The 72,089-nt window shown below is 43.8% G+C and overlaps 2 protein-coding genes across 3 annotated transcripts; both read left to right on the top strand.

The window, feature by feature from the left end:
• The first annotated feature begins 16,284 nt into the window (after positions 1–16,284).
• Positions 16,285–21,070, top strand: LOC136573300 (progonadoliberin-2). Its single transcript, XM_066574601.1, has 3 exons — positions 16,285–16,422; positions 20,047–20,130; positions 21,014–21,070. Exons 1-3 carry the CDS (start codon positions 16,285–16,287, stop codon positions 21,047–21,049), a joined length of 258 nt encoding a protein of 85 aa, XP_066430698.1. The 3' UTR covers positions 21,050–21,070.
• Positions 21,071–28,284: 7,214 nt separating this feature from the next.
• UBOX5 (U-box domain containing 5) lies at positions 28,285–50,537 on the top strand. 2 transcript variants are annotated; one of them, XM_066572925.1, is made up of 5 exons: positions 28,285–28,356; positions 36,692–36,784; positions 38,094–39,273; positions 43,446–43,607; positions 46,006–50,537. In XM_066572925.1, exons 2-5 carry the CDS (start codon positions 36,731–36,733, stop codon positions 46,212–46,214), a joined length of 1,605 nt encoding a protein of 534 aa, XP_066429022.1. In that variant the 5' UTR covers positions 28,285–28,356; positions 36,692–36,730; the 3' UTR covers positions 46,215–50,537. The 2 variants fall into 2 exon arrangements, with proteins under 2 accessions (XP_066429022.1, XP_066429021.1); XM_066572924.1 differs by lacking the exons at positions 36,692–36,784; positions 38,094–39,273; positions 43,446–43,607; positions 46,006–50,537 and adding an exon at positions 32,015–34,569 and having other exon boundaries at positions 28,287–28,356.
• Positions 50,538–72,089: the final 21,552 nt, after the last annotated feature.

The raw sequence follows: 72,089 nt of genomic DNA, 5'->3' as shown, positions 1-72,089 counted from the left end.
CATATTCTTGTACATAGGGGGCACTATTATAGTAGTTATATGCTAGCACATAGGAGGCAGTATTATAGTAGTTATATTCTTGTACATAGGGGTAGTATTATCTTGTACATAGCAGGCAGTATTTATTCATCATATTTTTGTACATAGGAGTAGTATTATAGTAGTTACATCCGTGTACATAGGAGGCAGTATTACAGTAGTTATATTCTTGTACATAGGGGGCAGTAATATAGCAATTTATTTCTTGTACATAGTGAGCAGTGTTATAGTAGTTATATTCTTGTATATAGTGGGCACTGGGCAGTATTATAGTAGTTAAATTCTTGTACATAGGGAGCAGTATTATACTAGTTACATTCTTGTACAAAGGAGCAGTATTATAGTAGTTATATTCTTGTACATAGAGGCAGTATTATAGTAGTTATATTCTTGTACATAGGTGGCAGTATTATAGTAGTTATATTCTTGTACATAGGGGGCAGTATTATAGTAGTTATATTCTTGTACATAGGGAGCAGTATTATAGTAGTGATATTCTTGTACATAGGAGTAGTATTATAGTAGTTATATTCTTGTACATAGGGGGCAGTATTATAGTAGTAATATTCTTGTACATAGGAGGCAGTATTATAGTAGTTATATTCTTGTACATAGGAGCAGTATTACAGTAGTTATATTCTTGCACATAGGAGCAGTATTATAGTAGTTATATTCTTGTACATTGGATGCAGTATTATAGTAGTTATATTCTTGTACATAGGGGGCAGTATTATAGTAGTTATATTCCTGTACATAGGGGGCAGTATTATAGTAATTTCTTGTACATAGTGAGCAGTATTATAGTAGTTATATTCTTGTATATAGTGGGCACTGGGTAGTATTATAGTAGTTGTATTCTTGTACATAGGAGGCGGTATTATAGTAGTTATATTCTTGTACATAGGGGGCAGTATTAGAGTAATTATATTCTTGTACATAGGTGACAGTATTATAGTAGTTCTATTATTGTACATAGTGAGCAGTATTATAGTAGTTATATTCTTGTATACGGGGGGCAGTATTATAGTAGTTATATTATTGTACATAGGAGGCAGTATTGTAGTGGTTATATTCTTGAACATAGGGGGCAGGATTATAGTAGTTAAATTCTTCTAGATAGAGGGCAGTATTATAGTAGTTATATTCTTGAACATAGGGGGCAGTATTATAGTAGTTATATTCTTGTACATAGGGGCAGTATTATAGTGGTTATATTCTTGTACATAGTGGGCATTATTATAGTAGTTATATTCTTGTATATATGGGGCAGTATTATAGTACTCATATTCTTGTACATAGTGGGCAGTATTATAGTTGTTATATTCTTGTACATAGGGGGCAGTATTATAGTTGTTATATTCTTGTACATAGGGGGCAGTATTATAGTAGTTATATTCTTGTACATAGGAACAGTATTATAGTAGTTATATTCTTGTACATAGGGGGCAGTATTATAGTAGTTATATTCTTGTACATAGGGGGCAGTATTATAGTAGTTATATTCTTGTACATAGGAGGCAGTATTATAGTAGTTATATTCTTGTACATAGGAGGCAGTATTATAGTAGTTATATTCTTGTACATAGGGGGCAGTATTATAGTAGTTATATTCTTGTACATAGGAGCAGTATTATAGTAGTTATATTCTTGTACATAGGAGCAGTATTATAGTAGTTATATTCTTGTACATAGGAGCAGTATTATAGTAGTTATATTTTTGTACATAGCGGGCAGTATTATAGTAGTTATATACTTGTACATAGGGGGCAGTATTATAGTAATTATATTCTTGTACATAGGGGGCAGTATTATAGTAGTTATATTCTTGTACATAGGGGGCAGTATTATAGTATTCATATTCTTGTACATAGGGGGCAGTATTATAGTAGTTATATTCTTCTACATAGGGGGCAGTATTATGGTATTCATATTCTTGTACATAGGGGGCAGTATTATAGTTGTTATATTCTTGTATATCGGGGGCATTATGGGTATTTTAGTTTTCTACATAGGGTGCAGCATTCTATTTGTTATATTTTTTTTAGACAGGAGGCAGTATTACAACATTTACAGTTCTTTTTAGGAGTTTTCTTATCCACTGACTGGAAGCATAGATCTTGAAAATGGTGGAGAATATAAACAAAGTACACTAGAAAATTGAAGAAATTTTGAGTACACAATCGATAAGCTTGTTTTAACCTCCTTTGATAATAGACTGTTAATGGATGCTTTCCCATTCAGTTTTGGGATTTGAACAGATTGATCTATTACAGTAATTAATTTGATATTTGTCTTGGATTTTCCCAAGTTCATACCCGAGCACAGCGCAGCATTTTTTTCTCGTAGTCTTCCGCTGCTATGAAAACCATTGCTCATTTGAGATTTACCAGAGGAGCGCAGCTCTGGAGCCCCCCACCAGCCAGAGACGTGATGGCATGTGTTATGATTTAGACCTCAACCTGTCAGTATTCAGACCCCACACGTCAGCAGAAGGCAGATCCAGGGAAATCATCCTCATCCAAGCGCAGGGAACGCAGGGAACATATAAATACCTAGGGCAAGTGCCCAATAATCAGTGAAGTCTAGTGAATCTAAGGAGACATCTGCAAGGTAGGTGCCTACTGCTACTCTTAATCGTACCTGTAGCCTATTGACTTGTCCTGCAACTTCTGTCAGCCTTTTGTGCTACATTAAGCTGCGCTTGTTAAAACTTCAATATAGAGAGAGATGTAGCTGAGCCGGATTTGTCACCAAGCTATTCCTGCAGTCTCGTGGAAAGCCCAGTGCTATACTATAATATGACAATAGCTTGTGCTACAGACAAACTCCGATCTGCTACATCCACCCAACATATACACACATGGCACTGCTGAATATGTAATTGGACTGCTTATTTTGTCCATTGTGATAACTCTTGGAATGAAAACAATTTAGCAACTTTTTCTCCTGTTCTCTGGAGCTACAATGACAGACTCAGCTCTGCTACACTATCAGAACCGACATTGTTACATCTTTGCACAAGTTGTCATTGGGTGGACTATGTCATTGAACCATTTTTTTTGTACATGAGGATTTTCGGTTTGTGTCCTTGAAGCTCTATGTAAAGATTAAATACAAACTCAGCTCTGCTACTTCTTTATATAGGCTGATATGCATGTGCTTTAGAACTATTTTCTTTGTGCAATGTTATAGAAACAGCAATGATAATCTAGTGTGATATGTGTAGGGGTAGAGCCAATGATACACTACTCTTTGCCAATGTACATTGACAAACTCAGCTCTACTACAATTTTTTTTCCTGAATGATTTCATTTGTGCATTGTGATCATGTTGGAAGTTAAGACAACTTACTGCAGAGGGATGTGACCAGTTCTATGGAAAGATTTCACAGAGCGAGATATCATCATGATAAGGAAGTGAAAACTCAGCTCTGCTACATTCACAAATTTAGCTCTGTTACAGCTTCTGGCATCTGTGTGGAAAATACAGGGCCTATGACTCCAGTCTTGTCTGTGGATATGCCGTAAATGATGCAAATGCCAATAAGTTAGGAATACCCCTTTAATACAAGGTACTGGTATTTCTGCAGTAGATAAAGGATAATAAGGATCATAAAAGTATGTGATATCAACATGAGCTGTACCCAGGGACAAACTCAGCAATACTACATCTTTGATAGACAAATGCATCTCTGTCCATAAAGCTAACTCACTAGATAGTATAATAATAATCGTTATTTGTATAGCGCCAACCTATTCCGCAGCGCTTTCAATAAATAGTACATCATGACATTATGACAAACTCAGCTCTGCTACATCGTGAGTTATACAGGTATACTAAGGCTAAATACATCAATTGTACATTGTGCAATAACAGTTGGTGATATTAGCATGAATTACGTTAAATGACAAAGCTTTAGGAGAGGAGAGGGGGCTTTGCAGAGTGTTGTGACCCCTTCCATTTGGGAGTTGGTGGGATTCAGCTCCCCAGCCCCTAAAGATTTACATGGGCTTTTTTTTTCTTCATAAAACTGGTTGTAAAATTTAATGAACATATCCATTGGAAGTAGAACACCGTGGATACCAATAGTTACCTGGAGCACTGGCTAATATGATACTGAAGGCAAAATCTTGTGACTACTCCGGTTTTCAAATCATCAACCCAAATAGCAGTAGTCACTGAAGCAACAAGTCTATCAGTTCCCATGTTACATCCTGTATTATACTGCAGAGCTGCGCTCGCTATTCTGCTAGTGGAGTCACTGTGTACATACATTACTTATCCTGTACTGACCCTGAGTTACATCCTATATTATACTGCAGAGCTGCGCTCGCTATTCTGCTAGTGGAGTCACTGTGTACATACATTACTTATCCTGTACTGCTCCTGGGTTACATCTTGTATTATACTCCAGAGCTGCACTCACTATTCTGCTGATGGAGTCACTGTGTACGTACATTACTTATCCTGTACTGATCCTGAGTTACATCCTGTATTATACTCCAGAGCTGCACTCACTATTCTGCTGGTGGAGTCACTGTGTACATACATTACTTATCCTGTACTGATCCTCAGTTACATCCTGTATTATACTGCAGAGCTGCACTCACTATTCTGCTGGTGGAGTCACTGTGTACATACATTACTTATCCTGTACTGATCCTGAGTTACATGCTGTATTATACTGCAGAGCTGCACTCACTATTCTGCTGGTGGAGTCACTGTGTATATACATTACTTATCCTGTACTGCTCCTGGGTTACATCTTGTATTATACTCCAGAGCTGCACTCACTATTCTGCTGATGGAGTCACTGTGTACGTACATTACTTATCCTGTACTGATCCTGAGTTACATCCTGTATTATACTCCAGAGCTGCACTCACTATTCTGCTGGTGGAGTCACTGTGTACATACATTACTTATCCTGTACTGATCCTCAGTTACATCCTGTATTATACTGCAGAGCTGCACTCACTATTCTGCTGGTGGAGTCACTGTGTACATACATTACTTATCCTGTACTGATCCTGAGTTACATGCTGTATTATACTGCAGAGCTGCACTCACTATTCTGCTGGTGGAGTCACTGTGTATATACATTACTTGTCCTGTACTGATCCTGAGTTATATCCTGTATTATACTCCAGAGCTGCACTCACTATTCTGCTGGTAGAGTCACTGTGTACATACATTACTTATCCTGTAGTGATCCTGAGTTATATCCTGTATTATACTCCAGAGCTGCACTCACTATTCTGCTGGTGGAGTCACTGTGTACATACATTACTTATCCTGTACTGATCCTGAGTTACACCCTGTATTATACTCCGAAGCTGCACTCACTATTCTGCTGGTGGAGTCACTGTGTACATACATTGCTTATCCTGTACTGATACTGAGTTACATCTTGTATTATACTGCAGAGCTGCACTCACTATTCTGCTGGTGGAGTCACTGTGGACATACATTACTTATCCTGCACTGATCCTGAGTTACGTCATGTATTATACTCCAGAGCTGCACTCACTATTCTGCTGGTGGAGTCACTGTGTCCATACATTACTTATCCTGTACTGATTCTGAGTTACATCCTGTATTATACTCCAGAGCTGCACTCACTATTCTGCTGGTGGAGTCACTGTGTCCATACATTACTTATCCTGTACTGATTCTGAGTTACATCCTGTATTATACTCCAGAGCTGCACTTACTATTCTGCTGGTGGGATCACTGTGTACATACAATACTTATGGCTACATACTACTTAGGACTTGAGTATAGTTCTGGTGCTCTGGAAGGCTGCCCAGAAGATCAAATTCAGGATCCCCATGTCCCAGCCAGAGACTCTCAAATTTTCTTGGTTGATCTTGGACCAGAAGGCCTCCAAGTAGTGATCCACTCCCAACATCACTCATAATGCTTTCTCTTGTGGGGAAACAAAGATAATTACATTATTCACATATGCTACCACCCTCAGAGATGACTTTGGAACCCCTAGTTCTATCCCAACTCCCACCAAAGACCCACAATCTACCTTCCTGAGGAAGAGATCAATCATGTACACATAATAGCTAAGGACTTAAAGGACAACCCTGACGAACATGAGAACCAACCTCACAAGGGTGACCAATTCAACCATTTACCAGTGGGAAGCGCTTTGCCCCTGTATATAGGGTCTTAAGCCAATTAAAAACTACCCTGACAGTCCACGTCTAAAATAGACAGGCCAGAGGTGCTCATGATTTAACCGATTAAAAGCTTTAGTCTGATCCAAAACCAGCAAAAATCCCTTGCAAAGACCTGACCTTCCCTGCCCTCGAAAGAAGCTGCAGTGCAAACTTCACCAGCCTGTTGAAAAGCACTTTTGCCAAAACCTTTCTGTCCATATTGAAGAGCACTATGGGATGCCAGTTCTCAATACAGAATGAATCTTTACCCTTTGACAAGATGATTAGGGCTTGTGCACAATATAAGAAAAACAGCAGCACTCACAAGTAGAGCAGTAGGGCATCAGTGATGTGAGGTATGGGTATTATGCAGAGCTCAAATAAGGTCCCGAATCCAGGGTCCAAAATCCACGTCACAGAGTAAATAGATTGAGCAGCACAGCCGAGTATTTCAGATAGCATACATCCTTGTCGATGCTCCTTTATTAACTCCAAATAAAATACATGTCCATCATTTCAACCCCAGCACGGGTCTTTGTCAAACTCTTCGACCTCTTTATTGGCTTTGGCAACGTGCCCAAGTATAGACACTTATTAAAAATTTCAGTCAACATGGGAACCAAAGTGTCCTTAAAGGCCTTATAAAACTCAGATGTTTAGCCATCCCGACCTGGTGACTTTTTGAGCTAAAGACCAATGACCGCCACTTTCCATTCCTCTTTTGTAATCCCACTCCAGTCAGAACGTTGAGAGGGGTCTACTCCTGGCTCAGGGACAGTGTAAGCCAGGAAAGCCAACATCTTTTTATGATTTAGTTGCTTCCTCTCCACAAGATGTGACTAAAAGGATCTGACGACCTCCATTCAGGGATCCTGTACTATCTGTCAGTCCTGTTATGATATTCCAATTCACTGACATTTTACAGTTTCTGTAAGGGTCGGGCAAGCGGTACTTCCCAAAGCTCCTCTCTAAAACCAAAGACATGTGCCTATCATACTGACATCTCTTAAGCTAGGTTTTACACTAGAGATTGTCTCATGACTACCCCCAGTCAAGACAAGATTTTTGAGTTTCTTCTTCAGGTTCTGATACCGAAGCTGCCCATTTCAGCTTCTGAGTTTAGAGAGCTGACAAAGAACCTCACCACCCGATATCTGAACATGTCCCACCACACTGACTTACTGCTATATAGGCCCAGTAGTGGTTCCTGGCTCTGAAGAAACTCCTCCTCAAAAGACCATCTTATTTCTCCTTCTTCCAGGATAGACAAATTCAGCTTAAAGAAACCTTTACCCATCTAAGGAGTCTCTATAACATTCAGAGAAACCATAATAAGACAGTGATCGGAGAACTCCACCTTCACCACCAATAATGGTGGGGAAACAGCTTCCTCCTTTATATAAAACCTATCTATCCTAGACCTAGAGTCACTACCTCTAAAATAGGTGAAGCCTGTGTGGTCTGGGGTGTGCCATATGTAGACATTGACCAGACAGCCTTACTAACTATACTATTTTAGAGCGAGGCTGTCATAAGTCAGCTGGCCTCTGGAACCTCCTCCATATCAGGGCCTCGAGACAGTATTGAAGTTTTCTCCAAAGACCACTCGACGACTTGTAAAACGAAAAGGCTTCATCCTCAAAGACATCCTTCTGGTCCCACTTACATTGGAGCCTGTAGATGTTAATGAGCCAAAGTTATTGTCCCTTTATGAGAACATCTAAGATCATGCATCTCCCCATTTCTAATTTGATCACTTGTCTGCATTCAACCTGCACAGTTTTATATAGGACTGCCACTTCGCTACACAGCTCATCCACAAGAGATCAATACGCACAGCCATCAAATCTGGAAGCCTGGTCTTTTGCAAAAATAAAATGTCAACTTTAATGTGGCCCAAAAAATCAAGCGTCTGACTTAATTCTAGCAACATTAATGATTGCTAGCATCAAAGGGATGAGTGACACCATCATGAGGATCGAATTAGATGGCCTTTTTTTTATTGGCCATCGTAGCTTTCCCTTCTGATGAAGGATTTGCCCTCTTAAGCAACACAGTTGAATACATAGTAACTATATTGGGGTTATTGTCTGCTGACGAGGGACAAACCTCACCCCTGAAGAATTTGCAAGCCTCAAAGAGAGAAGATCAGCACTTCCCTTAGACCCTTTCACCTCTTCAATAACCTCACCCTCCCCTTCTGAAGAAGGGGGGGGGGGGGATGAAATCAAGAGCCTGTTACCTATTGGAGAGATCAACCAGAGGGGAGCCGGTGATGCCTTTCTCAGGTACTTGGATCAGGGTGAATGGTACAAATGGTTCCCACTCCAGGGAAGGACAGCCTCACTACTTTTTTCCTTACACCATGATTCTGCTCTAGCCACTTTCCGTTATTCTCATCCAAGCTCATTCCTTTCTCTCAGTTCTCCTGACCTATCAGTGCGCCTAGGGGTCTCAGCTGCAAGATTAGTCTCTGTCAAAGGGCCAAAGGTCATTCCACCTCATCTGAGGTTCACCGTATTCCCTGGATTTATGATGTTTCTCAGCTCACCTTTGTTGTGCAGCTTACTTTTTGCTTTTCTTGACCAACCCCTCAGCTTCCCAACTTTCACTAGTCCCTTCTCCAGTATGAGCAGTTCTCTCACTACTGCTCCCAGCTGGGTTCCAGGCCATATTGTCAGAGGAGCAAGAACACCGACTACATGGATGACCTAGGTCACCACACAGGCTACACCTAATCTCCCCACGAATTGTAGGCAGATGTCCTATTCCCCGCACAATGTGCACTTCTGCATTTGGCAGTTGGTGCTGAAATGTGTAGGATTTTCGCACTTATAACAGAGTTTTGGCTCCCTCTGGTAGAAGATCAGGATTGCACCTTCCCTTAAATACTAAGAAAGGGATGTGGGTGACTGTATTGCCTGAAAGCTTTAACTTTACCATAAAGGTCCCTGACCAAATACCACATTCATCAGGATATTTTTCGGCAAAATGCATAATCTCCCCACATCTACTAAGCCATGTCATGATGTCTACATGAGAGAGCGATATCTTATGGGTCAAAATGGTCACTCTCGTAACATTATTCTGGTGGGATATTGCCTGTACAACAAAACCCCACCACTCAGGCTCCATCCGTGCCAGCTCATACGGAGACCAGAAGAGCTCAAGCCCCTCTGGACATACAAAACTGACATCAAACTCAGGAGTACCATGTGGATGGATTGAGGCAAAGATCTTGTAACCCTAGAAACCAATTTATAGCAGAAGTTCAACAACTGCTCTTCTAGAGGAACGAGTATCATTTCCTATCCACCGAAGAGCCTTCAGTAAACGTTGAGGTTAACTCCTGTCCCCGAAACCAGTAGACAAGGAACCCATACCTCCCCCAGCAGTGACACTAGCATAGCTCCTCAGGCCACACTCATTGGCTGGACCAACACTTATCAGAACTGGAGTGTTTTCTTCTAGAGTTGGGCGCTGCTGATCTCAACAACAGGCCTACTTGGGGAACAGGATTGGCAGAAATATGATCTATAGAACCATCAACAATAACATTAATATTACTGATTTTCATGGATAGCGGCTGCTGCCATTCTTGGGCACAGTTTCAGTTTCCCCTTCCGATGGGCCTGCTTGAGGGTACAGCAACAGGGTTAGCAGGTACAGGATGAGCAGTCACATCCACATGGATGATATTGCAGGGTTTCCAGACTACAGGCACTGCTTTTATCTACTTTTGTCACCAACAGGCCTGCTTGGGAAGACTGTAGCAGATATTTTGAGCTCTGCTCCCCATTTGTAACTGGGGGATGCTTTTCATGTAACACAATTGCTGCTGATCTCTAGGCCAAGACACCTCCCTCCTGGCTTACTAGAAGGTGGCCTGTGCCACAAGGACCAGCAGGCTGGCAACCCACCACTGCATTGCCTTTTCAGCCGATCCTGCCCCAACATTGTCCTTGTTATCATTACTAACAGAGACTGTGTTATCAAACTCAACCTATGCCTTTATATTCTCCCGCTCCTGTGCACCTTCAGAAGTAGTGCAGACTGGATTACAGGGTCTGTGCAGTGTACCGACTCCTCAGCTGGCTTAAAACGCTCTGGGAAGGGTACACAGATAAGTCTCACCTCCTCTGCAGACTTATTTCTTCTTTCTCTTGGACATCTTTGTACCATCCCCTAGTTCCCCTCCAAAGGAGAACCGATGGTGGTCTCTGGTGGGTGATTCTAGGCGTCTGATCGCCTCCATCAGTCTCCCTCCTGAGCTGATGGCACTTTCCTCACCAGCTGACCCTGTAGTACTAGAGGGTAAGACTACTTGTGTGGGTGGTATTCCACTGCACTCAGGAATATGCTGTAACAACACAGTTGTGTGACGGAGCCCTTACTCTCAGCTCTGAGAAGTAGTCTGTTAGTGACATACCACCATACTTTGGCCATATTGTTGCACCCGTAATAAGGAGGTGTGTCCCGGCCGAACCGCAGGTCTCCTGACCCGAACTTCAAACATTATAAGAATTTATGATACTTGGCGTTTGGGTCAGAAAAACGGTAGTTAGGCCGGGACACACATCCGTATTACAGATGCAAAAACGTCTCAAATGAGGTTGTGTGTCCCCGGCCTTAGGCCGTATCCGTACGGGCGAGTGCAAAACCCGTCCAAGAAAATCAGACTGATATCGCACTCAGAAACCTGTGATTTTTTTCTGAGATTGTCAAAAATCATATGTTGTTTCAATAGCTGAAATGGGAAAAAAATGTATCGCACTCGCCTGTGAATCCCATGGCATGCCATCGCATTCATATATATGATTTTTTCATACGCATTAAAGTCCCATGTACATCAATGCGATGTGATGCGTTTTTCTTGCGGAACGCATCGCACTTGCAGAACAATGGCAGGTTTACGATATCGGTCTGATTTCTCGGAGTGATGTCGCACTCGCCCATTCCATTACAGCCTATGGGCTCACTCATACTGGCGTATAAAGTTTCGTTCCGTGAAATTCACAGTGAAACTGCTCGTATTTACAGCATATTTGGTCCTTAGTGTCATTTTTTTTCGTGTGTTTTTCTTAAGTGCGCCAAAAAAGCAAGAAGGACCAATGAATTTATCCCGGTTTCTTGCATAAAAACGCAGTGTGTTGTGTAACACAGATGTAGCAGAGCTGAAAAACTTTTCTCTCCATCGAATGGCATGCAGCCCTATAGAGATATTATTGTGCAATGAAGATATGAGTGAATTACAGATTCAGCTCTGCTATATCTGAGATTTGTTACCTTTTGTGGCCCTTTAAATAGAAGGTCTTATTTTTGGCTAATTATACAGTAATTTCCCGTTTTGAGTTCCTGATGTATTACCCATCCTACTCCACAGTGTGATGTCACCTCAGTCCTCATGGTGGTAAGGAGACCTTTAGGCGCCGGCCGTTTTGGGGAGACAATCATGTAATTTATAGTGTGTATCAGTGGGACGATGCGTGTGAGGTCGGCAGGTCCCCGCGTCTTATGAAGGTCGCCAGTAGATGAGGCGGAACCACTGACAGTATACAACAGATCGCTTTCAGGATCGCACAACTTACTTCCCTACATGACTGTTCTACACTTCGTGGTCTGTTCTCGCTGTTCGCCACGCTCGCTCTTGTCTCCATCTACACAGCCCCTGGGGGAGAGCCTCAGCAGATTGGATTTCAGTACTCTCTATGCTGATGACCCCCAATTATATACCTCTTCCTGTGACATCACACCTGTACCCCCATAACTCCTTGCCCGCTGTCTTGGGGTCATATTTGACTTTCATCTTTCCTTCACTCTATATTCAGTCACTTGCGCACTTAAAAATGCTTATTGTTGCCCTGATCCAATCTCATCCTATAACTCACTACTGATCGGTCTTCCTCTTACTAAACTCTCCCCTCCCCAATCTACTGCAGCCAGGTTTATCTTTTTGTTTGCCGCTACACCCATGCCTCCACCCTGTGCCAGTCACTACACTGATGCCTTCACCCTGTGCCAGTCACTACACCAATGCCTCCACCCTCTCAGTCACTACACTGATGCCTCCACCCTCTACCAGTCACCACACTGATGCCTTCACCCTGTGCCTGTCACTATACTGGTGCCTCCACCCTGTGCCAGTCACTACACCGATGCCTCCACCCTGTGCTAGTCACTACATTGTTGCCTCAACCCTGTGCCAATCACTACACTGATATCTCTGCCCTGTGCCAGTTACTACACCGATGCTTCCACCCTCTGCCAGTCATTACACTGATGCCTCCATCCTGTGCCAGTCATTACACTGATGCCTCCATCCTGTGCCAGTCACTACACTGATATATCTGCCCTGTGCCAGTTACTACACCAATGCCTCCACCCTCTGCCAGTCATTACACTGATGCCTGCACTCTGTGCTAGTCTCTGTACTGATGGCTCCACCCTGTGCCACTCCGCTACGGAATACAATTTAAATTCATTAGTCTCATCCATAAAGCTCTCCACAGTGCTGATCTGCCCGTATCTGCTCCTTCACCTCTGTTTACCACCCTATCTGTTCTCTCTTTTCTGCTAAGGACTTCAGACTAAGGGCCCTTTTAGATGGAGCGACCTGTTGGGTGCACATGCCTGACAGGTCATCCCGGCGATGATCATTAATGTGGCTTTATCAAGGAACGAGTATCACTTAGTGAATGAAGGCGGAGCTAGCCCGGGGATTGTTCTGGGTCGCCTGCCTTCATTCACAGTAAACAGGCAGTTGTTCATAGAAGAACAACTGCCTGTTTCCAAGTTCCAATCCATCTTTTTTTGTTGCATGCAGAAACTGAACAACGAATGAGAAGTGAATAAATCATTGTTGTTCAGTCGGGGCATTTACACTGAGCGATAATCACTCATATTGCAGCTGGATGCAGGAATCTAAACGATTTATTGGCCTTGTATAAGGGCCCTAGGCTGTGTTATAGTCTGTACCTCCCACTTCTGTCCCAAAGACTTTCCCCAAACTGCACCAGTTCTCTGGAATGCGCTACACCACTTATTGAAATCAAACTGATTAATCCTGGAAAGTGGCCAGGCTCACATGGGCAGATTCCAATTGCGTCCGCGCGGAGGATTTGCAAGAAAATACTGGCATTGAAAAGCATGAACTTTCCCTTCTTTATTCACAGAAATTGTGTATTCCTCAAGCCAAAGAAATATTGCAGCATGCTCTATTTTGCCGTGGACTGCACATGGTTGGCCTCCATTGAAGTCAACATTGTGTATGAACTGCAGGTACCCGTGTCATCGCTTAGCGACGGTGTGGGAAATACAAACTTTGAAAAAAAACCCTGTACTGCGCCTGACCAACAACGAGCCGCCGTGGCCATTCGCATTACAGAAAAATTCAGGTATGCCGGGTCACTTGCTGGGCTCCCAGCTGGAAGCCACTGCGGGCCTCCCGCATGCGTAAACTGGTCAGTCTGTGTGAGCACGGCCTAAGAGAAGGTGTATCCAACTTCTCATGTTACTTAGATTTTAATAAAAATTCATATAATTGGCGTCTGTACAAAAATAATATCGGATTTAACACAAAAATAGTAGCAGAAGAACAAAACAAATGCACCACTTCCAAAATATCTAGAAATAATTTCAAAATGACTGTCTGTATTCTGCCCATCATTTTTCCACTGCTACCCCGCTCACCTGATTGTATGTCACACTCTGGAGTTCTCCTCTGTCTATTACAGCCACTTCCATGCAGTGCAGTCCCTTGTGTGATGCTTATCAAGCACCAACTTGATGGTGAAAATGTTAATTTCACTTTCAATCAGTCCCATGAAGCATCAACACAGATTTAGCTACAGGTTCCACCATTTGTGCCTGCTGGGAGGACAGTTTAATTAGCATTACTTATTATAGTTGCAGTCGGCCGGACCAGACTTAAAGGGGCTGTCTCGCGGCAGCAAGTGGGGTTCAGCACTTCTGTATGGCCATATTAATGCACTTTGTAATATACATCGTGCATTAAATATGAGCCATACAGAAGTTATTCACTTACCTGCTCCGTTGCTAGCGTCCTCGTCGCCATGGTTCCGTCTAATTTCGGGGTCTTCTTGCTTCTTTAGACGCGCTTGCGCAGATCCGTCTTCTCCCTTCGGCTCCGCTCGGCAGCATCGGCGATTTGGCTCCGCCCCCTTGTACGTGTCATTGCGTAGCTCCGCCCCCATCACGGGCCGATTCCAGCCAATCAGGAGGCTGGAACCGGCACACATCATGGGGCGGAGCTATGCGATGACGCGTACAAGGGGGCGGAGCCAAATCGCCGATGCTGCCGAGCGGAGCCGAAGGGAGAAGACGGATCTGCGCAAGCGCATCTAAAGAAGCAAGAAGACCCCGAAATTAGACGGAACCATGGCGACGAGGACGCTAGCAACGGAGCAGGTAAGTGAATAACTTCTGTATGGCTCATATTTAATGCACGATGTATATTACAAAGTGCATTAATATGGCCATACAGAAGTGCTGAACCCCACTTGCTGCCGCGAGACAACCCCTTTAAGGCCCATTTACACAGAGCGATGATCGCTCAAAAACCGCTAAAAAGCCATCATTTGAGCGATAATCGTTGCGCCTAAACGCATGGCCATCGTGCATTTTCGTGCACTGCTAGTTGATCATTAAATTTGGGTCAACCTAAAAGTCGTCGTTCGGCCTTATCAGGAGTTCTCCGCGGGTAGTGCTGATAGCATTTTTTCAGAACAGAGAACAAAGGGGCTGAATGGAGATAAGAGCCCTCAGGCTATCAACTGCTTTCAGCTAAGGATTCATTTGCACACTAAATTGCTATTAAGTAGCACAATAAGAACCTTCAGCTTGTTTAGAACAGTTCAGAATTATCTTATATTTCTCAGTACAATTCAGATTAGACGTTTCTTTAAGGTGTGTTTCTTCGTTTACTTTACTTAGAGGTAGTAACAGGACAATTAGGGAGTATGCAGACTTGCTATAAGGTGCAGACTTGCTATCTGGACAACAAACTGGACAAACGTTTGACAGTATTTAGGCATTGGATTTCTTCCTATCCTCTATGCTTTGCCCTCCTGCTTCTCTTTCTCTATTTGCAGCTATTCTCTTGAGGTCTGAGCTTCCTTTCTTAGCGAACATTACAGTTGCTTTATTCTTGAGCTGATTCTCTTCTATTCCTTCCAGTATTAGGATTTTACAGTTTCTCCAGATCCTTGCTGTGGTTTATCTACTGTATTTCTTCGCTTTCCTTTCTTCTTAGTCTTAATTATAGAAGTTTATGGTACTCACATTTTCTCTCCTTCCCACCACACTGGTTGGTAGCGTAACTCCTTCACTAGAGCTCCATGTCTAGCAACCTTCGCCTTCTCCAGTTTCTCTCCAACTCCCCCAGTATACTATTCTCCAACTCCTCCTCTTTATTCTACACTGACTGCTTTCAAGCAACCCGTGAGTCAGGCCTTTCTATCTATCCTAGGCTGTCTTTCTCTGGTGGTCTGACTAAAGCCTTCTAAACTAGACTGTACCAGTCTAGGCATAGTGTGGTTGACCAACATCAAATTAACGTTATTGAAGTGACAAATACATTACTGACATCACCCAGGAGACCACAGCCTTTTAAAGTCCTGTACACTACATAGTCACCTAAATAAGCTACAGACCATAAGTATACAGTTAGGAGGATTAACTGTGATCTCCTCTATTATACCTGTGTGACAGCAGCTGTGTGATCGTCATCAGTAACTGTGACAGGAGTGTCTGTATCCCCCTCTAGGAGGTTTCTATGGTAGGATTCACGCAACAACATCACACAGACAGAGAAACTGAGTAGAAAATGAATCCATAACCCCAAGTATATATGAGTTGGTCAGAACTAAAATCACATGATCAGAAAGTTTAAGACTGAAAGGAATAACTAACCAAGGTAACACTAGCTCATTTATATATACTGGAGGGAGAGCTACATAATGACTGGGGGAAAAAATGGCTTTTTAAGATAACATTTTAGATTGATCACTTTTTTCTTTTCAGACCCGTTTCTGTGAACTCTACCCTAAACAGATCCATGGCCTGCCAAAGCCATCTGATACTTCTTCTCCTCGTTCTGATAGCAGTCAGTACACAGCTATCACATGGACAGCACTGGTCTCATGGTTGGTACCCAGGAGGCAAGAGAGAACTGGATATGCCTTCTTCCCCAGAGGTATGTCGTCAATATATCATATGTCAACCATTAACTTTTCAAAAATTGTATGCAGCAAATTTCATTTGCCGTTGAAGTCAACTAGTATTATCTCTATCTAGTATTACCTCTAGCTAGTAACTGTAATATCATCTCTGCCTAGTATTACCTATGCATTAAAGTGTATTATGTCATCCCTATATGGGGAATGCTTTATGTTTATATAAATTAATTTCAGATATTTTTGTGTATTTTAAAGAGCTCTCCGGTATTTAAAGGGGTTGTGCCAACATGGCATTCCCTGTTCATATGCCCGAGAAAGATGGACAGATGAATATCATAGGGCAGGGTCCCCGGCCGGTACCCCTTCTATAAGCCTGAACAGAGTAGCTCCTGTCCTGGTGGACCTATATAAAATAAACTTACTTCACTAAGGACATAATGTAATTAGCCACTTTCCCCCTTCCTGGGAATTATTAATGGAAGATAAGCTCCATACAAGGTGGTTTGCAAACCTAAAGAATGTTTGCTTTATCAAGCAAGGTGAAGGTAACAGAAGTAAATGGAAGGTTTTTACTGTTGCAATCAAAATAATTCAAACCCTGATTGCAAATTGAGTTTTATTGCCAAATTTACAAACTTCTTAGCTGTTTGCAAAAAACAAACAAAAGCAACTTAAATAGCTGAACACAACTAATATAACAAGTAGTTTCTCCAAATCCATCACAAAATGGCACTTTTAATGATTACTGCAGGCTCAGAATTATTCAACCCCTTACTAGTATCCCTCATAAGAGCATACATTTGTAAATCAGGGTTTGTCTTAAACACACCCGATACAACTAATCAATCACTTGATTGTTGCATCAAGTGTGCTTGACATAAAACACATCAAATACCTGGACTGGCTAGGGCTTTGTTAGCTGTGACACTTCACTGCATGTTTGAAATGTGGCTCAGTCAAGACAGTGGTCCGAAGAGTTAAGAGGAGAGATCATTGCCTTGTACAAAGAAGGAAAGGGATACAAAAATATAGCAAAGGCAGTTCCTAGAGATACATCTGGAAGCAGTTCCTACGTTCTATCTTATATTTGTTGTGTTGAGTGTTGTCCTAAGTTATATGTCATACTAAGTGGTTCTTGTTTGATAGTTTTTTTTTGCAAACAGCAAAACTTGACAAATGAACCTAATTTGCAGTTGGGGTTAATTAATTCTAATTGCAAGTGTATGCGTATCATGTTATTCCAGTGGTCGCGCTCACATGTGAGCTAGAGGCTTGAAGTTCGGGGAGCATGCATCCTGGTAACCAGTACTTCCAAGTAGTACAACTGCTAGAATAACATGGTGCACAAAGAAACCCACAATTTACTTTTGTCCTCCTCACCCTGCTTGATAAAGGAGGCACTCCTTAGACCTCCAAAATGCGTTCCATGTAGCTTAGCCTCACTTAATAAACGTATTTATTGAAATAGTGTCCAACATTCAGTGGACTATTTGTAATATCTTGAGGGATTCTTGGATCCCACACCAGAACCTCTGAGTATTTGATGAGCATCCGAGGAAGGGGATAAGTGGATAATCCCATTACCCCCTCAGTGGACTATGAGCTGACAGTGCATCTCTGAGCCAAAGTTTGAAAAGGAGGTAGTGATTCAGATACAGAGCGGAATCATAGAAACAGTTCTGCTCCACTGTATGCTTCTAGCAGGAAGTGACTGTGACCGTCAGCTTTAGTAACTCCCTCCCCCTATGCCAGCTACTGGCCAATTCTAGGATGCGCATCTTGTACCGGCACAACTCGTCTCACCGGAGGACACAGCCTAATAATCATCTTTGTGGTATATGATAAGCTGTGCTGCCTTTCTTCAAGGGCGGCAGATGCTACAAGGCACATTTGGTCGATGAAGCCTGTCCATTCTCCATAGCAGGATTTAGTAAACAGCAGGTGTCAGAAACAGGATGATGTTCATCTATCCGGGGAGAAACCGTGTCCGATGGGCACAGACCCAACCCAACAGGACAAGCACAAATGAATAGCAAAGGTTTCCTGCAGTTTTTTAAAGCAAGAGTGTATACCTGTTCTGAATAACAGAATGAATGGGTCACCCACAGTCAACGCAAGGTCTGCCAGCACATATTAATAAAGTTTTCATTGTTTGCATCTACTATGTGTCTTTTCACTTTTCATACATCCCACAATTCTGTTTGCTTTGCCAGCAGCTGCCTGGCGCTGGTTGCTCAAGCTTTTTTGCTGTATAGGTATAAGGGGAATCATAATTGTAAGGCATAATGTGCTTTGAGTTGAGTTAATCTTTAATGATCTAGGACTATTGTTGAGCAAACATAAAGGGGTTGTCCCGCACCGAAACGGGTTTTTTTTTTTCAATAGCCCCCCCGTTCGGCGCGAGATAAACCCGATGCAGGCATAACAAAAACAAACCGTCCAGTACTTACCCGAATCCTCGCGCTCCGGCGACTTCTGACTTACCTTGTGAAGATGGCCGCCGGGATCTTCACCCTCGGTGGACCGCAGGTCTTCTGTGCGGTCCATTGCCGATTCCAGCCTCCTGATTGGCTGGAATCGGCACACGTGACGGGGCGGAGCTACGAGGAGCCGCTCTCCGGCACGAGCGGCCCCATTCAGAAGGGAGAAGACCGGACTGCGCAAGCGCGTCTAATCGGGCGATTAGACGCTGAAGATTAGACGGCACCATGGAGACGAGGACGCTAGCAACGGAACAGGTAAGTGAATAACTTCTGTATGGCTCATAATTAATGCACGATGTATAATACAAAGTGCATTAATATGGCCATACAGAAGTGTATACCCCAACTTTGTTTCGCGGGACAACCCCTTTAAACAGTAGAACCCTATTTGGGGTTGAACTTTCCTAAAAAATTGTATTGGGAAAACCCTTTTAACTTTGCCTTATAAACAGCTCAAAAATACTCAGATACCCTCCTAGGTGATCTAAGAGTGTTATGCAGGGCCTTTATGGATATAAGACAGCATTATACATCGGTTTTAGAGGTATTAGTGGGGTTCTGGTTTGGTTCAAACTTATTCGAACTGAAGCAAACTTTTTGCAGAAATTCAGCAAACCGTCAAAATCAAACTTTTCAAAAGTTTGCTTATCATTACCTACATTTACATAACATTGTAGAGACCCTACAGATTATGAAACGCTTGCTCCATAGGCAGCAATAGGATAGGGTGTGGTACTCCATAACATGCTGACTCCCTTGCACCAGTTGCTGGGGAGACAGTGTTGCAAATACAAGAAAGTAAGTCCTGCAATGGGGTTGCTATCCAGTACAGAACCAGCTTCCTGCATACATTTTTTCATAGGGAGCACCATCTGCCCTGTAATACTCCCTATGCCAACTGACACTCTCCACTAGGAAAAAAAGAGTCCCGTCCCCCCCTCAAAATCTGCTTTCTTCCAGAAATAGCACCTCTCTTGTTCATAGGCTGTATCGGGTATTGCAGCATTCAAATGAAGTGGAGTGAGCTGCAATACCAGACTCAGCCTACACACAAGAGTGGCACTGTTTCTTATACAACCCCTTTAAGTTACTGTTTTATTATTAGCATACATGTATGTGGGTTTTCACTGTATGACCTGATCTCGATTTTGGCTGCAGGTCTCAGAAGAAATTAAGCTTTGTGAAGGGGAGGAATGCGCTTTTCTCAGGAACTCCAGGAACAACATGTTAAAGAACATATTGGTAAGAATGTGAATGTGATGCCCACTTGTATTGGATCAAAATCTTTCATCCTGTTGCACACAAGACACATTATCAATAAGATCAATGGTTCGATCCAACCTATACGAAATACCCCAGAGACAGGCAATTACTGTACTTTCAAAGACAGCTCTAAATGGGGTTGTCTTGGGCTTACCAGAGGATCCAACAGTCATTATTCTTGGAGGAGGGACTGGTTTCTATTTTTTAATGTTTGTATTTTTATCTTTTTTTTACTTTTTTTTATTATTTTGCACATTTCACTTTTTTTAGTTACTTTTTTTTATTATGGTGCCACAGGTTACCAGGGAGCACATTGTCTATGTGTTCCCTGCTGTCCCCACATACAGATCATAGTGAGTAGAGGGAATCCCCTCCAACCCCCCCGGTCTTCACAGCAGGGACTGATCCTCCATGCACAAACATGTTGATAGCAGGCTTCCAGCATTTTCTGCAATCTGAAGTACTGCAGTATATGGTATATGCGATGAAATGATCGCAAGTTCAAATCCTTTTAGTGGACTAAAAAAAAAGAAAAATACATGAGAAAAAGTTTTTTCATTGTTGTAAAAGTTTTTTTTTATTGTATCATGGAGAATAAGGCATGCAATATCCACTGTGCCCACTGATCAGATAGCACATAGATGGGTGTCTGTGTGTTGTCTGATGTGAGTTGTGCCCAAAATTCTCGGATGCAACTTACATACAGCCGTGTGAATTTGTAGTTATAGGAAGAAAGCATAAAAGGAAGTTTAGAGAATGGTGAGTCCCAAAGGCAAACAACACTTACACTTAAACCCTACTTAAAGCATGACTATTATCAAAGCGCTATATAGTGACCCTCCGCCATCTTATTTTCTTGCAGGCTGATTTACTGGTGAGGCAGCTGCAGAAGAAGTGACGTTGTAACCGATGATGCTGCGCACTTCACCCAGGACTCCTGTGTTGTTTTGAAGCCATGCCTTGTTTAACATCCCCCTAGACCGGTCGATGCCTGGGTATCATTCACCCATCCTGGGCATTATTTCTGTATGGGTTTACGAGACATTCCTTACTCGCCATATTCTAGGATCCAGTATTTGTAACCAGGGAGAAGTTTTCCTTTTAGGCTTACTGTACCATGACTACTAGCATCAGATGTCCTGTGTTTCTCATACGTCGCCTTCTTCATATGTAGTATTTTGTATTTTACTGAGATTTTCGTAAATAATTTTATTGTATTTAGCTAGATGACGCTAGGGGGTTAAAAGTTGGACATCTTGAAATAAAATCCACGGGTCACAAAACCATTGTGTTCATTTTGAATACAATTCAGTATTTGCATACCATGGGGGAGGGGCACAATTGCAAGGAAAAGTAAGTGAATCTTTGAATCTAATAACCTGTATATCCCCTTTAACAGCAATCACCTCTACCAAATATTTCCTCTAGTTGCAAATAGGATTTGCACAACGTTGAGAAGAGATTTTGAACCATTCCTTCCAGCAAATGTTTTTCAGTTCATCAATATTTCTGGGATGCCTTGTGTGCACGGACCTGTTCAAGTCATGCCACAGCATTTCTATATAGTTAAAGGGATTGTCCAAGTGGTAGAATGTCTGCACATCCAGCTTCCCATATACTCACCTCTCCCTGCTCCTGGTGTGTCCCGCATTGGTGTCCGGTCCTCCATGGCTGTTGTTGTTTGTAGGCTGCAGTCCCGTCCGGTTTATGGGACGTCACATATGTTTGATTTGTTACGTTAAAGCATGGGGAGCTGGTTGTACAGATATTCTACAACTATGAAAGCCCCTTCAAGGTCAGGACTCTGACTTGTCTATTCTGAAACACAAATCTTTTTCTTCTACCACTCTTTAGTAGATTTTCTTGTGTGCTTTGGGTAATTGTCTTGTTGAACTACCCAACGTCTCTTCAACTTGAGGTCAAAGACAGCTACCTTGCTATTCTCCGAGTAAGGAATCTCTAAAGTTCTGATCCCCCTTAGAATTAACTGTTCCATCAATGATCACAAGATGTCTAGGCTCTGAGGCAGCAAAGCAGCCCCAAACCCTGATGTTCTCTTTATTACACTTCGTGGTTTGATAAGGTTTTGGTGTTGGTGTGTGGCATTCTTTTTTACTTTCAAACATAGTGTGGTGCATTTGTGTTGAAAAGCTCCACTTCGCAATGCTTTTGTAGTCTTCTCTATCCTCATGTATCTCTATAACACATCTTCTGAGGTCTTCTGAAAGTTGTTTGCATCAACGTCTTGTTGACACTAACCAATCTTTACTGAGAGGAACAGATCGGTCAGAAACCAGGCTTTGTGTGCCTTTATTTTATGGGCTAACCACCTGAGAAACTTGTACTTCCAATCTCATCTCCTTAACTGAAATGCTTAATTGTAAAAAGAAGAAAATTGTGGACCATGGGCGCAACCTTTGTAATGTAAAGCATGTAAAGGCAAGGGATTAACCCGATTTCTTCTTTATTAATTATCTGACAGCAGCACAAATAATGCATTTCGGGAAAGTAGATCCTTCTTCAGAAATGTCTGGAAAGCGTACACAGATGTTACTGGATATGCTTGTACTGTACTCCCAGGAAAGAAGAAATTCCGGGTTCTTCTCTTGGATCTTCCTAACTGAAACACTTTTTGCCATTTAGCTCTTAGAACTTAACACAAAGGTTCACTTACTTTTTCTCCCAGCACTGTGGCTGATTACTCAGTGTGCTCAATAAAAGACATGAACGATACAACTGTGTGTTATTAGTAACATTATGTTTGTCTATAATTGTGACTTACACAACAATCGGACCACATGAAATGCAGGTAATGCCAAAAGGGTTCACTTACTTTTTCTTGCAACTGTGTATTATTGGATGAGGGCTGAGAAGAGCACAACACAGATGTGGAAACATGTTCTATCCGATAAATATATGGACATCTCCTGCCCAACACTAGGGGGAGCTATGGAGCTTGCTGCATACAGTTGTATTCTTGAGCTCAATTTATTATTCAGTGGTGGGCACCCATTACATTATGGGGGCCTCGGGTACTGCTCTTAATTGTACATTCTACCCAGAAACATCTCCATGCACTAGTAAAAGTGATGTAGCTACTATACATGCCCCCAGGAAATGGTGCCGCCACATATCCCCAAGAAACACTACATCTCCTTGCCCACAAGGTATGACCTAGCTACAAAAGAAGATGCAGTTGCGGTGTCTCCCAACACACCACACAGATACAGATTCAAGCCCCCCAAAAAACGCACAGCTACATGCACACACAAAATTAGCAAAACCGCATGCCCCACAACAATCAGTAGAGGGTAGCATGCCCCCCAGAAACTGCCAAGCTACATATCCCCTAAGAAACATGACAGCTATGATTCTATGGGCCCCCTGCTTCCAAAAAAATTGCAAAAACATGAGCCTCTTATGAAACAGTATCGCTTCATGCCCACAAGGTATGGCACAGCTGCATGCCCTCAAAGAATGATGCAACCAAATGCCCTCAAGTAACAACAGTCATGTACCAATCCCGTCCCCCCCTAAAAAAAAAAAGAATACAGCAGCATGCCCCCTAAGAAGGAGTTAATTCACATGCCCCCATCCCTACATTGATGTATAGTACCCACTACGCTCTCCTTCTGCCAGATCCTCTGTGTGACACTGCCACCTGCAGTCTGCATTAATTATGTCTCAAGTAAAATTCTTGGCGTTTGCTGAGTTGAGTAGACAGGTCACTAGTTGCCCTCTACTAATATAGCTAGTATGCAGTAAGCTTATAGGCTCCCCCTAGTGGTGGCTGCAGTTAGCAAGACTTTTATCATTTTGAGTTAAAGTGTTTGCTTACTGCTTATTATTACTATTGGTTGGGACCACAAATGGGGGCAGTATTACTACTGTGGCCACTACTACTGTTAAGGTCACTGAGGGGGCACTATTACTATTGGAGCCATGGAGAGGGGACACTATTAATATTGGGGACACTACTATATGTTGCGGCCACAGACAGGGCACTATTACTAGTTTGGGCCACAGAGGTGAACACTATTACCAGTTGGGGCTCACTGTAAGGGGCACTACGGTTGGGACAAATTCTACCATGCGATAGCACAGAGCAGGAAATTACCTTATCTTAACCCATTAAAAGCTATTGTTCTCTTAACACAAAAAAACATTGTAAAGTAATGCAAAGTGTAAATAAACCACCCTGTAAAGATTCAGGCTAAAGAATAACCCATCTGCATTACTAGTTGGAGCTGCTAAAGGGGCACTATTACTAGTTAGGGTCATTGAGAGGGGCACTATTAGTAGTCGGGGCTACAGAGGGGGACACTATTATGAGTTGGAAGCACTATTAGTTGGGGGCCTTATCACTTTGTGGGGCCACTAATAATAGGGGGAGATTACTAAGAGGTTCACTGGGAGTAGAGGCAGGATAGAGAGGTACAAGTCCTGGCTGCAAGCAGTCTTCATGGTGTTAACGGGTAGTTTCCCAATATGGGAGTTGTTTACAGCTGACACCACATTCATTACAGGGCCATCTCCAGCGGGTATATGATACAGGCTGACTATGGCCTCTTGAACTAAGACTGGGACCTTAGTACATGAGGCCTTAGAGTGTGGGCACCACAATATAAGAAGGATACCAGCGAGGTGACAGTTTATCCATATGTTTCCAGGTGGAATAATGCAGCAATATCCTGATTAGTCATGCCTCTAAACCATGCCCATTTTACCTTGGCCGGTATTTTTTGCCAACAAAGGTGGTAACCCTACATTCAGGGCCAGCGCGTACCACAGCTATCACTTTCAGTTTTTTGCTGTCACACAAGTGCAAATGGGAATCAGTTTGGGTGATATCACGTTGACAATGAACTATGTTACACATTAAGGTAATCGTAGTTGAGGTTTGTGATGCCAAATTGTAGTACGCCAGAGTGAAGGGCAGCTTGGTACTCCCACCCGGTTAGATTACAAATAAAGTAATGGTGGTTGTTGTGGTTCTTGTTCGTGACGCCAGTTTCCTGCAGCATCCAGACACCCTGGTTGATATCGTGTTGGATGACTGAGGTGTTCAGCATAGGACCAGGAAGATAGTTGCTGCAATGAATAGCAAACCAGCAATGAACTAGTCCAATCACTGAGAGGAAACTCCTTTTAGGAGAAAAATATATCAGCAGTAAACTAAGCTTGTAAGCCCTAATAGTGATGGAGTGCAACAGTAAACCGATAGCGCCTCTGGCCTTGATGGTAGGTCGGAGGCTGTAATGTCAGATTGGAATTGCCCAAGCATTATAGCAGTCTAAGCCCGTCCACAAGATGGAGGTATAGTCAAAGGACCAATCGGACGTCTGCTGGAGTAGGCATCAATACAGGGCCGCGCCTACCATAGCGCCGAACCCTGAAGTCACCCCGCTCTCAGCACCATAACCACTCCTAATTAAAAGTCCATAGAATAATTAGAAAGCCCCCTCAGATACCAGGAAGCGATCGTTGTTTATCCCACACGATCATCCATAGAATAGCAGGACAAGCGCTTATGTACCGTATGCATATGATCTGCTAATGATGTCGACTCTTTTCTTCTTATGTTCCCCACATGACCCATGATGTGTCGGCGGAACTCTTGGATAGTCTTGCCCACGTAATTTCTTGGGCAGGGGCATGTGGCCATATAGACAATATTTTTGGTGTGGCAATTGATGAATTCACGATTCTGAAAAATCTGTTGAGTAGAGGCGCTGGTAGAAGAGCTACTCCTGTGTATGAAGATGCAAGCAACACATTAAGCGCATGGAAAGATGCTGGGCGGTCTACAAATTGGTAACCATGAGTCAGAACAAGAGATGGGATGTAGATGGCTCCTGACAAGATGATCCCTAAGATTCCACCCCCTTCTAAATGTAATAGAAGGTTCATCTGGGATGAATTCCTTTAGGTCAGCATCGTTCTTTAAAATATCCCAGAAACACATTACCACAAATCACATCTCCAATGTATATCTCTGTACGAGCCCGGGGAGCTCTTTGGTATATAGCGATTATCGCTCAAAAGATGGTTTTTCAACTAAATTTAAGTCGTTAACGCTCCAGGGCGAACATTTACATCCTGGGGGTTAGGTGTTTCTACAGAGGGGGAACGGGAGTCGATCCCGCGCCATACTATGCAGGTGCTGGCTTCTTCTTAGAGATAACATCTGCCCGCAACAGCTCTGATCAGCATGCCGCAATGAAATTACGGGGTGCCGTTCAGTTGCCATGGCAGCTGGGGGCCTTCTGAAAGCCCCTAGGGTTACCATTGCAGATTACCTATCAGGTTTGCCTGTCAGATTGCGGTATAATGTAACACTATGGTATTATATCGTACTGCAGGAGCGATCAAAGCCTCGCAAGTTCATATGGGGACTAAAAAAATGTCATAGTCAGTCTAAAAATTTTTTATTAATTATTTAAAAAAAAATAATAAAAGGTAATAAAAGCAAAAAAAAACAACACCTTTTTGCTATATCTATATATATAAAGACGAAAGCCCTCACTGACTCACTGACTGACTAGCCACTAATTCTCCAACTTCCCGATGTCGTAGAAACATGAAATTTGGCACAATAATAGATTATCTCCAAAATAGGAAAAGCTAATGGGTCCCAACTCGATTACTCATTTCTAGCGCAAAAGAATTAGCGCCCAAATTTTTCGTACGGAATCTAATTCTCTCACTTCCTGATGTCGTAGAAACATGAAATTGGGCACAAGCATTGATGATGTCCAAAATAGGAACAGTCCATAACAGTCCAATCTATCAGAGTAATGCCTCCATGAAAAAATGAAGCAAAAAGCAATCAAAAAGAATTCCAATGAACCCCCACGGAACTATGTCGACGCAAAGATAAAAAAGTCACGGCAGTCAGAAGGTGGCAGTAGAAAAAATAAATGTATTTTTTACCAAAGATATTTTAAAAGTAGTACAGCAAAAAAAAATAATAATAATAAATGATGTATGGTAGTAATCGTACGGACCGACAGAAGGACGCTACCGTGTCTGTATACTGCAGAAATAAGAGCCTCCCAAAGATGGCGGAATTGCGCTTTTTTTCCCATCTCACTCCGCTTGGAAGTTTTTCATTCCATTATATAGTACATTACATACTACCACAGAAAAATACATCTCGTCCCGCGAAACACAAGCGGCAGACAGCGACGGCGAACAACAGACTTATGGTTTGTAAAATGTGGCACGGAAAAACTGAAAATGAAAAAAAAAAGGGCCGTGTCCTTAAGGGGTTAATCTACAAGTGAATAAATATGATAACATGTCTCTCATATGCCCTCTGATAGTCCAGAAAGTGTCAGAATCTGCAGAGAACAGGAAATAATCGGGAATGTCACAAAAACCATATAAATGACCCAAAATAAAAGAACCTCTTTGTTGCCAATAACAACCAATTAGAGCTCATCTTTCATTTGTTTTCTGCCCATGACAAACAGAAGCTACGCTGTGATTGGTTGCTATTAGCAACTAATGCACAAAGACTAGAGACTCCTGAGAACACTGGGCATCATTAGTCAACATTTATTAAATGGTTTTGTTGGATGTTAGTGTGGTGCCATCTGGTGGCACACTTGCTGTGTAGAGCACCCTAATATATATTTTATTTTCTGCCTCTGTGATGCAATTTTAGGGCCCATATTTTCTAATTTTGTGTGAAAAAGCAAAACTGAACTTGTTGCCCATAGCAACGAATCACAGTGCAGCTTTCATTTTACCTCAGCAGTATAAGAAATAACAACCAATCACAGTGCAGCTTTCATGTTACCTCAGCAGTATAAGAAATAACAACCAATCAAAGCACAGCTTTCGTTTTACCTCAGCAGGTTCAGCAATAAAAGCTGAGCTGTGAGTGGTTGGTCTGGTCAGTAAGGATATCGCGGGATTGGAGGATCACTACTGACTGGCCCCTCCCACATTAGTTTGTAACATTCTTCTGGCTTCGCACTCACAGATTCAGCCTGCACTAAGGCTAGTCTTGTAGCTCCGCCCACTTACTGGCATGGTTCTATGTCCTCCCACTCGCTGGCACGACGCTGTGCTAGTTACGTCACGCCAGAGTCGAACACGCCTCCAGCTGTGTGACATTGCGTACGTCATCAATGTGCGCCGCCGGATTGCGTTTCTTCCCAGTGCATGGACAGGCGCTGATAGAGGAGAGCGGAGCTGGTATGTCTGCCTGCCTGCATAGACGGGGCCATTGCGCTGCTAGGTTACAGTATATACGGTTGAGGCTTCAGTCGGGTTATGCCTCCCATATAGCCGCCTGTAGAGGACGTGTGTGTCTATAGTCAAAGGGGCGTGTGTATAAAAACTGCCTATCATATAAAGACGTCTTGTTACCTCTAACAACCAATCAGAATACAGCTCTCATTTTCCCCTAGCGGCATTGGGAATAAAAGCTGGACTGTGATTGGTTGTTTAGGAGGAGGACTGTGATGGCTGCACAGTAGGAAGTGATACCAACCTGTTGTTATTATTGCACTTGTATTATAAGTAGAGCAGCCGGGACGCACGGCGTGAGATGGTGGAGCGTGCTGCTGTTCGCTGTGCGGAAAGCTATGGAATGAGTGCTGGCCTCAGGCTGGTGCCTTCTGGGAATTCTCTCTATGAAGGCTCATAACAAAAATTAAATTGCCTGATGAGCGATCTGCCTGTAATCTGCTTGTGCAGCAAAATAACGGCATACCGACGCCAGAACCAGGCTCATAGCAGAAATACAGCGCCAGCACCAGGCTCGTAGCAAAAATACAGCGCCAGCACCAGGCTCGTAGCAGAAATACGGCGCCAGCACCAGGCTCGTAGCAGAAATACGGCGCCAGCACCAGGCTCGTAGCAGAAATACGGCGCCAGAACCAGGCTCGTAGCAGAAATACGGCGCCAGAACCAGGCTCGTAGCAGAAATACGGCGCCAGAACCAGGCTCGTAGCAGAAATACGGCGCCAGCACCAGGCTCGTAGCAGAAATACGGCGCCAGAACCAGGCTCGTAGCAGAAATACGGCGCCAGAACCAGGCTCGTAGCAGAAATACGGCGCCAGAACCAGGCTCGTAGCAGAAGTACGGCGCCGGGACCAGGCTCATGGCAGAAGTGCGGCGCCGGGACCAGGCTCATGGCAGGAGTGCGGCGCCGGGACCAGGCTCATGGCAGGAGTGCGGCGCCGGGACCAGGCTCATGGCAGGAGTGCGGCGCCGGGACCAGGCTCATGGCAGGAGTGCGGCGCCGGGACCAGGCTCATGGCAGGAGTGCGGCGCCGGGACCAGGCTCATGGCAGGAGTGCGGCGCCGGGACCAGGCTCATGGCAGGAGTGCGGCGCCGGGACCAGGCTCATGGCAGGAGTGCGGCGCCGGGACCAGGCTCATGGCAGGAGTGCGGCGCCGGGACCAGGCTCATGGCAGGAGTGCGGCGCCGGGACCAGGCTCATGGCAGGAATGCGGCGCCGGGACCAGGCTCATGGCAGGAGTGCGGCGCCGGGACCAGGCTCATGGCAGGAGTGCGGCGCCGGGACCAGGCTCATGGCAGGAGTGCGGCGCCGGGACCAGGCTCATGGCAGGAGTGCGGCGCCGGGACCAGGCTCATGGCAGGAGTGCGGCGCCGGGACCAGGCTCATGGCAGGAGTGCGGCGCCGGGACCAGGCTCATGGCAGGAGTGCGGCGCCGGGACCAGGCTCATGGCAGGAGTGCGGCGCCGGGACCAGGCTCATGGCAGGAGTGCGGCGCCGGGACCAGGCTCATGGCAGGAGTGCGGCGCCGGGACCAGGCTCATGGCAGGAGTGCGGCGCCGGGACCAGGCTCATGGCAGGAGTGCGGCGCCGGGACCAGGCTCATGGCAGGAGTGCGGCGCCGGGACCAGGCTCCAAACATAAAAATTACGCCAGAACCAAGCTCGTAATGTAAATGTAGCACAAGAACCAAACTCGGCACAATTATACAATGCCAGAATCTAGCTCATAACATGAATAGAGTAGCAGAACTAAATGATTGTGTTGTGGGGCGCCGGTGGACCTAAGGGGGATATCACCCCTGATGTACATACATCAACTTGATGTTCACTTACAAGCTGGTACCGGGCACCCTGTGGACACCACTCTTCGCTGCGGCTGGCCATGTGCATGAGGTTGTAATTTTAATATGCCAGTGTCCATATAATGTTTGCTACATCTGTAGACGCGGGCTCCAGTGATGGAAAAGTCCATTTGTGATTTCCCTGGCGCTCGTTAGTTACTATTGTGGTGTTGTGGGACATTACACGTTCTTAAAATATGACTCCTCCTATAAGTCCTTAAAGGGGTTTTTTGGGCAGAAATTATTAATGATGTATCCACATGATAGGTGATCAGTAGTTAACCACTCAGGATCCCCAGCGATCAGCCCATCCTTGGGGATCCCGAGCAGCGGCTCCCCAGCAATTAACTACCGATGACCTATCCTGTGGATCCTGGATAACGCAGTCTATGCCAGCAGCACCCCCTCCATAGTAAGCCAGGATCAATCATGCAGAGCCACCCAATGGTCCAGAACCCAAAGAACCAGAATAGCACTTTAAAAAAGGGACACGTGACAGCATAAAGGGGCAAAAATTGCAAAAGTTGGATTTATTCCTCCATCACCAAAAGGAATTTTTCAATCAGGTTATGCTGGACAAAGACCGATAGATCAAAAGGTTGTTGCTGGTGATGGAGGAAGAAGTCCAGCTTTTGCTATTTTTGCACCTCTATGCTGTCACATGTCCTTTTTTAAAGTGCTGTCCCATGGATACATCAGCAATAGTTTTTGAAAACCCCCTTTAAATGTTGATTCCCATCAGTGGGGTTCTGACTCTCAGCCCTCACATTACAGTGTTACAGCGCTGCAACCTTTTTATTGTATGCCAAGTGCGGCGCTCTGCCTGGTATTGCAACTTAGTAATATTCAGTTAAATGGGACTGCCTTGTGACCAAAGAAGAGGGCATCGCACCTGCCCAAGTGTTGTCAAGGGTGCCAGGAGGCGGCTCGACGCCAATCTAATATTGATGATCTTTGCTAAAGGTTATGAATATGTGAATGAGTCGGGAATATTAACCCTTTCCAATCCAGTTTGTATCCTGGTTTTCCTAGGGGGCTTACTCTTTTTCTGCCGTTATAAAACAGCGCTATCTGCTGGCTAAAGCCAGTACTGCATGAGGTGACACGTTGGATTGGCTCCGACTGCAGAGAGGCTGGCAATATACAGTAAGAGAACCCTGACAGATGTCTTCAAACATCGGAGCTGTACAACCTTAAATCATGTCTTTAGACGTCAGACAGTGGATTGGAAAGGGTTAAATGGTGGTGTGGTCTCTATGACTCCGGTCCTGGAAGTAGCTCTAGCAGCCACGTGCCGTTCATGGCAGTATCGCCGTCGAAGCCTATGGTTGGCTGAGCGGCCCCACGCACAATGAACGCTTGACCGCTGCAGCTTCTTCTGGGATCGGAGCAGCTAAGTACTGCTTATACTCGTGAGAACGGAACAATCCCCTGCATTGTCTCCCCAGTTACTATTTTTTTCCCCCTTTATCATGTATTTCTCTTTTTTACAATGGTTTTCTTGGAAGTGTAATTGACTATAAGTTTCCATTTAACGCCTTCTATCGTGAAGTGAATGGACACAAGCAGTCCGGAGTATGTTGAGCTTCTCTGCTGTAGCTTTCGATGGACTGTCATGCCCAGCTGCCTGTGTTTTTACTGCGCTTTTGGGCCTCTCTCTGTCTTGGCCCTTGTGGATATTTTTCATCTAATTGTGTTTTTGTGCATCGTTAATGATATCGCTGGAAGACACTTATCTTCGTTCTTCATCTGCCCTTTTTTCAGTACTTGACGACCCCTCCGATTTGATATCTCAAGAACCATGGCTACTGCACTATGTCGAGGATGGCAAAGAGGCGTTTTCCGTGCAGCTACATTTTCATCCCTTACTAGATGGACAAACACTAAAACTCCACGTACGTTTAGTACAACTAACGATGTGCTTGATTCTTATTTGAAGAAAGAAGATGGCGGTGCCGAAGAACTTCAAGATGCCAACAAACCTTCAGTATGTTCCAGAACCAACGACATCAAGAAGGGACGACCAGAACGTGACTGCAACCAGCAGTATTCCAAGCAGGACAAAAAGGAAACCATTCGGCCAAGAGTTAAAAAACTAATTAAACGTCTTCCAGAGCAATCAAAGAGGTTTTCAGAGGTTTATAAGAAACCCTCAGGCATGTACGATGATGTAGAATCCTACGATACCAAGATGGATCCAAGAATCTTCCAACAAAGTAGACCAGAGTACAAATCTCTATGCTACAACTTCCAAACTACTATGGAGATTTCCTTGGAGGAAGGCAAGACCCTTTTACAGAAAGTGGCTTGTAATGATGATCTAGCGCCCGCAGAAATTCCTAACTTTTTGGAGAAACTAAGTTGTCTACCCGAAGACCACATCAACAGACTAACATCAAGTGAAGAGTTTACAAGATTATGTAGCAGCAACATTAAATCCCTTCATGTTTACACCCATGAAGACTTAATTCGTGTCCTTGCTGCCTTTGTTCGACTCAACGTTCCCAAAGAGCACCCCATACTAAAAGCTTATGAACGAGAGTTGAGTCGTCGGGTGCGTTTCCTTTCTACCAATGAATTACTGCTGGTGGCAGATATGTTTAGGTGCCTGTCTTTTCGTACCGACAGATTTGTGGACACAATGTACATTTACATGGACTTGTGTTGTATGGATCTCAGTTTATCTCAGGCCGTCCAATTAATATACCTTATTGGTGAAAAAAGATATGCCCCTGAAGATTTGATGAGGAAACTTGAGGCAGTGGTATTGAGAGATGTCCAGACCATCACCCTCGATGAAATTGGTACAGTTTGTTTAGGCTTTTTCAAAAGTGGTCATGGATTATCACCGCACCTAATGAGAACATTTGGCGATATGATCATGGAAAACTCCGACAACATAAGCAACTTCTCTTTAGTGAGCGTTCTTAAAATGTTCCGGTTCACACGTGTTAACCATATAGACTTTTTTAGGCAGATTGGGCAGGAGGCCCATAAACGAATACCTAATATGGGCATTCAGGGGATCATGCATGTTACCCTTTGCTTCTCTTCCTTCCGTATTCTGAACGAAAACCTCATGAATGCGGTAGCATCGATTATTCCAGATCGAGTATCTTACTGTAGGAGCAAAGACATTGCCAAATTGCTATGGTCCTTTGGTAGGCTGAACTACGATCCACCGAATGCTGACATTTTTTACTCTGCCTTAATTACGGAAATTTCCAAAAATCTTGAGGAATTTCTGGACTTTCCTGAACATTTCCTGACTTGTCTAATGGGCCTTGCTTTCTGTCAGAGATTCCCACTAGATCTGATTGAGGTGGCTTTAAGTGAAGAATTTATCAGAAGTTCTTTAAAGAGAACCATGTTCGAACTTAAGAAGGACCTGTTCACTATAGCTGGTAGTGTAGAGATCGAATGCCCTGAGTACACCGGAGAAAACATATCACCCGAACTCCGCCAAGAAGTAACAGAAATGCTTGTGAGTTTTTCAAAACAGGACATTCATATAAGGGAGGAGGAACTCAACGCTGTCTCAACATTAGAAATCTTGTTGGGAGGACCAGAGTTTGTAAAGTACCACATGATTTTGCCTCATACTAGATCGAAAGATGTGGAAGTCCACTTGGATATTAACAATAAGCCTATCGCGCTAAATTCAAATATTGCTCAAGCCAAACAATCTAAGGAGGGACTCGTTGCCGTTCAAGTTACCGATGATCTCATCGGTCAATTACTCAATAAATCCCTAAACCAAACTCCTGAGGATGCTCACAATGGTCTGAAGGCCAGCCCCAAACCGAAGAGTTCTGCCAAAATCACCGAAGGCCTGTTGACCCAGCTGACCAATAAGAAACCTGCAACTGAGATTACTAAACTGGCTCTTCAGGTTACTAACCCTACTTACTATTCTGGACAGAATCGACTCTTGGGTCTTCCAAACCTAAAAAGAAGGCAACTGCAGAAGTTGGGTTATGTAGTGGTGGAGGTGCCGTACTGGGAGTGGTATCCATTATTAAACTCTTCACCATCGCAAAAACTTTCATATTTGCATGACAAAGTGTTTGGGACTCTGAAATGCGTGAGATGATTACCTGTTATGTGTTGCGTCTAGATGATGCGATTTAGTATCGGTTCATCGATGATCAACTAACGCATTAGACTGAATCGATTTGGGTCTACAAGAAATTTCCTGAGTTTTTTTTTTTTTTTTTTTTTTTTAAAGCCATGTTGCCACAAGCAAATTATACAATTACCTGGTTCCCTGATGCCATGTGAGTGGCTTTCAATGTGAATAAAAAGGCTACTGGATAGATTATATTTGTCTGCGTCGCATCACTTTTTTCATTTTTCAGGATATGAAATTATTACTGCCGGTTTTTAGGTGCATTTTAAGTTCAAATTTAAAAAAAGCTTATATGTTAAAGGGGTTTTCTGATATTTTTAAACACTTGTGGCAGTGGGTGGGGGGGTGACGTAGATATAAAAAAACCTCACCTCTCTGCTGCTCTCTTGCCGCCGCTGATCCTGTCCTCCAGTGCCTTGTTTACTTGCTGTGCAGCGGTCAGGTAGCTTTTTCACCCACGTAACTGCTGCAATGGATAGGAGGCCCGACAAAAACGTCATCAGTGACGTCCCGTAAACCTGCCGGGCTTCTACATTTGAGACCACATGACAGGTTTATGGGATGTCACCGGGTCTTCTGCTACAGTGACGTCTGGTTCTGTGGTGCCGCCCACAGTGTATTGATTTTATATAGTTTGGGGCATGGGGGGCACAAAACTATATGAAAAAAGTGGTAAACCCCTCAGATCAATTGCCTTCTGTGAGAAAGGGGGAGTAAAACTAGTTATAAACACTTGAATTTAATTCCTGCAGTGACTGATTTTTCAAATTTTCTGACTAAGGCCGGCCGCACACGACTGTATTTGAATTGCGGAATCCGCGGTATTCCGCGCACGTGGAAAGAATAGAGCGTTCGCATATCCGCTCACATAAGTGGCAGCACTAATTTGCACAGTGAAACCTTCTTCGTTGGGCTCGATGGGATTCCCAGAGGTCGAAACTCTACTTATTATAGAAGTAGCATATCCTAGTGTTATGCCATCACTTGACAAGATGGCAACAACACATGAAAGGAATTGCACTGTAATCCTAATTTCTTCCTTCAGATTTACACGTACAGCGGATGTTGTGTATCAATGTATGAGGTGGGCTCGGGAGCCTAGTCTGCTCCAGACGTGGCAAGTGTCTGCAGATGGTTGACGTGTGGCTGCAATGACCAGCGTCAGATAACCCCAATGTTGACTGTTTAGTTATTAAGATGTCCCTACTGAAAGCAGCATTTATTAAAGGGCCTGACAGAGGAAGGAGTCTCACAAATTACCACCCCATATGAGATCGCGGGGTTGTCTTCGGTTACCATAACAGCCTGTGGTCTTCTGAATTCCCCCAGGCCTGCCATACATGTCCCCCTATTAAACCCTGCCTGTGCCAGGGCTCAATAGGAAGACATTAACTGAACAATATACTGCAATACTTAACTATTTCAGTATATTGTACATGCTATTAGACAGATTCGCAGCTTATAAAGGTCTTCACGCTACAGACCAATGATTTTGAAGCTACTTCCAACATCCCAGCTTTCTGAGTGTATTGGCAGGGTGGAGCGTCATTGGACTTAAATATTGAAATTTTTGGTTTATGGTAGAGTTGCGCTTTAGTTTTAACAAATTTTGTATCTGTACCGTCTTTCGTTTATTTCTTTTCCGTGTATGACCTATCAATCTTTATACTAAATTAAAAAAAAGCAAAAATCCCCGCAACATTATTATCTGTTTAGGCTTGCGTGTCCTGATTTTAGAGGCTGCGAGTCGTTTAAATAAATGTGTACACCGTCGCCAGTGATATATATCTGCAAGCATCATCAATGTTTTTGATATTTTAGATTTTGCTGTAACTACTGTTGACCACCAGGTGGTGCTGCTGTTCTTCAGAACAGATCTTTGCTTCTTTTTTGCATCGATCAGTAGCGAGGTAGCAACAGGTCCCCTCGAATCGCAGCGGGAAATCTGTAGTTTAACTTTTTTGGTAAGTAATGGTATTTTGGCCAAACACCACCCGCCTTTTCCTCCATACACATACACCGCTGTACTTTCGTACAACTCCCGAGTATCACCAAGTGGCCAGTGTGCCTAGAGTCTTAATACTGCTTAACTTCAGTTATGTTGTATCCATATGTTTAAACGTTCTGGTTTGCTGGGCCAATAAAATAGATTAGCTCTTGGCGTGCCTCCGCCTGGCTCCTCGCTTTACTGTATACTTCCAGGCACCCAATGTGATGTAGGACTGCTCCGTAATAGGACCAAGGACATGGCCAATGTCCAAGACCTCCGACTTCAGTTTTTAAGCATTTTAATATATACCTTTGGTCTCCAGGTGTTTCTGCGTGGAAACCGAACAGGATATTCCGTCAGGATGGTTGTAAATCTCTGCCTTCCACAGTTCAAGCCGCGAGTCCTTTGTAACAAGGTAATTTTGGGGTTTCCTTTAATTGTTATAAAATGTTAATATTTGTCCTACAGGAATTTGTAATGATGAATACCTACTGCTCAGATAAATTTCGGGAGCACTTGATGGTCCTAGTATGTCACACTTCATGGTTTTCAATCTATCCAGTGAGGAAGCAGAAACTAATGGGAATAACTTGACCTACTTTAGTGCAAATGAAAGTGACACAAGACACCCCCAACAAGGCAATGAAGACTACTCCTCTCTCCTTCCTGACTGTTTCTTCTCTAGTTCTGTTTTGCTAGTGTCCTTGTCACTGCTGGTACCTGCAGCCCAATTGGGTCGTACAAGTAGTCCTGCTCCTCCAGGTTAGTACATCCATATGTGCTGTCGCAAGAAGTGTTGCTGTATCTCCCAGCAAAGTCTAAAGAGCATGGAGCAGATACCAGGACAAAGTCTATTACATGAGAAAAGGTGGACAGGGCGGTAGAAGGGCATCAACCCAACATCGGGACTGGAAGAACAAGAGGAGCTCTGCCAGAGGCCTATAAAATGACTTCCAGCAAGCTCACAAGCCTGAGGGCACGACACCCTATAGTAGAATCCAGCACTGTGCAACTCTGTTGGCATTCGCCAGAGAACATCAGAATTGGCAGGTCTGCCATTGGCGCCCCGTTGTTTTCACGGATGAGAGCAGGTTCTCACGGAGCACATGTAACACGTGAAGAGTCTGGAGATGTTGGGATGAGTTCTATCCAGAATAAAGGTGAAGAGGAAGGGGGTTGTGGCCCGCTCCTCTGCCGGTTGACTGTTAACCAAGCCAACCGTCAGATCATCAGGTAACTCTACAACAGCACACGCACCTATCCAGGAAGTTAGCATCTACCCTTTTACACATTTCAAGGCTGGACGGGCCTCTTTGTCAGGTTAGTCACCATGCTATGGTGGGTGGTGACTTACCGAAGAAAAGGCCCGTCCCATTTGTGTTGCCCCTGCTGTGAAAAAAAGTGTAGATACTTGGGTTGGTGTGTGTTGTTGTAGAGCTCAGGGACTTATCTGATGTGGTGAATGCTATGTTGCCTGTGATTTTAGCGTTCCCTAGTCTAGTTATGGCTTTAAAGTTTGGTAGCCAAAGGACTGATTCATGGCTAAAGCTGTCTTATAGATGGTATATGTGGGACATAGAAGCCCTTGACTGTAACCCATTGAAACCAAAGAAACCATCTCATCCGGAACACATTTGGATGTTGTACTTTGACAGACCACTATGCACTACAGTAGATTATATTTCTTTTCTTTAAGTTGCCTAAATATCTTTTTCTCTTTTTAGATTAGTGCTGATGGCTACGAAGTAGAGAATCTGGTCTCCGAAGACCTCGCTAAAAGGAATCGTGGTTTTCGCTGTGAATATTTCATTAAGCCTCCTATACACATCACCTTCTCTTTTCCATTTAATATAGATATATGTAGGATTAATATAGACACCTCCTCCGGGGGGCACCAGCACTTTTCAGGAATGGACATTTATACAGCTACCTCCACCAACAAAATGTCTTGGAATAACCACGAGGCGAACCAGCTGGGCGGCCAGGCACTGGACAAAGAAGTCTTTGCTTTGGTGGGGAAAGTTGTGCTAAAGAATCAAAGCAAGGCTACATTTAATAACAGAGGCTTCAAACCAAGACACCCATTCCATCAAACCGATAACGTAATGTCTTACCATGGGTCGTCTTGCCAAGATCTGTGGAATAAAGGGCAGCATTCTTTAAGTAACGTTACCCACCTGAAGATCTGTATAACGCATGTAGCTGGAGGTACGCCTTGTAATATAAAGAGGGTGGAGGTTTGGGGACAGCCTGCAAAGACTTGCCCTAAGGAAGTGGTGGATAATATTTACCAAATTGCTTGCTTAAGTCTTCCCCATGGCTTCGGGCAACAGCGTCCCGCGTCGCCTATGGAAAGTAACCACGTGTCTTATAGCAACTCAGAAAATACACAGCACAGCCTGAGCGAGCTTACAAATATCCTCCAAGATGTCCCAGAGGAGTTTCTGGACCCAATTACATTAGAGGTCATGACTTTACCCATAATCCTTCCATCGGGGAAAGTCATTGACCAAAGCACACTTGATAAATGCAACCAAAGTGAAGTATCATGGGGCAGGATGCCAAGTGACCCCTTTACGGGTGTTCCTTATACTCCACACTCCCAGCCTCTCCCTCATCCGTCCCTCAAAGCTAGGATAGACTACTTCCTTTTACAGCACAATATTCCTGGCTCCAACCTCTTGGGAAGAGCGCGAGTTGGTGCCACAGTGACTCCTTCTGCCATAGCTTTGTCCTCCATGAAGAGGAAAGTAGAATGGATGGAGGACTCGGCCAATGATGGCGATAATGTAGACACTTACTTTTCCGCAGTGACTGGTCTCTCGTCTACCTCAGAGTTGGGAACGAAGAAGATGAAAATGGAAAACGACGGTCACACGTCACAGATGGATTGCTCAAATTCAGGTATTCCCATCATTCTGTCTCCTACAAGCCAAACAGTATAAAATCAAGCACTACAAAAGTGGGACGGGAAGTTCCTGTGATTGGGGGCCCCTTATTCTACGGTTCAGAGAAACACTCGGTGGCATTCGTTTCTGTGGGAAACCAACAATACTATGGTTTTCTGCCAGGAAAAATTGCATTTATACTGTGGCTACCAATGACTTGGATCCACTTCAAATCTGCGCGATTGTTATTTGGTTATCCTGCCTACCGGGCTCAGTTCACGCTTAGCTTTTGTTTTCTATCGCAGGTACAGGTCAGGAGAAGGATGCAATGCATGCCACTCTATAGATAAAAACCACCCCTCAGGATCGGTGGGTCATTCATCTACAGGTGGGATGGTTATAGGGGCGCCATCACATAGCTTTGATATGCTGGGGCTGAGGGTGGCAGAGCAAACGCAGGTTGGAATTGTAGGCAACTCTGGGTGTAACATATTCACGAGACAGATCAGCAGACAACACTGTGATGCTGGCACACAAACTTTAAGATAAAAAGGAAAGTCCCCTGGTTCAAGCACCGAGTCGTGACCGACTCTGAGAGTGATGTCGTTTTACCGACCTCAGAAGGATGGAAGGCTGAGTCAACCTCGAGCCAGCTACCTGAACCTTTCGGGGATTGAACCCGCAACCTTCAGGTCAAGAGTGAGAGCTTAGGACTGCATTCTGCGAGGCTCTATACACAAACTTTACTGGTACACAATAGTAACAAGTCCTTTGGCAACTGTGGTACCACTTCCTGCTGAGCCAGAGAGGTTGTCGCTGCCGGGGATGAGGGCCTGATCCTTCCTCCAACTGCAGTGAGTGTGATCCTTGTCCCGTAGAAGCTGTGTCCTTCACTGGATGCTAAGACAGCAGATGTGCCTTTCCTGCCCACACTCCACTACACTCTGAGGGCTCGGGCTGTAAGTCCCTATATCCCCTCTTACCACGTGACTTCTCACATTGCGGGAACCACCAATGCGAGTGATTAAAGGAGCCAACTTGGAAAACTTTACATAGTAACTTCAGCGCCCTAACCTAAGTTTACTGAATCCCGTGACTGTCACGCTGCCGCGGGGACAGAACTCGTATCACTTTCACAATTTCATAATTGTGCATTACTGACGTGAATTAATCACTTGGTATTACCGATGAGATTTGACGGTAATAAAGCCAATCTAATCCTATGGGAACCAGTTCTGTTAAGAGAAATACTGAATTTGACACTGCTAGCGGTGCACGTCAATAGTCCCCTTTAATGTCGCCATGAATGATGACACTTATGACATCATCACCCAGGTTTTGCAACAGGAAAAGGCTCCCCTGGCTCATATTAAAGGGGTTTTCCAAGAAAATACTATTGATGACCTATCCTTGGCATAGGTCATCAATAGTTGATTGGCTGGGGTCCGTCGCTCGGGACCCTAACTGATTAGCTGAGCAGGCACCTGCCTTATACACTGGGGTCGGAGCAGAAGCTGCCGCTCCAACCCATGTGCCGACTGGCACTTGTATCCCATTGATTTCAATGAGAGTTGTGCCTGCAATTACAAGCTCCGTCCCCTACACGGGTCTGAGCCACGGCTTGCATTCCGAACCCGTATATTTGCAGCAGTGACAGCGGGCGCTCGCTCAGCTAATCAGTCAGGTTTAGCGTCAGACCACGGCCAATCAACTATTGATGATCTGTCCTGAGGATAGGTCATCAATAGTATTTTCCCCGGATAACCCCTTTAAGACATGACCTGCTAATACATTTCCTCCGCATACACACACACACAACTGCCATAGTCAGATAAGATAAACATATTGATACATTTGGTGATTTGTATCAAACTATGGTCTTCATGTTGACTGCATTTAAAGAAACTCTGTATGGGGCTGGACAACCAAGATGGCCAAACCCTACTACTTGATTGGCAGTCTAAGACACTGCAGGCTGCTCTGATTGGTTAGTGCTAATCATGGGAGCTGTGATGGTCAATCAGAGTAGCCTGTAGTGTCTTAAACTACCAATAGTGATGAGCGAGGATACTCGTTAAGGGTAATTGCTCAAGCGAGCATTGCCCTTAGCGAGTACCTGCCCACTCGAGAGAAAAGGTTCGGGTGCCGGCGGCGGGCAGGGAGCTGTGGAGAGGAACGGAGGGGAGATCTCTCTCTCCCCCCCGCTCCCCCCTGCTGACTGCTGCAACTCACCGCTCCCCCGCGCCGGCACGCGGACCTTCTCTCTCGAGCAGGCAGGTACTCGCTAAGGGCAATGCTCGCTCGAGCAATTGCCCTTAGTGAGTATGCTCGCTCATCTCTAACTACCAATACAAAGTGTGCATCAGGTAGTCAGAGAAGCGGTGCAGCATCTTGGTTTGTCTGGGATCGGAGGGCCACTTTAACAGAGATTAGAAACGGACATGTTCTGCTAATCTCTCAGTAGTGCAGCCCAAGGATTCAGGGTAGAAACTTCAAAGAGTTGTACACTATCCTACCAAAGTAATTAGACAGCTGAGCAAGAATCACAAGTAGTATTTATATCCATATGCTAATACTTAGTGGGGCTCCTTTGGCCCTAATGACATTGGGTACTCTCCATGCCACACTTTCTACTAACATCTGATACATTTCAGCTGGTATTTCCCTCTATTCAGCCTGAAAACGTCTGGTGAGATCTCTCAAGCAAGATGGACTCCGTTCTTATTTTCTGACCTGACGTTCCAGTTCGCCCCAAAGATCTTCCATAGGGTTCAGGTGCAGCCAGTCCAGTTGTGGAGCAGGCATATCCTCAAGCCAATGTAAAACAGTGTGAGATTTGTGACAAGGCGCATTGTCTTGTTGGAAGTATGGCCGACCATTCCCAGAGTATTGCCACAATGTCAACAGCACATTCTCATCTAGAATGTCAAAGTATACTTACAGATTCATGGAACTTGCCACTACGACCAATGGACTGAGACCATGCATGTAAAACATTCCCAGACCATTATACAGCCCTGCTGTAACTGTCGGCACAACACACTCAGGCCTCGGTCACACAGGCGGTTTTTCCTGCGATTTGCGGATCGTATAACGGATGCGCATCCGCAAATCGCGTGACCGGGGCCGACGATTCGTTGAAAAAGCTGCACCTAGCAGCGTTTTCAGTGAAACTGCCCCGCACTGCCCGCTATCGCAGAGGAGAACGATGTTCGCTCATGGAATTCAATGGAGCCGGCTCCATTGAAAGCAATGGGCTGCTGGCGAGCGCGGGATTAATTTTCGGGAAGGGCTTAAAAATATAAGCCCTTCCCTGAAAACCATCCTAAAATGTGTAAAAATAAAAAAAATGTATACTCACCTTTTCCCTGCAGCCGGAGTTCAGCCGCGTTTGGCCGGCAGTTCTCCTGAACTGCTCTGTGTAGTATTCAGTAGGCGGGGATTTAAAATCCCCACCTGCTGAATGGGCTGCTCACCAATCAGAGGCAGCTCTCACTCACTCATTCATGGGTGAGTGAGTGCTGCCTCTGATTTGGCTGAGCGCAGGGACCAATCAGAGGCAGCTCTCAGCTGTCATTCAATAGCCAAAAACTGGTCGTGTGACCGAGGCCTTAGGCAGAAGGAGTTCCCCAGGATCCTCTACACCCAGGTAGCTCCATCTGATGTGAAGATGGAGTAGTGTGGTTCATCACTACATAGTTCAACTGTCCAATGACGACATTTTTTGCATCACTGTAGATGAGCTGATGCGTCTTTGAGAGAACTCGACAGCCGTTTGCAGGATGAATGGAGGGAAATACCAGCTGGAGTGTATCAGACGTTAGTAGAAAGTATGTCAGGGAGAGTATATGAAAGAATAACATATGGAAATAAATACTACCTTTGATTCTTTCTCAGGTGTCCAATTACTTTTGTTATGATAGTATATCTTAGCATGGAGGTAAGACATTAAAGCAGTCCTTCGATCCTGGACAAAGATGGCCGAGCGCTGATCTGACAGTGCTTATTGGACTGGACAGGTTCCATTTAAAAATTTGGCTTTCACGTTTCATGTAGACCAAAGTGACTTTATGAAGATGTGGAAGATAACTGAGCAAGTGGGATGTGAAGCTGCTGCAGGGACCGGGGACAGTTAGTGTAGGAGTCTAGGAGACCCTTCTTGAGGTCGATTTTTGTTTTTGTACACAGAGTCCATATCCCATGAACAGAGACTGACACAAAGTCTGGACCAGGCGCTCACCACGGCCCTGGGCTCCATGCCCTCATACACAGCCAAGTTTATGAAAAGTCAACAGCAAGGCTTTCATATGGAGAGCGCCGGGAGCTCGCCCTGGACCACCGCTTCCACAGGTATGGTTGTAGTCAAGGTATTAAAGGGATATTCCGGGCACAGGCTAACACTAATGTACATGATCATGTCATTCTGTAATTGGTTCACTGGACCCGGTCTAGCTACTTTCTTCATTTTCTATCTATGTCGTGACCCTCAATATAAAAAATATCTCCACTTCCTCCGACACCTTGTCTACATTTGCTACTTCCTCCCCTCTCCATAGCCTCCATCATCCTGTGAGCAGTGCATGATGGGAGGACAGAGTGGTAAGCACTGCAGTGTTATGCTCATACAGTTCAGTGTGCTGGAAGCTCCTCTCTGCTTCATCAGGGTCTAAGTGGGAGGGAGGTTGGTAAGTTGTAGGACCCGTGAGCAATGATGCACATATTTAGATCTGCAAGAAGGACATACTGTATCTTCCCTGCATCTTTAGCACCTTGTATACCCTCCATATTTGACAGTTCTTGGTATGATGTTTACCCTTAAATGTATACATGTAGCAAAGTTTAAAGGGTTTTTCCAGTTAAATACTATTGATCTATCATCAGGTTAGGTCATCAATAGTTGATCAGCCGGGGTCCGTCGCTCAGCTGTGCGGGGGCATGCCGTTAGTGCCACAATAATATAGAGGTCAGAGCGGAAGTCTCTGCTGACCTATGCGTAATGGCCGACACTTGTAACTGCAGGCACGGCTCTCATTGAAATCAATGGGAGCCGTGCCTGCAGTTTCAAGCGCCGGCCACTACACAGAGGTCGGAGCAGAAACCTTCGAGCCAACCTCTCATGAAATGGCCAGTGCTTGTAACTGCAGGCACGCTCCCATTGATTTCAATGAGAGCTGTGCCTGCAGTTTCAAGCGCCGGCCACTACACAGAGGTCGGCGCAGAGGCTTACGTGACGACCTCTGTATTTGTATTATTCTGGCGCTGAAAGCACTGACCCCAACCAATCAAGTATTGATGACCCATCCTGATGAGAAGTCCTCAGTAGTATTTAACTGGAAAACCCCTTTAACTTGACTGTGGTGACTTTCTGCAACACGTCCCCTTACCCCAACCCCTTAGTGACTCTCTAATTTTAGACCCTAGTGACCAAACAATCTATTTTTTTTTTTCATCCCCACAGTTCTTAAGCCATAATTTTTACATCTTCCCACCAAGCTAGCCGTATGAGGGCGCCTTATTTTGAGGTTCCAGTTGTATTTTTTAAAGGCATCATTTTGGGGTACATATAGATTGTATAACTTTTATTAATTTAGTTTTTCGGGTGGATTGGAGAAAAAAACAAATTCCGCTGTAGTTTTTTACATTTCATCTTTGCGACGTTCAGCATGTATGATAAATAACATGCCATTATTTTGCGAGTCCCTCTGATCCCAGCAGCACCAAGCTTTTACAGGGTTCTTTATGCTCTGCTCTTATGCTTTTGAGTTGCTGCAGTCCAAGAGGCAGAACATTTTTTAACATTTTGCCTTGGTTTGCTACTTTTTTACGCTTTAAAAAAATTTTTTTTTTTTCTATCGCCGCATTCAGAGACCCATTTTTTCCCATCAATGGTGCTGTGTGAATTTTTGGGGTTTTGTTTTTTTTTTCAGCACTAGCTGTACTTTTTAATAGCATCACTTGGTGAGTCAAATGACTTTTGATCGCTTTCTATTTTCTGAGGCAAAATATGCAAAATTAGCCACTGTATTTTAACTAGGGTTTTTTTCATATATTTTTCTTCACAGCATTCAGTCCGCGAGTTATGTTACCTTTTTTACATGCGGCAATACCAAATTCAGGATTGTTTCTTTTTACATAGTAAGGGTGTTTTTTTTTTGGGGGGGGGGGGGGGGGGGGGGGTTAAACCTTTTTTAAAAAAAACAAAAAAAACTTTTTTTTAACTCATTTTTATCCCACTTAGGGACTTGAATTTAATTAAGAACGATTGTTCTTATAATATACTTCAATACTTTAGTATTGTCATGTATTACATGAGACCATGCCTCTGGTTGGCCTCAGGGGCCACCATAGATGGCAGACCTGGAGGCTACTGTCAAGTCACCGGGTGCCATAGCATTACATTGGCAAACTGCAATGACCTCACGGGAGTCCAATGGGTGACATAGAAAAGCCTATTGTAAAGCAATTGATGGGGCAAATTAAACTGTGGCACAGAAAATTGTCTTAGTGCGTTGAGTCCATCTAACCCTTACTACCTCTGTAGCTTCTTGCTGTACATTTCCCATAGCACTTTGGATAGGAGCCTGAGCCAATTAAATTTCTCCTTACTTGTGCCCCTCCCTTATATTTTCTGTAATATGCTAAATCTGATTCTTTGTAACCTATTGCGTAAGTTTCATACAGTCATGTCACAATTTCAGCTTGTCGTGCTTTCATATGGTGTTCCTAAATGTCGGATCTTCTATTGTAGAGCACACGCGGAGCGGCGCGCTTCAGGGTTGCATATCCTGTATGAGGACATTTTCAGTTTACTGTAAAACCGAACCCATTTACCAGCTGTCTTGCGGCCACCTCATGTGTCGCCCTTGCCTGGCCGAAACTCAAAAGTCGCTGTCTGTGGTCTGCAGAAGTTGCAATCGAACCATCGCTACCCGTGACGTGCTTAGAGTCCACCTGTAAATGGCGCAAACACCAGAGGAGCCAATCACGTTCAGCTTCCTTCCGGGACATAACGCTTCAACGGGACACAACCTTTGCTGCTAATCTCTAGAGACTTGTGCATATTTATTTAGGACGAAAAGGTCAAATTAGGAGTTATAACCGGTGCCGTAGCCTTGGCGTCTCTGCTCTCTCATAGCCGTGCTAGTGAAAAGCCCCCCCAAAAATGATGGGTTTTGTGTTTACAATGGGATTCCATTACTGTGTTACCTTAAACTAGTGTGGACGCCTGGTGGAACCTGATTTGGAATTAAGTGCAATTGTGTATCGTGCCCGTCATGCTTTCCTTCCTCGGTGCCTGGTATGTTTCCCGCGTGGTTTCAGTGCATTGATATGTTGGACAGCATTGTAACACCCTGTATTGTGCCCTGCTGGGCACCTGAACGTATCTGTAGTAAGATAATGGCCGGACTTGGGCTCCCCCTGTGCACAGACCTCCTTCGTCTTCCTTCAGTTGACTTTTGCGGATATGAAATAAACTGGCGCCAAACCTATTCGGAATAGAGCCCTAGTGAAGGGCCAATGTCCAATGCATATTGAGTTATCTTTACGCCTATTGTGTAAACTTCCTGTCACATGATATATTAGTTCACCAAGTTGCAATATGGCTGCTTCCATTCAATAATTGACCATCTCAGGTATCTGTTCAAGAATAGAGATCCATTTCCGGGGTCTTTGTTTTTTGTCAATTGCCAAAACTGTGCATCACCCACTACTCGTTTTCTCAATACTACTGGGGTCATTGCTGCACCTATGGTTAAGGGGAGTCGAATGGACTGATTTTTTTTTTGATTTTTTTTGATATGCCATGCAAATTTTGCATCTTTACCGAGTAGCCCGGATGGCTGCCACCGGTATAGAAGCTTGTGGGACTGAGACTTCCATAGGCTCATACAGCGAAGCTGCATTTACATGGACGATATTCACGCACAGCTTCTGTGTGATTGCAAGGCACACAAGACCAGTGCGTGAAAAGAACTTATTTTCTTCAATGGGTTAATTATACATGAGCAATTTTTTGCTCACACCGATTGGAAAAAATTTCAGCATGTCCTATTTTTGAGTGATTCGCGTCGAGGATCGCCCCTTCTTTCCTATGGGAGCATGAAAAAAAATCGCACTCATATACCATGCAGTTTGCATGAGAGTGCATTGCATTTTTTTTTGCATTTCAGCTATTGGAACAACATGCATTTTTTTTTTTTTTTCTTCACGCACTTGAAAAACGCATGTGCGGTAATGGGAATTGCACATTTTCGAAACAGCAATGCATTCAGAAGCCTGGGAATTGCTGTTTATGAGTGCAATAAAGGTCAGATTCTTTTGGCCCCTTTATTGCATGCATCGGTGTATAAACAGCCTAAGAGAAGTGGTATCTGTAGGGCGGGTACCCTCTTATATAACACTGTGTTAAATAGGTCTTACGGGTTTACAATAATGCTGGACTATTTTCGGACAGGCCATCCATGGCACTGGATTCCCATTGGAAGTAATGGAATGCAGGTGTGGCGTGGAATCGGTGCAGTTACCCTGAACATTCCCTTACGGGGCTTTCACACATAGTGGAAAAATCCATCACAGAAAATTTCACATGAAAATCCGCCTCTCTAATTCTGATTTTGAAATGGATTTGCAGCGTTATTTATGCGGGTGCTGAAGTTTGTGGTGGATTTTTCCACCATGTGTGAGGTCATCCTTACCGTATGTGCAGACACTCACCAATAAGTTGACTCAATGGGCTGCAGCGCTCTCTGGAGTGCTGCATCCTCTTCTTTGCTTATCAGGCACAGTGCCCAACTTTTGGTAGTGGCCGGGCCTGGTATTGCAGCTTACTGCATCTGAGTCACATTCATTCAAGTCCCGCAATTACTAAAATACAGGACTGTGCCTGGTATACAATGATGTGGCATTTGGTGTAGGGCCGTGGCCCTTTCGGTCAACTGATAGGAGGTTGGGAGTCAAGTCCCCACTGCTTTAACCCTTTCCAATCCAATTTTGGATTCAGGGTTTCCTAAAAGGCTTTCTCTTTTTTGCTGTCATACAACGGTGCCATCTGCTGGCTAAAGCCAGTGTGTGTGCGCGCCAGGGGGGCTCTGACAGCTGAGTGGCTGGCAATAGACTGTAAGAATACCCTGTTGGACGTCTTCTGACATTGGAGCTGTACAAGCTTCAATCAGAATGTAGGAAGACGTCAGACACTGGATTGGAAAGGGTTAATACTGATGGCATCTCCTAAGAGACTCTGGAAAGGGTTAATACTGATGGCATCTCCTAAGAGACTCTGGAAAGGGTTAATACTGATGGCCTCTCCTAAGAGACTCCTTTAAAGCAAACCTCAGATTTTGGGACATTATTCTGGCCTGGACTCAGAGGTCAGATACTAGTTCTGCCAGTTCCTGGTGCAGTTTTTGGGCAGCCAAGATGGCCGTTGCTGTTTTTTTGATTACACACTGTGATTGGCTTCCACTGATCACAGGACAGCCCTGGATAATCACAGTACAGGTATAGTGCATTAGTAGTCCTAACACTACCAACGCACTATTGACCATTTAGTAATATAAGGATACCTGTGGCTATCTTAGCTGCCTGAAAATGGGACCTCAAACCAGCGGAACCGAATAACATCCAAGAAAACCAACTACAGCTAATGTACCCCATCACCCCTCCAGATAGACTTTTGACCCAAAACCAAAGGGTCGCTTTAATACAACTACCATGGTTCCGTTTTTGTGGCTGTTTTGGAACAAATGCAATGTACTCGTTAAGGATCCCATAATCATAGGCGTCACTAGATTGTTGAAGGAAAACTGCAGTCAAAGCTGAAAATTGGGCTTGCACACAATGCAAATATGTCCTACTTGACATTACCTTGTAAAGGCCTCATGCTCCATGGATTCCCAGTTACAGTATGGTTTCTACATCACAACAGCTCTTAGTTCTTTCTATGACTCATATCTTCATTGCCAGCAAACATATCCATCAAACTCGTATGTTGTTCTCCTCTGCTGCCGTCAGTGCACACAGTTTTGTAACGAGCTCTGGCCATCTTGGGAAGACTCAAAAGAATTGCAATTGGAAATGATGCAACATAATAAACAATACGGTAAAAAAACAAGACTTCTACATATCCAGTCTACACATCTCAAGCCTGGCCATCCTCGGATTCCTGTAAGAGGTCATTAGTCTAAAAATCGTGATAAGTAGAGTTGTCCTTTTAATACGGACACTGGATTGGCAATTTCATTCTTCTGGTAACTTTTGAACACTGATACATGACCCGCACTGTGCTTTCTTTCTGAGACAATGGCTATGAATGTAAGACAATTATAAATATTTTTGCTTTCCATGAAATTTTTTGAAATACTTTGATTTTAATCAGTTGGCCATTTTGTAAATGTGGGTCCGTAGTGCCCATGGTCCTAACACTGTGCAGGCTGCTGTATTGTGAACTGATTTACTCTTCACTTAAGGAACTATGGGTGTCCACCTTTCAAGTGTTTTTTTTAAGTGTTTTTGTTGACTGTTGGCTAAAATTTGGCTGCTAAATTTTGGATGGAATAGATCGAATCTTGGTAAAGTGAAAAAAAGCATTGACTAATAATTGGTAATTTCTTAAACGGCCTGAAAAGAAGATCCAGATTTACCCCAAAAATCTGATCTAAACACAAACCTTTTGAGAAAATAATTTCCTTTAGGACGAACAGAAAATTTCTGGTGTCCCTTTTTGAAAGCGAGTAGTTTGCAGCCGCCTCCTCCATCCATTGATTTGCATACACATGTTCTGCCGAGATGAACATGCATGTTAATCACAAGCATCGTTACTTTTTTTTACAAATTGCGCCTGTAGCCAACTTGATCAAATAACATGACCTGCAATATTGAGTATCCCTTGTTGTAATGTGAATGTTTACAGATCTCGCCATGTTCTGATGGTCCTTTTTGAAACTTAAAGCCAAGCTTGATGAGTTACGTCAACGCAAGTTCGGCAAAGTTACCATGAGTGGTCTTAGTACAGTTACTAAATGTGTCTTTCAGGATATGTAACGGAACCGAAATTGCCTGTTTTTTTTTGTGCCTTTGTGTAAGTTTAAACTGTGTAAAAATATTAAGCCAACATTAAAAAACAAAAAAAACCACCGGCCAAATACTTTCACAAGCACCTTCTTGTCTTGCCGCAATCTTGAGTAATCCACTGATGGATGAATAATCTGTAGTGCGTTCTAGTTGGGTAACAGCTCATTGATGTAACGTATGCCGCATTAAAGGTTTGGTAATATTTCTGAATGGGGTGTGCTTTATTTACCTTCAAAAAAACTTTTCTGAAGTATATTCAAAAAATGTTTCTGCTTTGAAGATGGGACAAGTGCTAGCGCTGATGGCCTTTTTTTCTCCTTTTTTTTACCCATTACTGCATGTTTTACCTCTTTCTGCTCATGGCTTACCTGGCTGCTTGGTTGTTTTCCAATATTAGTAGTGATCAGTAAACTTTTGAAAACTTCGGTCTGGCCAGTGTGCTGAATTTTGGCCAAAACTTCTGTCCGATCCAAATTAGTTTGAACTGAACCGAAATTGTACCATCAAGGTTTGTTCACAGGGGGGACTTAATCGCACAAAAATTCTGCGTGTTTATAAAAATCGCAGATAACTGTACAAAAAACACGTGAATAGACGATTTTCCTCGGTCGAGTCCCGAGCTTCAGTCGTGTAAAAATCACCCATTTGCATGATCTGAATTTGCAGAAAAAATGCGCTGCTGTTCGGAATTGTTCGGAAACAGGAGGGAAGAAAAAAAGGAAGAGGACGAAGAAATTTTAGTGGGTTTGCTTGATATGAACCACTGGTCTCTGGCAGGTAGTGTCAGGGGCAGTACATCTAGAAGATGTGCCTAGCATGCAATATGTCTGCAAGATACAGATACACTGGAGTGTCACAGCATCCTTGGCAAGTTTTCGTGGCACACCAGCTGGGAATTGCTGTAGTAGTTGAAATATTGTTCATCAACTAGTCAGGTGGTGTGACGTTCTTGGGCGGGCACATTGACCCCTCCCCTAACATATGCTTTTTGGTTACCAAATTCAATGGACACGCATAAGTATATGCAAGTGCCCTTCAAATTAACGCTCATTGCTGCAAGAGGCTGCAGCATCAAGCTTTCTGTTGAAGGTCAAACCAGCGAGAGCCCACAACAGTAATCTTTAATATATCATTTAAGACCAAAACCGACTGGAGACTGTAATAGTGAGTGTTCTTTCAAAGACCAGTATTTGCGTGTCTTTGGGAGCCAATGAGCATTTAGTGGGAGGGCAAAATGTTCAAAAAAGGCTGGAGCCAATCAGCATTCGGTAAGAGGCACATGTTGAATAAGCACCTGCTTCCCAATTTTTTGGACAGTCAAAGAGCAATACTTATGGTACATTGTGTGACAGATCCATTTCTCCATCCATATCTATACACTTAAATGCTTTTATTTTAAATATGAGCACAAAATTGCTGGAATATACAAATTTTATGATCCATGTTGTACCATGAGATGGAAAAATATGCAAACTGGAGTCTCCGATACAGTTAGGAACCATACAGATAGTTTATATGATGCAATATAATAAGTTATTGATGCAAATCTGTTCCCAAGGTCAAAAAGAAGGAATTTTACAGACCAAAGAGGGACTTGGGTCACAAATAGGGACTGTCCCTCCAAAAAAGGGACCATTGTAACATATGCACACCTCCCTGCAAAGTTGTTGGCTCTTGGTGGAAAGAACAATTACCTGCTTACACCTTACTTAGGCTAAATGATGAATAATATGAAAACTATCCAGATACTTTTTGGGGACAACCCTTAGTGGAAATGGTCTAAAATTGGCAAATGGGCCCTCTGCCACCTCTTTTGTAATTTCAGTTCTCACAAAGTCATGATGCGAATCAACAGACTTTAAAGTTTTAATCCATGAATAACTTGAACTAAGGAACAGAAAACCCGTACTGAAAACCCAAATTAATTGGCCTTCAGATGGCCGGCAAGACTTCTAGCCGGGGAAGCATTCTTGAAAGTCTTACTGGTCTCAAGGCTTTTGGGTAAGAATTCTTTACCAGAGGAATGGACGTTAAGCTGGGATGCGTCTCACCACAAAGGGACTATTTATGGTGGTATCTACAATTCTGTATCCACTTGCATTGGTCTTCGTTAAAGGTGAAGCAGACACCTTTACAAAAGCCAAGCAAAGTAGTGGCAGAAGACTGCATTTAAAATTATACGTTGGCCTTCCAGAGAGCATTAAGCTCAACCAGAGGCCATCACCCTTGACACGCCATTTAATACTCAGATAAACTGCTCGTCATCTACATTTTTATTGGACTTTGTGGCAAACTCCTGCTGACGGTAATAAGGACAGCAGTTCCACAAATTCACCTCTCCATGTTTTTTTTTTAACTCTTACGGGACCAAGTCACACATCAGCGCCTCCTTCCTACACACCTGCCCAACACCTGCACTCCTCTCTAAACTGAGTCTAACAGAAACAGGTTCCCAGGCTGGACCTGAACCTCCATTTGACCGCCTAGAAACAGTAGATGTACTGGTTGTTACCCTAGCCCCACTCCCTGCATTTCCTAGCAGGCCATAGTCCATGTGATGTGACAGGAGCGGCAGCCTGCTGTGGTCAGCTTGGCTTCCTGCGGACAGCATTGTGGTAAGAAGCGCCTCTGTTATCTCCTGGATCTCTTTTCAGCACGGTCGCTGCAGATATCATCTACTTCTGGTTCCAGGTCACCAACCTCTGCGACATCCTCGCGCTTTCTAGTTTCAGTTCTGATGCTTTCCTGCAGAGGAAGTGGGGTGCTGCTAAGCACCGTTTCAGCCATTCTTAACCACCAGCTTCATCAGTGCAGATGATCAGCTACTGGAGGAGGTTCTCCATCGCAGTGTAAGACGTCTGGTCTTCAATCAGTATCTGGATGCTGGGGTCCCACTTCTCCTTTTCTTATAGGTTCCAGATCTTCCCATCAGCCGCTGGACAGCCAATCCAGCGCTCACACCAAGCCACCTGATTCGCCAGGAAAATGATGTGGAAAGTGCTCCTCAGCTGACCCTGAAATGTCCTCTCACCATAGGTGAGTTACACAAGCACCATCTTAAGAGAAGGAAACGCCAACCATATTAACTATTTATCGCCGGATCCCATGGGGCCTGTTGACTTGTTTTTTTCCTAGCTACCGAAGTTGGGAGGCGAAACCGCACTACTTGCATGACGAGTGACCGTACAAAAAAGGACTTCAGTTTACATAAGGTGCCCAGACACCCCGATTAAGGTGGGACAGTTCTGCTTTGGGACCCTGTGTCCCACTTTCCCCAGGGTCTCTAAGCGGGACAGCCTTTTGTCCCATTTTCGGGACTTTTGGTCACCATGAAGGTCATTACCAACCGTGGTGCCACGGCTTACAATCTACTTATTTACGATGCTGCGGGATGCACATACTGATGTCCATGTGTGTACCCGGGATCCTCCTCCCCTGATCTCTCCTCCTGCGGAACCAAGGAGGAGAGGAGAATGGAGGAAGCATTTGGACGCACACACTTCTGCCCGCAGCAGCATCAAGCAAAGGAGCAGCAGCACTTTGAAGACAAGGAGTGGGTAAGTATATCATTCTCAGGGGGGAAACTGTGGGAGTCACTATTAATACTATGGCTGATATAGGGGACACTATTACTAATGAGGCCACTGTGGGGGCCAACTATTACTACTGGGGCCACTATAGGGGACACTATTACTACTGAGGCCAATTTGGGGGGCAACTGTTACTAATGGGCAGAGGTGTAACTTGAAGCTTCTGGGCCCCAATGCAAAATCTGTAACGGGGCCCCCAACTATAATGCTTTAGTCATAGTACTAAGCTCCCTATTTGGAAAAGAGAAGCCTTATGGGCCCCCTAAGGCTCATGCGCCCAGGTGCAATCGCATCCTCTGCATCCCGTATAGTTATGCCCCTGCTACTGGGCCAATATAGGGGATACTATTTCTACTGAGGCCACTGTGGGGGACACTTGCTACTGGAGCTAATATAGGGGACACTTACTACTGAGGCCACTGTGGGGGACACGATTACTACTGAGTCCACTGTAGGGGTCACTATTGCTACTGAGGCTAATATAGGGGACACTATGAGGTCATTATGGGGACACTAGTATAGGAGACACTATTACTGAGGTCACTGTGGAGGTCACTATTAGTACTGGGGTCGATATAGGGGACACTATTACTACTGAGGCCACCCTGCACATGGCAGCATACCTCAAGTTGACTTAGGGTATGTTTACATGTGGTGGAAATGCTGCAGAAGTTTTCAAGGTAAATTACGCAGCATTTCTGCATCCAAAAACCTGTCAACATATGCACCATTGCTCCAGGGGTGTGGCTGGATATCCCATATGGCCCAATAAAAATTAAGTCAGGAGAGTTATTGCCATCTTACATCCAGCAGGGCCCCTACCCATTATTCTAGAGGAGTGGCGTCAAATTCTTCTTACCTGAGTGCCACATTAGCATTATGGTTGCCTTCAAAGGGCTGATTGTAATTGTGAGACTGTTTAGTAATAGTGACCCCACCATAGTGGCCGCGGCTATAATAATGACCCCCATAGTGGCCACAGTAGTAATATTGACCCCAGAAATAATAGTGACCTCAGTAGTAATAGTGTCCCCCATAGTGATTCCAGTAGTAGTAGTGCCCATATAGTGGCTACAGTAGTAAAAATGGCCATTGTAGTGACTCCAGTAATAATAGTAACACCCATAGTTAATCCAGTAGTAATAGTGACCCCCATAGTGTCCTTTGAAATAATAGTGACCCAGTAGTAATAGTGACCCCGATAGTGTCCCTAGAAATAATAGTGACCCAGTAGTGATAGTGACCCCCATAGTGTCCCTAGAAATAATAGTGACGCAGTAGTAATAGTGACCCCCATAGTGTCCCTAGAAATAATAGTGACCCAGTAGTAATAGTGACTCCCATAGTGATCCCAGCAGTAGTAGTTGTGATATAGAAAAAAGTAGGCTGTCAGCCATTTTGCGTGTGTCAGGCCTTAGGCCTATCTTAGCTTTCATTTTTTATCAGTCCATTCAGGCCTGGCTATATTGTCATCCATTTTGTGTGTAGTTAGATTGCATGTGTAGCTTTCAGTTGACCCTTCACCCATTTACTCATTCCTGACTGTTGATATTCGCATTAAGAAAGGCCATTGTCTCACCTTTCCCTGTACAAGAGTTGTGATGTGAGTAATTAACTTTCTTTCTCCTCCCACCTGTATCTGTTGGTGTAGAATTAGCATGAGTAAACCAGATTAGGAGCTGGCTTCTCGCGAACACCCCAGAGCCGAAATTCAAATTAGGGAAAAATCTTTTAACAAGGGTTATTGGTCGTGTGTAGGTCCTAGCCCGCTATGAATTATATTTTCATAATTGGGCGGGGCAGCTGAACAAAACGCGCAGAACACCCCCAAATGGCGTATCTACGTATATGGTTATAATTTACGTGTCATGCTTGATATCACTGAATGGATAAAATCATGACCGGAAATATGACAGGCATATATTCCTGATTGGAGGATTTCCTGTGAAGATATGGCCGAAATGCAGAATTGTGGTTTTTCCACAGGCCCATAAGCATTTACCCCACCCTTTTCTGAATGACCTCCGGGGGAAAGTGTGTTCTGGGAAAACTTTAAAACTAAGGGTCTCAGAAAGCCCCAGTGTCAGATCTTTGGAGATACGCCCAACGTAAGGACTTTCCCATTGCTACAGTGGCTCTGCATAATCAGTGTTTTGTTTTAAAAATACTGTCTTGTTATGCTGTTATACTCCAGTGTAACAACCTTTTTGTATATCCTTTGTATGTATATATATAATATATATATATATATATATATATATATATATATATACACTGCTAGTCTTTTTTGGAATAGATCTGCAATTTATTAGTTAAGCCTTGTCCGTTTTAAAACGAGCCATAACTCCGAAGTTTTTGTGCATAATTCATAAGTCTAGGTTCCAGCTTACCTTTAAAACTTGATGGGGGCAGCATGTGTGTGAGCGGCATTATGGAGTGCTGGGGTGCATGTGGCAGGCCCCCGTGAAAGCTGGTTACAAATCCACCTGTAGTCTGGCGACTCCACACTCACAATCTCGCTAGAGTGATTGGACTTTGCCATGACAAACTGGATGCAATGATTAGAGCGATAATTTCTCCCCTCCCTATCAGTGACAGTATTGCCCCATAGTTACCCCAGTACAAAATGACAAAGTGTATCAGCAGCACCATAAAAACCCAATCTGGGTAGGGCCACCAAATGCAACAGCCAGATAAGAGTCCAAACCGCACTTCCACAGAAGTCCACGTAATGTAGAAGAAAATCCTGGCAGCATGTAGAGGTGCTATATAAAATGTACCCTTTATTCGGCTGGATTCGGCCCGCAGTCCTTAACTTTAACTCGTGTGTTCTAGATTGTCCTCATTCCACCTGGGGAAACCCTCCTCATTGGGAGCCGTTACCTGATGGTGGCCGCTCCCTTCAATAGTATTATATATGTGGAGTGTGACAGATTTTAGGGAAACGTTTTCGTATTTTTGCTCCTTTCAAATTAGCGCATCATGTAATGACTGCATGAATAATGACTCCATTGTGCAAGCGTTGCATTACGGAGAACGAGAGGTGAGAATGGACTTTGAAGAATCCTCATCCTTTGTGTTAGCCCCTTCTGCTTTCTTTGTCTGCGACTCCAAGTCTTGGGCCGTCGGGAGATTTGCCTTTGAAGTAATCAATAGATCTGAAAACCCTGTAATAATTGCATTACTCTAATAGCCTGCCTTGTGACTGGCGGCTTTATTCCCATGCGAGGTCCTTCACTTTTCTTCCACCGCGGCGGCCCTCACCTCATCTGCTGTGCGTTTGTACACAGAGAATGGAGGGAAGTAATAATCGTATAGTCATATTGATCCAGGAGGTAATTTACAAGATGCATGAAAATGAGTGATTCTAATAGCATATTACTGACAGCAGCTTCCCACTCCCGACTTCTCAAAGATCTCCTCAAGGAATAGACCACATAAAGCGGACACTGTGGATTTCTTGATGTGGAAACACGATTTTTTGCATCGGAATTCCACAGGCAGATTTTGCCCACTGATAGGGCGAATTCCGTATGTAGACTTGAGCAAATAACTGTGCCAGAACGACGAGAATTTTGATGCTTTTTTTGAAACTTTTGCGCTGGATTTGGCCATGTGAACACACCCATCTTATGCACCTGGATGAGAAAAAAATCCACATAGAAACTGCAGCATAATTGACATACCGTGCAGATTTTAAATCTGCAGCGCGTCAATTTATGCCGTAGATTGAGCATATGAAATCTGAATTAATATCCATACCAAAATGCGTTAAAAATCCACATATTAAGGTATATTCACACAGGCTTTTTTTTTCTGTGTGCTATTTTCACGCAATTTTTTTTTTTTTGCATTTCTTGGATTTTTCTGCATGATTTTTATCCATTTTGCATCCAATTTCTATGCACATTAAAAAGTGCACGATGGGCGAAATGATGTATTAAAAAAAATAATAATTTTTTTTTGGACAGTGTATTTCAGTCTCTGAAGAGGACTTGAAGTGGGATGTTTTGATTACTCGGATAGTACACCGCATTACTTATGTACTGCATTCTACAATGCCTATGATATCAGCCTATTAGAGTCTACCAAAGGCAGGGTCTATCAGGGTCAGTTACAAGGCAAACACGGAAGCCTTTGTCAGGCCTCCAGCTGCCTTGGGAACCCAATGGTACTTTGCATTTACATTGCAGGGTGCCGATTGGGTGATAAAATGAGCTCCCTCCCCTTGCCATTTGTTATCATGCTGCAGTTGCTATAGATTATGGCATGTAAGGGGTTAAACTGCCAAGATCTTTGGTTTCTCCTTTCCTGGTGGCTAGAGCAGAAGTCTGGCTGTCAGTACTTAGGCAAGCCATTGCCTTAAAAAGATATATGTGTGGGTTTAACCCTTTCCAATCCACTGTCTGACGTCTAAAGACATTCTGATTGAAGGCTGTACAGCTCCGATGTCGGAAGACGCCCGATAGGGTATTCTTACTGTAGATTACTGGCCGCTCTGTTGTCGGGGGCCTCTCCAGCATGTCCCATACAGCAGTACTTGCTCTAGCCAGCAGATAGCGCCATTGTATAATGGCAGAAAGAGAAAGCCCCCTAGGAACCCCTGAATCCAAAATTGGATTGCAAAGGGTTAAAGCCTATTAGTGACTGCTGTAAAAGGCGTATTGGCAGACACTAAGGGGTTAAGGTTTGTCTTATAAGGATCTTTTTAGTACAAGCTGGAATGCTTTATGGTATGAAGGTGCTTAATTATTGTCATTATCACCAGGCCCGTCAGTATTATCAACCTGCCTGCCCCTGAAATTAAATGTTTGTCGCATAAACACGACCCGTCTCCACAGTTGAAAGGTGAAGACAGAAGGATTTATACACAATGAGTACATAAGCCGCACTGAAGGGGACCTACTGCCTCTGGGAAATGACTTATTACAATGCAGGCAAGCGGGTGCAGTCATCACAAATTAGTGCATTTAATGACAAACTGGATTCCGGTCTGATAATTGTATTAAAAAATGCTAATTATGCAAAAACATCTCCGTTGTCAAAAGGAGAGAAAATGTAAAATGACTTACTAGAAAATAAATCTGTGCATACCGTTTGTGTCCGCAATTAATGCTTGCAAAAGTATTCAGCCTCCTAAAAAAGTGGACAGCCCTGTCTGGGTTACACCTGCAATTCATAAAAAATAGAAAACTGTGTGCCACAAGAACTGTTTCAGAGGGGATCTGTGGAAATAAACTTACCTGAATCTACTTCAGGTCCAGTGGTACCAGCACTTCCCTTTTTCGGCCTGGTTTTGACACCAGGTCACGTGGTGCAGTGTAGTGCTTCCTTTTTTTCCCTGGTGGCACGGGGGGCAGTTATTGCGGGGGCTGGGAGAAGGGGGCTTGGTTCTGGCTCATTTCAATAACTAAGTCATCCACCTGCTCAGTCTCTGCATCAACCCTGATAGAGAAGGGTCTGGCTTAATTATTGAAAGTCAGCCGGTCGCTGATATGAGGAGGAGTAGGAAGCTCTATGTCATGTGGTCTGGTGTCAGAACCAAGCTGGAAGTGCAGGTACCAACAGATTTGGACAGGATTCAGGTAAGTTTATTTCTCTGGACAATCCCTTTAATGCCATACTGACTGACATCTTACTGAGATTTATGTTGGATTAGTGCTTATACAAGACCGTCTACCTGAACAGGTGAGGTGGCAGGGTAGAGCATGCAAAGCAGAAATCTACTATGGCAGGCATGTCAAGAGAAGGGACAGATGCTCTATAATTCCAAATACTCACAGGTGACATCTCTGAATGTTTTTTTCCTTTTCTTCTCCATTTGGTCCAGACCAATGTGACAACTTCTCTTGACAACTGCGTAATTTACTGCTGAGGCATATTTGGCAACTCCATTTTGCAACCACTCCCAGCCTTTATAGCAATGCAAATAAATTCAGATCAGAATTTTAAATAAAATCATGCCGCAAAACAGAGCTCTAAATTAATTCAAACTTCAAATGAGATCCTAATATTAATTCTGGGGAAGGCAATGATAAACCACCCCACCAAAATAGTCTGCCTAGAAAATGTCACGACGTGACATTACCCGAGGAGTCAGTCATGACTCGGTTCTTGCACCAGGGGGTCAGTCCCCTAAATTAATTAATCCAGGCCCCTATTTTGACCTATGATTAAAAATGTATTTATTTTCCCCAAAAGTTAACTTACATTGTATCTTGTGGAAGGGGCAAACTGTAATAAGCTCAAATTCTAGGTGTTTATATGGTGGGTGCGACACTGGATCTTTGCCTCAGATGAAATAAAGCCTGACTGTGGTTCTGTTCCCTGCCATATCTATAAGGATGTAGTAGCCCAGTACATCTATTCCTGGCCCCCTCCATAAATGTCATACATGTAATGTCTTATGTGGATACTCTGTGTAAACGTGTCTTGTCATTCTGTTATGTGTATTGCACAGCTGCAGCAAGTGAGGGGTTAAGTGTTTGCATGAGGCTGGGAGATGCTTGCAATGTATCAACTTGTCTTGTCACGTGGTATGAGTGAGCATATAAATGGGAGTGTGTGAGACTGAGAAAGGGTCCATTCTTAGTCCATTCTTCTGTTCTTCTGGGTTCCCGAAAGAGAGTGCTATCCACATGGGGGTACCTTCAACTCACATGTGGTGAAGAATGGAGGAAGAAGAGGGGTTCCCAACAACCTGTGTAACAGCAACCATGGCAGAGTGAGTCCCTTAAGAGAGAGCAGGAGCAAGAGAAGGTGTATACAGCCAGGTCTAGTGCAGAGGTACTACGTGATTATTTTTTTAATGCCGCTGTTCTGAAGTCTGGGATCACCGCGCAGAGGTACACCCATTTGTTTTCACTTCCGGCCATCCTGAAATCTGGGATCACCGTGTGGAGATACTCTCAAGTCTGCTTCTTTACCTGCACTGCCAATATGTGTAAACTATACCATCTTTTGGAACAAATGTTAAGTAAAGTTTTGCCAGGCCCTGACTGTTTGCAGAGACTTGAGGTACATTACTTTTGTCTGTGGCTCCATTATTTACCGCCGAGGGTTATACCAGTGGGTAATGGAACGATGGCGTCACCCATGACATCTGCTATCCCTGTCCTCCAGTTTATTAGGCATCCCTGTCCTAGGGGTGTCCAGAAGAAGCCCAGCACTTTTCTGCCCATGTGTCCCCCTGGGAGGGAGCCTGGTAAGAGCCACCGTGACAAGTGAGCACTCTACCCTCCCAGCTCCTCAACGTGTGCCTTGTGTCTGGGGTAACCCTACGGGACGCTGCAAGGACATATGAAGGGGTCTTCTATTTGAGGCCCTTCCCCCACCTTCCCCATTGTTGTGCTCAGTACTGGCATTACTTGGTAATGCTAACATTCAAGAGAAACTGGGCCACATATATACGAGGGTGTGCTGATAAGTCTTTGGTTTTACCCAGAAAGAAACGAGATAGGAAGATAAAACTTTACATTTATTCCACATACTCTCCACTGATGCCAACACACTTCTTACATCGGTATTCCAAGTTCTGTAAGCCTTGCAAAAAGAAGGATTTCGGTTGTGCGTCAAAACAAGTCATCCGTAGCACCCATGGCATCAGAAATGGTGTGAAATTTGGTTCCCTTGAGGTGTTTCTTCAGGTTTGGAAACAGATGATAGTCGGAGGGAGCTAGATCTGGTGAATAAGGTGGGTGGTCAACCAGCTGGAAGCCTAGCTCCACCAGTTTTGCCGTGGTCGTTTGTGCAGTGTGCATTGTCTTGGAGGAACAAGATTCCTTTGGACAGCTTGCCGCGCCTTTTGTCCTTCAGAGCTGCCTTCAATTGGTCCAAAAGTTCAATGTAATACCTTGCATTGATGGTGGAACCATTTTGAAGGCCGTCCACTAGCAGCACGCCCTCCTTATCCCAGAACACAGACGCCATCACCTTAGTGGCTGATTTTTGCACCCTGAACTTCTTTGAGCGAGGAGAACCACTGTGCCTCCACCCTTTTGACTGTTCGTTGGTTTCAGGGTCATACAAATAAATCCAGGTCTCATCCATAGTGACCAGTCGATCCAGGAAGTTCTTATCAGTCCAGAAACGCTGACAAATGGACCAGGAAGTTTTCACTCGCATGCTTTTCTGATCTGTTGTCAAACCTTTGGGGACCCACTTTGCAGATCGCTTCTTCATGTACAAATGTTCATGGATAATGACACAAACATGTCCACGAGAAATCCCCATGATGTCTGCTATTCCTTTAGCTGAAATCCGCAGATTCTCCGGTATGAGGTTGTGCACAGCATCAACGATCTCTGGAACAACAACCTCTCTCGGTCGTCCAGAACGTTCCTCACCATTGGTGCTGAAGTGGCCCGTTTTAAATTTGGCAACCCAGTTCTTACCTGTAGAATATGAAGGACATTGATCCCCCAATGTCTGCGACATATCAACATGAATATCCTTCGTGGACTTTCCTTGCAGAAACAAGAATTTTATCACTCCTCTGCTCTCATTTGCAGTGAATATTGCCTTAGACTCCGCCATTTTGTTTTCCCGCGTGCCTAGATCACTGTTGCCATAAGCTACAAACACAAAATTTTGAAAACATATATTAGACACATAAGGCTTTCATGTGATGTAACATTCGTTAGCATAGAAACAAAAGAAGAACACAAAGCCAAAGACTTATCAGCAGCCCCTCGTATATTGCTGTATTTGGTTATGTGTTTATCTCTGCCTGCCCTGGGGAATCCTCTGTAGTCAACCAACTCTTCTGGTTACCTCAGCCATGATTCTGGTTACAACAGCTATCAGTGGAGCTAGAGAGAGGGGTTGGAGCTAGAATATTCTAAATATTCTAAAAGGGAAGGAGATATAAGGAGCATGCACTTCCTGTTTGTATATAGTGAGTTGTGTAGAGAATGGCTTGGTCTATCTTCCCCTGCTCCTCACATTCAGCATACAGCACCCTAAGTTGGTGTGAGCCAGGAAAAGAGCATCAGCTCATGTGTGGGGACCAGCAGTAGGCAAGCAGACTTGAACTGAACCCAGAAGTGAACCCTAAGGTTTGGATAAGGTATAAGCAGTATTGTAGATAGATACTGGCTAGTGGAAGCCATAAGAGAAGATCTGGGACCACCTAAATTACTTCTACTGGAGGCATATACCCTAAATAAGCTGGTGGTATGTTGTCAGAAACTCCATGTTCTTGGGCAGATGCATTGGAGACACTCCGAGTCTTGCACGAACTGTGATTACCTGCTGGGGCTGTGATTAAAATTGACTCTAACTTGCTGCTGAATCTTTAGTAAACTTCTAGCTATTGTTCCAATTTCCTTGCCTCTGACCTGTCTTTCCAGCTCTGAACATTTCGGCCAACTTAAAAAATGCCTGCCAGGGTATCTGGATTATGGACTGAAATGTCATTCTGAAGATTGTAACATATATAAGTCATATGCAAAATAGAAGAACATTTTTTAACATAAAGAGGAAGCACAAAAAGTTTCTTCATCGTCCTGGTTCTATCTGCTTGATTCTGGTGAGTGTTATCCTTTTGAGATATTGCAGAGAACTGAAGTAAAGTCAGCCTTCAACTCACTCTGAGAATCAACTTTATTCCCTCCCCTATACGCCTAAAATGTCATCTGCTGCTGCGGGTATTGTACTATAACTTTTTGTCAAAGTTTCTGTTTCACTCTGACATTTCAAAGTAATACCATTGAAGCCTTGATACTTTGCCGCACCATTCCCTGCACCCCTCTCGACTGATAGTGAATTTCCCTTGGCTGGTTACCTTTTAAGATATCATTTTACACTTTGTAGTTGGATTAAAGGGAGTCAACTTTAAAAATATCCTCTGAAATGGCACAGTGGCATGGCAGCAGAAGGCACGGGGGGTGGAAAATTTCCTACTGTTTTGAGTATATAGCTCCGATGCAGACAACAAACAAATCCTGTATAGTCTGATTCTGCAGGCATTTGTTACTCCACTACCTCTGCCCTCTCTTCTGCAGACAGTAGAAGAGGCAAATGAAAGAAATGGAATCAACCTTTCATCTTCAAACACCTGGACCGCTTGTTCTACAGTCACCTAATCGACTATCTCTGTACAAATTCTCTTTTCAACCCCTTACAATCTGGTTTTTGTACTGTATGTTCTACAGAAACTGAGTGTCACATTCATCCTGGGCGCAATGCACACCTCGCCCAGGACAGGCGCAAGACTGTGTCAACACTGGACAAATGGGAAATGCAGTGCTGCAGTAAAAACCCTATTCAATAAAGGAAAACAGAAAATAAGAAGGAAAACTGATCCTGCTCCCAACTGAGAAAGGTTCCTATCTAAAAGCAGATTGACCGCTCTGATAAGTGCGAACCTGCTGAACATCTCTCGTCCTGCTACCTGACCCTAACAGGAGACAAGGGAGAAGACCGAACCACAGTACGAATAACCAAGAGTGAGGGAAATAAACCACACCTTAACTTAAAGATGCACATCTAACTCCAGGAGGACTTGGACAGCTCCAACCACCACGACCAACTGAACTGCAATAAACAGCAATTAGCTAAGGGAGGAGTAGGAATATAAGGCCTCCCTACTAGTGATGAGCGAGTATACTCGCTAAGGCATATTACTCGAGCGAGTAGTGCCTTAGCCGAGTATCTCCCCGCTTGTCTCTAAAGATTTGGAGGCCGGCGCCGGTGACAGGTGAGTTGCGGTGGGGAGCAGGGGGGGTAGTGGCGGGGGGGGGAGAGGGAGAGAGAGGTCTTCCCTCCATTCCTCCCCGCTCTCCCCCACCGCTCCCCGCCGGCCCCCGAATCTTTAGAGACGAGCAGGGAGATACTCGGATAAGGCACTACTCGCTCGAGTAATGTGCCTTAGCAAGTATACTCGCTCATCTCTACTCCCTACCTGCTGATAGGTAGACCAGAGAAGAAACCAAAGAAACCACAACTAAAAAAACCTCTCTCAGATGTGGTGGACTCTGATGGAAATACCAACATGCAACTATATGGTTACAGATAGAAGCAGGCAACCCCCACAAAAATGTGTCAACCAGCAACCTGTATAGGAGCAGAACAACTAGTCTGCTTCTGCATCATGGTTAACATACTACAACACCGTCGCAACTAATAAGCCATGACACCGCCCTTACTACCATCTAAATCTAGATGATCTCCTAACATCTTAATCTAATGGTGACCACTCTGTAGGGATTCTTCTGGATCTCTCTGCAGCATCTGACTCTGTAGATCATCAGCTCCTCCTCAGTATGCTCCATTCCAGGGACATAGCTAAAGGCTCATGGGCCTGGGTGCAAAAGTTTATCTTGGGGCCTCCCAACTTCTCTTAACCCCTTAACACAGAGGCGTAACTTGAAGCTCCTGGGCCCCCATGCAAAACCTGTAACAAAGCCCCCAACTACAATGCCTTATTCATAGTACTGGGCTCCCTATATGGGGAAGAGAGGCATTATAGGCCCCCTAAGGCTTCTGGGCCCCAGTGCAACTACATCCCCTGCATCCCCTATAGCTATGCCAGTGCTCTAATTGATTATGAGGGGGCATTACCTTAGGTGACGGTTTGGGAACATTCTTGTGAGCGAAGTTGAACACTGTCCAGCGTGCTCATGGCAAGGCAATGTGAATTATTGGAGTTTGAACGATGCGTGATAATGAGCACCGGATGGATGGGAGATTCCATTTATGAAGATGTGCTGGCATTTAGCTTTCTTTCATCCACAATATCTCGTGTGTACTGAGAATACAGTGGCCATCCATAAGTACTTATTGATTGCAGCCAGTGGTGTCTGGCTTGAATTGTCCATGCGAAGAGATATCACATTCATATTCAATACAGCAGACCCTACACATATATCTCACAGGCCAATAAAGCATTTCTTAGTTTCCATGGGATATGGGAGGAGAAAACTAACCATAGTTCCTTTGTTAATACCACAAAACTGGACACAGTGCCACACCTGGGCTCATGAGGTTGCTAACTGGACCCTATAAGACAGGCAGCATGTGCCATGGTCGGATGATTCACAATACCAATTGTTTTGGGCTGATGGAGGGGTTCATGTGTGGTGAAGACCCCATGAAGCTATGAATGACAGCTGTCAACAAGGCACTGTGCAGATTGGTGGTGGTTGATGTGTGGGGTGTTCTCATGGCATGGGTTGGATCCATTGGTCCACCTAAACACATCATTGACTGGTGCCCACTACATTTCACTGCTTGCTGACCATTCACATCACTTCGTTGACTTCATTACCCCCACAATGATAGGATATTCCAACAGGATAATGCTCTGTGCCATCGGGCCCAAGTTGTTCAGAAATGGTTTGAGGAGCATTCTGGAGAGTTCCTACAAATGGTGTGACTTGCACATTCTCCCATCAAGAGCCCAATTGAGCATTTATGTGATGTGATGGTGAAGACCATTCACACCTGAGATACTGCACCTAGAAATGCCACGGAGCTGTGGGTGACTATCCAGACCACATGCCTTAACGACCCCTCCAGACATCTTCTATCCACTTGAAGAATAAATGCTACATTGAATAGCTGTACTTCTTTGGGTTAGAGGGGCCTCTACATGATATTACCGTGTTTCCCCGAAAATAAGGCACCCCCGAAAATAAGACACATTAAGAACTTTGCAGAAATCGCTAATGTAAGACACATCCCGATAATAAGGCATACTAAAGTGTGCAGGCAAGTCGAGAGGCCTGTCCCCTGCTGCCATCCCCATTGTCTCCTACCTCCTCCTGTGCTGTACGAGTGTGCTGTTGTTGTAAGCTCCCCTTGCTAGCTGGAAAACTCCATAGTATCATCCTGTTGCTGCTGCACACGTCTGCTGTGATGAGCTCCCTCTGGTGGCCGGAAGCTGCAATACCATCCCTGCTTACAAGTGGTACAGGAACTTCTGTCTGCAGGTATGTTACTTTTTTTATGGCTCTGTGTGTGAGTCAGGCAACCATATGTGTGATTCTTAAGGCTGGGTTCTCACAGAGTGTATTTCCAGCCTTAGGGGGTGAGCATTACAGTCTCCAGACAGTGTGTGGGAGCCAGGTAAACAGTGTGTCATTTTGATTCAATAGGGGGTGTCTGATTTTTTGCTGAAGAGTCTAAAGTACAAGAAATAAACAGTGTTGCTACCGTATATTTTTACCTCTAGACATGAGCTCAAAAAGAAAGAGCTATTCCGTTGAGTACAAGAAAGGAATCGTGGAAGATTCTTGGGGCAAAAACCTTCCTGCTTTGGCCCGAAGATTTTACAAGAAATGGAGTGTCAAGAAATTCAGCAGGAGATTCCGGGTTCAGATGTTTATGATGATGTGCCAGAAAATGATGACATGACTGTCATTGAGTAATTTTTGCTTTGTTTTCACAGTTTGTCTAGCTACATTGGTTTGTGGTGACAACTACGGTACTGTGCAGTATATACGGTAATAAATGTTCATTTTTTTTGTTAAACAATAAATGTGAATTCTTCTTCATTGAAAAATAAGACACCCCCTGAAAATAAGACGTAGCGCATATTTGGGAGCAAAAATTAATATAAGACGCGTCTTATTTTCGGGGAAACAGGGTAGTTCCTGTTACATGTCTTTTGGCATGTCTGTGTAAATCTTTCAAAAACAGAACTTCTTGTGTGTCCACTATCTATCTACTAACCAACCTAAATCTGATATTTCCCCCTCAGTTTATGGTACCACCATATCTCCAAGGCATCATGCCCACTGTTTTGGGGTTAATATTTGACTTCGCTCTTTCCTTTACTCCTATATTCAGTCACTTGCAGGCTCATATCATCTGCACCTCAAAGACCTCTTCTAAATCTGTTCTTTTTACTTTACTGTGGGAACAGTAACAACTCTTATTGTCATCCTTATCCACTCTGCTGTTGACTACTGTAATTCACTACTGATTGGTCTTCCACTCAGTAAACTTTTCTCTCTCCAATTCATCCTGAATGGCTCATCTTTCTGTCCAACTGCGTTGCTGCATGTTGAATGTATCTATCTTTCTGTGTCATGTGGTACAAGTGAGGAGATAAATGAGAGTGTATGAGAGCAGGAAGGAGGTTGATGATCTTCCATCTCACCATGCTGTTGGAGGACCCACAGCAATGCAGGGGAGCACCTACAGCTTCCCTGTATCGAAAATGGCGAAGAAAGAGAGGCTCCCTAGTAGGATCTGAGGATCTTCCCTCTTTCCTGATCAGCTGGAGAAACCACAGGGTCACAGGGAGACATCTCTGGTTCCTTTGCACCTAATATGGAGGAGACGGAGACACCGCCTAACCGTATGTAAAGCGCATGGGAGTGAGTGAGCCAAAAGTCCTATTACAAGAGAGCCTTTGTAAGTAACTACCTCTTCTAGTGACTATACGTTTCTACGACTTATAGCAGTGCAGGAGTCTACCAAACCTCTAAAAATAATCTTAAATCTTTTTATGATTCCTATGCGGCCATCTGAAGTCTGGATCACCGTATAGTGGTACACCTTTAACTGACACCCAAGTCTATGAGAGCGGGCTGATCATTACTGCCATTCTGTGGCCACTGACTTTCATGTCAAGTTGTTTGAATAATACTAATTTGCCTGCACTGTAACTCGGCCTGCTGAAGTTTGTTGTACCGTGTTTGAAAGTCACTAGTAAAGTTTTACCGGGCCTCAACTGTTCCTGAGGACCCGAGGTATGATACACTTGTCCAGTGTTTGTTAATCCGCCATGTATGAATGCCAGTGTGTGGAACGGTGGCGTCACAAACTTGACAACTACTACCCCCCTCATCCTGAGGACTACTGGACCTATCCTTTGCTGTGGTAATTCCCTCTGGGACCAGGAGCTGGTAAGTGCCACTGTGACAGGTCCATGCACTACACCCTCCCAACTCCAACCATAGATTCGGATAGAGAGCCACATCCTTTCCTCCAGTAACTCCCTCCGGGAATGTTACAGGTGGCCTCACGAACGCTCTACCACTAAAGTTGGCGTCTCTTTCAGGACACGACATAGGCACAAAATAGTAAGTTATTTGTAAATAAAGACTTTTTGCAAAGATACTTTATACTTTATTTTAAGAGCGCCGGAGCAATTTCTCGGTTGCCAAGTGTACATATTCCTTGCAAACCCATAATCCTAAACTCGATAACAAGCCTGAACGCAATGATTCAGAGTAGTGGTGTTGCCAAGCTTCTTACTCTGACCATCACTGAGTTGCTTCATGGAGATGATTAAAAGTCTCTGTTCATCAGTCATATATGGTAACATTTAGATTACCTGCCACTAACTGGTCTGGAAATTTCAGTCGTTTGGCAAATGTGAGACACGTGTCTGATAATCTGGTGTCACATGATATTTTGAAAGTCGAAAAATGGGAAAGTTAAAAAAAGTGAAACAATTGAAGATCAAAAAGTTTAGACACTTGAAGAACTCTAGACAATACTACATGACAACATACATCATCCATACAACACAGACAGGGTAATGAGGGAGGAACAATGAAAGTAGGAGAACAAAGCCAATGACGAACCGATTGTAGAAAAGACAAAGTTCTTTGATATCTTGTATCATTATGTACATAGAATAAAGAACAATCCTGAGTAATTTGGATAATTACAGTGCACTGCACCTAGAAGCAAGAGGACTAAAGTAAGAAAAAATGTTTTATGGTGTCCAGAAGGGTTGTCAATTCCCTTCCCAACACAAAATGGTTGGAAATATGGATTTTAGCCCATCTGTGCTAAGGAATAATGAGTTGAGCTTTTTTTGCATACATTAACTGGAGCACCAGCATTGTATTCTTCTGCAGCTTGCTTGGCTGTGCAGCGCCTGTTCATGAGAATGATTCCTAACATCCTCCTCTGACCCCTTTCCTCAGCAAGTTGTTTATGTCCACGGGATCCCCTTTCACGTGATGTTTTTCCTTGCTCACACCATTCTCTGCATACTGTCTACATCTTATACATGAGATAACCCCACAAGGTTGGCAGTGATACCCTGGGCCTGGCTAGTCTGATGAACAGGTCTTGTTGAAAGTTGCTCAGATTGCTGGATTTTCCCATCTAATGTGGATTCACACTGATACGGATCTACGGGAAACTTGTCACGTGATTTAATGCTGGACTTCGGGGTCACGGTGGGCATTCAGTGAATGTGACAGGGTACTAGTGTGAGTATAGGAGTAGGAGCACAGTGTACTTTAGGATATATTGAATGATGGCTCTAGGATTGTCAACTGGTCAGTCTGCCTGGCCAAGATATTCAGATGCAAGGTTAGCAGACCAGTTTTATAGTAAATCTGGCCTTATGCAACAAGGCCCAAAAGTAGCGCAGAGTCCTCACTTAATATCTATATATATAAAGACAAAAGCCCTCACTGACTCACTGACTCACTCACTGACTCACTGACTGACTGACTGACTGACTCGCCAAAAGTCTTCCCGATGTCGTAGAAACATGAATTTTGGCACAAGCATAGATTATTTCCAAAATAGGAAAAGTAATTGGGTTCCAACTCGATTATTCAATTCTAGCGCAAAAGAATTGGCGTCGAAATTTTACGTACATAATCTAAATTTCTCACTTCCCAATGTCATAGAAACTTAAAATTTGGCAGGAGCATTGATTATGACATAAATAGGAAAACCTAATGGGTCCCAACCCGATTGTTCAATTCTATGTGCAAAAGAATTAGCGTCCAAATTTTACGTACGGAATGTAATTTTCTCACTTTCCGGTGTCACAGAAACGGGAAATTTTGCATGAGCATTGATTATGTCATAAATAGGAAAAGCTAATGGGTCCCAACTCGATTATTCAATTCTATGCGCAAAAGAATTAGTGTCCAAATTTTACATACAGAATGTAATTTTCTCACTTTCCGGTGTCATAGAAACTTAAAATTTGGCACGCGCATTGATTATGTCATAAATAGGAAAAGTTAATGGGTCCCAACTCGATTGTTCAATTCTATGTGCAAAAGAATTAGCGTCCAAATTTTACGTACGAAATGTAATTTTCTCACTTTCCGGTGTCATAGAAATGTGAAATTTGGCACGGGCATTGATTATGTCATAAATAGGAAAAGCTAATGGGTCACAACTCGATTATTCAATTCTATGCGCAAAAGAATTAGCGTCCAAATTTTACGTACGGAATGTAATTTTCTCACTTTCCGGTGTCATAGAAACGGGAAATTTTGCATGAGCATTGATTATGTCATAAATAGGAAAAGCTAAGGGGTCTCAACTCGATTATTCAATTCTATGCGCAAAAGAATTAGCGTCCAAACTTTACATAAGGAATGTAATTTTCTCACTTTCCGGTGTCGTAGAAACTTAAAATTTGGCACGCGCATCGATTATGTCATAAATAGGAAAAGCTAATCGGTCCCAACTCGATTATTCAATTCTATGCGCAAAAGAATTAGCGTCCAAATTTTACGTACGGAATGTAATTTTCTCACTTTCCGGTGTCATAGAAATGTGAAATTTGGCACGGGCATTGATTATGTCATAAATAGGAAAAGTTAATGGGTCACAACTCGATTATTCAATTCTATGCGCAAAAGAATTAGCGTCCAAATTTTACGTACGGAATGTAATTTTCTCACTTTCCGGTGTCATAGAAACGGGAAATTTTGCATGAGCATTGATTATGTCATAAATAGGAAAAGCTAAGGGGTCTCAACTCGATTATTCAATTCTATGCGCAAAAGAATTAGCGTCCAAACTTTCCGTGCGGAATGTAATTTTTTCACTTTCCGGTGTCATAGAAACTGGAAATTTTGTACGAGCATTGATTGTGTCATAAATAGGAAAAGCTAATGGGTCCCAACTCGATTATTTAATTCTATGCGCAAAAGAATTAGTGTAGAAATTTTACGCACATAATCTAAATCTGTCACTTTCCAATGTCATAGAAACATGAAATTTGGCACGATCATTGATTATGTCATAAATAGGAAAAGTTAATGGGTCCCCAACTCGATTATTCAATTCTACGTGCAAAAGAATTAGCGTCCAAATTTTACGTATGGAATCACTTTCCAATGTCATAGAAACATGAAATTTGCCATAAGCATTGAATATGTCATAAATAGGGAAAGTTAATGGGTCCCAACTCGATTATTCAATTCTAGCGCAAAATAACTAGCGTCCAAAT

The sequence above is a fragment of the Eleutherodactylus coqui genome, chromosome 7 (genome assembly GCF_035609145.1).
Source record: "Eleutherodactylus coqui strain aEleCoq1 chromosome 7, aEleCoq1.hap1, whole genome shotgun sequence".
NCBI lineage: Eukaryota > Metazoa > Chordata > Amphibia > Anura > Eleutherodactylidae > Eleutherodactylus > Eleutherodactylus coqui.
The sequence above is the reverse complement of the archived record's forward strand: the minus strand, read 5'-3'. Positions and strand labels throughout refer to the sequence as shown.

What these genes read in the sequence shown, in the direction of transcription:
- LOC136573300 (XM_066574601.1), top strand. Translation starts at nt 16,285, where the DNA reads ATGGCCTGCCAAAGCCATCTGATACTTCTTCTCCTCGTTCTGATAGCA. An exon ending in ATATGCCTTCTTCCCCAGAG is followed by an intron (nt 16,423 to 20,046) that starts GTATGTCGTCAA and finishes TTTTGGCTGCAG; the next exon opens with GTCTCAGAAGAAATTAAGCT. An exon ending in ACATGTTAAAGAACATATTG is followed by an intron (nt 20,131 to 21,013) that starts GTAAGAATGTGA and finishes ATTTTCTTGCAG; the next exon opens with GCTGATTTACTGGTGAGGCA.
- UBOX5 (XM_066572924.1), top strand. Translation starts at nt 32,052, where the DNA reads ATGGCTACTGCACTATGTCGAGGATGGCAAAGAGGCGTTTTCCGTGCA.